The 72089-nt window shown below is 40.2% G+C and overlaps 1 protein-coding gene across 1 annotated transcript; it reads right to left on the reverse strand.

Moving 5' to 3' along the window:
• Positions 1-40906: 40906 nt before the first annotated feature.
• LOC109160581 (flavonoid 3'-monooxygenase) lies at positions 40907-47938 on the reverse strand. Its single transcript, XM_019308867.1, has 3 exons — positions 47442-47938; positions 43168-43635; positions 40907-41804 (listed from the first exon to the last, which is right to left on the reverse strand). Exons 1-3 carry the CDS (start codon positions 47886-47888, stop codon positions 41160-41162), a joined length of 1560 nt encoding a protein of 519 aa, XP_019164412.1. The 5' UTR covers positions 47889-47938; the 3' UTR covers positions 40907-41159.
• Positions 47939-72089: the final 24151 nt, after the last annotated feature.

Consider the following 72089-nt stretch of genomic DNA (forward strand, 5'->3'; position numbering starts at 1 on the left):
TTACCTAGTGCTTAATAGCACTGTTACAATGTTTTAATTTGCACTTCAAAGTGCCAAATTAAATTGCACTTTCCATTAGTACTACACACGTACTATTCACCAAAACACAATTTGCCTCAAATTAAATATACTAGTATAATTTGAATTTTTGATCAAGTTAATTATAACACAATTAACAAACCAAATCAACCAAATTTCCAAAACTAGTTTAATCAAACTCAAATAATCGTTCTTAGAATATTATATAAAATATTCAACACTTGAGCTGTGACGCTCACGATTATATAGTTATCCCAATTTTTGACAAATTGATCCTATTTTGAAATCTGTATCATTCAACATGAACTAGAACCGAAGTCCTTTTACGGGATTTCAAACATGTAACACGCTTGTTACATTTCGTTCCGGTCGTTAAGCCATTTTAGCATTTTCCACATAATGCCCCGTGATGCACTACGCACCCATATTGAATTATTTCATACATTTGACATTATTCTAGCAAATAATTTGTATGTATCAAGATTCAACTCAATGGAACAATTATATTTTTATTCAAATAAAAATATTACAAGGATACTACAATATTTATTCAAAATAAATAAATAGGAAATACATTGGAAACAAATTCCTTATTCCTATCCCGTTGTAGTCCTTCAAACCCGTGTGCCTTGTTCCATTCTCAACCGTCCACTCCACAAAGGGTGGTCCATAACGCACATCGGGGGTACCTCGGTTGTGACCTCACTCGTCCAACCATCCACATGTTTTGAACATAGCGAAATTGTCCTCAACCTTTTCACCAGGATGACGATTCGCTTCATAGTGGCATTTCTCATTCTTCTCATAATCTTATTGAAAGCTAAGCTTCCGCTTGAGTTTCCTTCGATTATGGTTGAAGTCACTTGTAACACTACCATAGTCCTCAGACCATGTAGTCATTACAGCATCATAGGATCCTTCTTGGCTTTTAGCCGATCCGTTAGGCAACACAATAGTTACCAATTGTGTGCCATTAGCCACAGGTCTACCGGATCGTGAATCAAAGTTCTCTGGAGCACCATCGTGTGTTTTTGCAACTCCCATGGAAACAACATTTCCAACCTTGCTGCCATCAACTGCATCACGGAATGTGCAACATCGTTGCCATTCCTACCATTAGAATGTGCACCACGAGCAAAATTCACGGATCCAACACTTTTGGAATCCATCGATTTGTTCATTATCAAAATTAAATAAGGTTTTAAGATTGTTGGTGATAATGAACCACAATCGATTTAATATCCCAAAAATAATATTTATATATACACACACAAGTATATAAAATATTATTGGATATTTATCCGAAATATATATATACACACAAATATACATAAACCGGATCCAAAGGTTATAATACATGTATATCTGCGAAAAAGATATACCAATATGTATCACCCAAAATTGAAACTAATAATCCTCAGATTATAAGTCCAATCCAACTAATATATCAAAAGAGGGAAAATGGATTTATGCTTAAAAGCATAATCCAAACAAGAAAGAGGGAGAAGGAAGAAAGAAATGTACGAGTTAGGGGAGTGCCTTTCTTTCCTTAAAACCTTATTTGCCACCTCCCAAAAGTGCTACGAGCGTTGGGGCCTAGGTCTCCCAGGATAAAACGTACAACAGTTCGATGTTTGAGCACCCAAACGAATGAACCCGGCGAACAAGAGCGCGGGCAAAACACAGCTTCAAGAATGGAGTAGAAGCAGAAGTATTTTGAGGCTAGGAAAATTATTTTCTTGTGTGTTATTCAAATGCTACTACTCAACTCCTTCTTATATAGGGAATGAGGAGTCAATAACCTTTATTATGGCAATTAAGGGCATCCCTACAACTCTTGTAATGGCAACCATTAACATGGGTGTTAATTCAAAAATTAAAATTGAAATTAATTCAAAAAATTAATCCCATAACAGCTGAATTAAATCCCAACGGTCACAAACAAGAGCTTCAGGCCAAACTTTCGGCCTAAGTAGTAGTTTCGGCAATCAGGCCGAAACCACTACTTTCGGCCACTACACGAAACATATGAAACAATTGTGAGGCCGAAACCACTACTTTCGGCCACTACACGAAACATATGAAACAATTGTTTCATATTTCAAGTTTCGTGGTGGCCAAGGTGGCCCACGAAACAATTGCAATTGTTTCATGTTTCAATTTCGTGGCCAAGGTGGCACACGAAAGTGAAACAATTGCAACTGTTTCATTTCGTGGTGACCACCAAGGTGGCACACGAAACATTGAAACCAAGTTACCATGTTTCGCCAGTTTCACTTCTTGGATGTCTGAATTGGAAAATGAGACCGAAATGAAGCCAAGCCTTTTTGATCTCATTCGGGGATTTGATTTGCACACCCTGCGCGTGAGAGAGAAAGCCTCTATGCTATACAGTTCAATAAGCTTAAGAAGAGCTCTTGTATAAATAGTGGAACAAATCCTCTTCCCAAACCAATGTGGGACAAAAGCTCACTTTTTCCCTTCATTTTCCAACTCAAATGGGTCTACTTTGAGAATCAATATCTCATTCACCCATTATCCTTTTTGAGCGTACAATATATCAATCTCTTCGTCTCACTACGAAGAACACGAATCCACTCTGACCCGATCCAAATCGGAAGTGGACCCCACTGATAATTGTACCACAAAATAGCCACTTAATATGCCATTTTATGCCATTTTAAGCTATTTTTCGAACAACACCTTCTTCAAGAGTCTACCACCAAGTTTCCTTGAAAAGGATGAAGGAATAAATTGAGAGTTATTCGTCAAGAGGACTGATAGGGAATATCCCCGGGTATACTTACTTATACGTACCGCATACCTGCTCGGTATTCAGTTAAGCCACCATGAGGAACTATTCCCGAGTATAACCGCCCTCAAAACGGACAGACTCTGATCTAAACGTGAAGGCCGAGCAAAAGCTTAGTTGACAGTAGTCTACGCCCCACCCTAGAACCCTACCCAACTTTCTTAGGTTGGGACGGCCTATCTGACCAAGTTCACTTAGAGAGCTGAGCCTTACTTCTTCATTTTAACCCAATCGCAGCATAAACGAAGACGTTAATAACCTTATCACACGTGGGGGAATTAGTAGAACCTTCGAACCCTACCCCCTATACATGGGTCACACTGTAACACCCCGTGTTACGGCCTCTAACCCAAATCAATTATTTAATTTCTTACCATTAAAAGAGAATTGAATTCCCTTAATTAATTGAGAAGGGTCCACCATGGATCATGGACCCTTATCCCTAAACCAAGCCTTAGTCCTATAAGGAATAGAATAAGTAGATCCCTACCATTCAGACCCTAGTTAGGACTCTTAAGTATATATAAGGACCTAGGAGGCACCTAGAAGTCTCACCGCAATAGATTCCACCACACAAGAATTCCCAAGAATTCCCCTATCACCAAACGTAGGAGAAATCACGAAGAGGAGATCTTAGAGAAAGAACCTTAGTAGCCAAGGATTCTAATTAAGGCTAAGAGGTAACCCATGTCTCAACAAAACCTATTTTCCTTACTATAATCTCCTTCTTTGGCTCCTATGATATGTGATTCTGTGTTTGCGTCTTGATAAGGCTTTTCCTAAGATTGATATGATGATTATGAGATAATCTTGATGTTTATGAGATGATCTTGATGTTGATATGTTGATCTTGATGCTTCTGTGATAATCTTGATGTTCTTGATTCTAAGATAAATTATATAAACGATCTTGTGCTTTAATTATGACTAGAGCCCTAGGGTTTAAACAAGGATTTCGCATTGTGGTATTCTTGGTATGTTTGGGTGGGATTTTGCCTGATCGGGTATTGAGTCTTGGCATGTTTAGAAGTCGTGTTAGGATGTATATAATGTGATTCTTGGTTTTAATCCATTACTTGATTACGTGGTGTCGTCGTTTGTGTTTAAATGTGTTTGGACATGGTTTCGGGTTCCACGAGGGATCCCGGGACCGATTTATTACATAAGAGTCAGTGGGGACAGGGGTACCCACCACCTACCCACTGCCCCATGAGACCGCCTGGCAGCGGGCAGCCGGCGGGCAGGCGACTGCCTGCTGCCTTGTGAACTGTAGCCGGCGAGTAGCCCTCCCCACCCGCTGGAATTCCAGTGTGGTACATGGTGGTTTTCCCCATTTGATGTTTCCCCGTGTCCCGTGGTGTCCCATTGGATCCCGTTTGTCGTGCTTGAGTCTAGTTTGACGTATCGGGTACCGTTCGTAGGATAAAAGAGTCTTGTGTATTGCATGCTAGTCGAATTGGTATCCCGTTGGCCTAGGAGGAAGGTGCATGAACCCTTAGGCGTGTCTCTAGTAATGTGGTTGACCACGCATAAGTTATATATGTATGATTCCCCCTCCTTATGTGTTAATATGGGTTGCATGTGCTTGGCTATGTGTTATTTGTGCATGATACCCCAATTGGTTGCGATCAATTGGCTATACAGGCAGTTGGATGGGTTGAGAACCATCGCCTGTTACCCCGGCCGGTTTCGATCGAACGGGTATATAAATATATATATAGGGCTGCGGTCCATAATCTGGTTGCGATCAGATATACGTACTATTCGGGCGGCGGTCCACCGTTTGGTTGCGATCAAACGTTATAAATGAGCTGCGGTTCATCGATTGGTTGCGATCAATCCCCTTGTGCTGCGGCACAAGGCAGGGTGCTTCGGGGCCGTGTCAGAGCTATATGCGTTGACCCTCATGTATGGGCATGCGATTGGTCCTGCGGCGCCACCAAATGTGCTTATGTGTTTGAGATAGTGATTGAATAATGATATATATATATATATATATATATATATATACCTTTATTGTATTTTAATGCATTGGAGTGGGTTACCAGCATTATTCGCTGAACAGATATATTTGGCTTTCAGGCACAGATGAGTAGCTCTAGAGCGCGCTAGTTGGACCCGAGGCTTAGCTAGTTTAGTTCCTTATCGGCCTGCGTGCCATGATAATGTACTTGACATTGATTTGAGGATTTATGATGTTTTGATAGTTTAGCCTGTGCATCTGAGTTCTCCAGCTCAAATGTGGCATAGCACCCCAACAATTATGTTTAGTTATGCTCTGTTTTGGGATTTAATGATAGTATTACCTTTATTTCATAAGCATTCAAAGTTTAAAATTTTAGGGGTGTTACAGTTGGTATCAGAGCCTAAGTTTGACCCTAGGATGAGACTTCTAAGACAAGACTTTAGGACAATAAGCTTGAACTCTAGGTATTTAGGTACATTGGATTCAGGAAACTTAGGATGCGCGGTGAGATTGTGATTCACCTATCATTTCATGCCTAACCCCCTCTCACTCTATCCTGTGCTTAATTTAAACCCCCCCCCCCCCTACGCTTATCGCATCAAGGTAAGGATGCAACCCACTAACTTAATATTGCAAATAATATTGGCCCTATAGACCGTCAAGATGGCACCAACAAGAAGACAATCAAGGACCCCCGAACCCCCCGCTCATGAATCTCTAGCTCAGAATCTACAACAACTGACTCAGGTCGCCCAGGCAATGAGCGACGCAGTCATCCGTAACAAGAACCGACCACCACCACCACCAAACGAAAACTCAGATGTCACTCGACAAGTTTCGAACCATCGAACACCCACCTTCTCAGGGGAGGAGGACCCCACGATCCTCGAAGAATGGATCCGGACCTTCGACAAAATCCTCGGGTTAGTGGAATGCCCAGAGGAACGCCGCGTAGAGATAGCCTCATTCTACTTCAGACACGAGGCCGATCTTTGGTGGATCCACGAAGGACCCACTTATAGGAGAGAACCGGGGTTTAACTGGGAATGCCTAAAAGCACGGCTACGAGAACGGTTCTACCCCGCGCACGTAAGGGCAACTATGTATGAGGAATTTCTCCACCTAAAGCAAGGAACAGCCACGGTCACGAAATATCACAAACAGTTTCTTCGGCTAGCTCGTCTCACGCCCGAGCTAGTACCAACAGAATCAACCAAGATAGAAAAATTCGTGACAGGCCTCAACTTCGAAAGCCGGAAGGCCCTAACCTTACACAAACCAAGGACACTCGAAGAAGCCTATACCAATGCAGCCAAACTCCAACACATATCATACAGCCCGCCGGAAACACACAAGGGACACAAAAGGAAAATTGGGGAGGATCACACAACCCCCCTTCGGAAATCGAAGGCTACCAGGGCCACCCCGCCCCAAGAAGCGATGGCGCCGGTCCCCACAGAGAAAACAAGAGTCACCCAGGGAAGAATCCTTACCATGAGCAGAGTCGGAATCGGGGACAGCAACATAGTCACCGGGACCTTCCTCGTGCACACCACCCCTGCCATCGTACTATTTAATTCGGGAGCCACCAATTCATTCATAGCAACCGAATTCACCACGCAACTCGGCCTAACCACCAACACAAGAGTACAGCTGCAAGTCAAGGTAGCATCAGGCGAAGTAATGTAGTGTGATCGCATGTACAAAAATATAATGATCACCATCGGAAGAATAGAGTTCCCAAGTAATCTGATACAGTTTAGACTAAACGGAATACAAGTGATCTTGGGTATGGACTGGTTAGGTAAATTCAGAGCACAGATCTTATGCGGCGAACAAAAAGTGGTCTTGAGGGGATCAAACGGTAAACGGGTATCCTACTGCGGATCCCCCCAAGAATTCAGAGGTCAAACTAGTAAACATGATGAAAATGAGGAAGTACCTGACAAAAGGACACGGAGCCTTCCTATGCTCGGTCGAGGATCTCAGTGCCAAGACAGTCGAACCTTGGACAATCCCGGTGGTAGACGAATACACAGATATTTTCCCAAATGAGATCCCCGGGGCACCTCCACCCAGGGAAGTGGAATTTACCGTAGACTTGGTGCCCGGCACTGCCCCAATCTCAAAATCACCCTATAGGTTGGCACCAAAGGAAATGAAGGAACTGAAAACACAGCTACAGGATTTACTAGAAAAAGGGTACATACGCCCCAGCACCTCGCCATAGGGGGGCACCAGTACTATTCGTCAAAAATAAGGATGGAAGCATGCGCCTATGCATCGATTACAGGGAACTAAATCAAGTTACTATAAAGAACAAGTATCCCCTTCCCCGAATAGACGACTTGTTCGACCAACTCAAGGGGGCAGGAGTGTTCTCAAAAATTGATTTAAGATCCGGATACCACCAGATAAAGGTGGCTGACCCAGATATCCCAAAAACCGCCTTTCGGACCCGCTACGGCCACCACGAGTTCACAGTGATGCCCTTCGGGCTAACCAATGCACCCGCAGTATTCATGGACCTCATGAACCGAGTATTTCGGCCCCACCTAGATGACTTCGTAATTGTGTTTATTGACGACATCCTGGTCTACTCACAAGACAAGGAGGAACACGAGAAGCACCTCCGCACGACCCTGCAAACTCTGAGGGAAAACCAGCTATACGCCAAACTCTTCTAATGTGAATTCTGGAAAGACAGCGTGGCATTCTTGGGACACGTGATAACCAAGGAAGGGATCAGGGTGGATCCAACCAAGATCCACGCAGTCAAAGACTGGCCCACACCAAAGGCAATTTCGGAGGTCAGGAGCTTCCTTGGTTTGGCCGGCTATTATCGGAGGTTTGTACCCGATTTCACCAAGATAGCCCAACCCCTAACCAGACTCATGAAGAAAGAGACCCCCTTTCGATGGGATGACAATTGCACTTCGGCCTTTCAAGAACTAAAAGAAAGGCTGACCACAGCCCCCGTACTAGCACTACCCTCAGGGGTGGAGGGATTCAAAGTTTTCAGCGACGCCTCCAAAAAGGGACTGGGCTGCATAGTAATGCAAAATGGCAAAGTAATAGCATACGCATCCAGGCAAATCAAAACCCACGAAGAAAACTACCCCACACACGACCTAGAGCTAGCCACCATTGTATTCTCTCTAAAAATCTGGAGGCACTATCTATATGGAGTACAATGCAAGATCTACACGGGCCATAAAAGCCTGAAATACATCTTCACTCAAAAGGATCTGAACATGCGGCAGCGACGATGGTTGGAACTCATAAAGGATTATGACTTGGATATTCAGTACCACGAGGGAAAAGCTAACGTAGTGGCAGACGCACTAAGCCGAAAAACTAACCACTCCCTCAATACTACTTGGGTCCTGTCAGACGAACTATGTAAGGATTTCCAAAGGTTGAATTTGGAAATAGTCGAGCAAGGACGAACAGATTCGAAAATCCACCTATTCAATCTAAGGATCATACCCATGTTACTCGAAGAAAACAAAGTCGGGCAGCAACAGGACCCTGAGCTAGATAAAATACGACTCGACCTGGCCCAGGGAAGAGACGGGCCGTTCAAACTATTCGATGATGGCAGCCTCCGCTATCAGGGAAGATGGTGCGTACCCACAACACACCCCCACCTAAAGCAACAAATCCTTGAAGAAGGGCACAGTTCACCATACTCCGTGCATCTCAGAGGCGATAAATTATACCAAGATGTGAAAAAGTTGTTTTGGTGGCCCAACATGAAAAAGGAAGTCGCAGACTTCGTGAGCAAATGCCTGAACTGCCAATGAGTAAAAGCCGAACGGTGCAGGCCCAAGGGACTCGTGCAACCCCTCGAAATACCCCAAGGAAAGTGGGATTCCATATCTATGGATTTCGTAGGAGGTTTACCCACCACACCAATAGGGAAGGACAAAATCTGGGTAATAGTGGACCGACTAACCAAGACAGCACGGTTCATTGCCATGAAAGAAACTTGGACAATGACACAACTAGCCAGGGCCTACCTAAGCCGGGTGGTGAAAGACCACGGAGTCCCCCGAAACATTGTTTCCGATAGGGATCCCAGATTCCTCTCACAATTCTAGAAATCTCTACAGACGGCCATGGGGACAAGACTAAGCTTGAGCACCGCCTTCCACCCCACTACCGACGGCCAGACCGAGAGGACAATTCAAACTCTCGAGGACATGCTAAGAGCCTGCATGATAGACTAACAGGGGACATGGGAAGAACACCTAGACCTTATCGAATTCTCCTACAACAACAGCTATTACGCAAGCATCCGCATGGCTCCCTACGAGGCACTATATGGTCAAAAGTGTAGGACACCCATATATTGGGAAGACATGGTCAATCTAGTAACCCTGAGACCACAATACCTATAGGACACCATAACAAAAGTCAAACGCATACAAGAAAGAATGAAGGCCGCCCAGGACCGCCAGAAATCCTACGCCGACCTGGGAAGGAAGCATGCCGAATTCTCCACAGGAGAGAAGGTTTGGCTAAAGATCTCACCCACTTGGAGGGTGATGAGGTTCGGAAAGAAGGGGAAACTCAGTCCCCAATTCATTGGTCCCTACGAAATCTTAGAGAAGGTCGGGAACCTGGCCTACAGCCTAGCCTTACCCGCCGAGCTAGAACGGGTGCACAACGTGTTCCACGTATCACAGCTAAAGAAATATGTGCACGATGCAAGTCACGTGTTACAACCCGAGGCAGTAAGCCTGGATGACACACTAACCTACGAAGAGAAACTCGTAAGGATGCTGGACACTAAGACAAGGGCCACTCGCCGTAGGACCATAGAAATGGTAAAGATCCTCTGGTCCAATCACATGACCGAAGAGGCAACATGGGAACTTAAAGACGCCATGAGGGAACGCTACCCCGAGCTCTTCACACAAGGTAACCAAGACGAACCCGTAGGATAAGGAAGGACAATCGACCTCAGCAAATCTAAGCTTCGGGAACGAAGATTTCCGTTAAGGGGGGAGGGTGTAACACCCCATGTTACGGCCTTTAACCCAAATCAATTATTTAATTGCTTACCATTAAAATAGAAGTGAATGCCCTTAATTAATTGAGAAGGGTCCACCATAGATCATGCTAAACCAAGCCTTAGTCCTATAAGGAATAGAATAAGTAGATCCATACCATTCAGAGCCTAGTTAGGACTCTTAAGTATATTTAAGGACCTAGGATGCACCTAGAAATCACACCACAATAGATTCCACCACACAAGAATTCCGAAGAATTCCACCATCACCAAACGTAGGAGAAATCACAAAGAGGAGATCTTAGACAAAGAACCTTAGTAGCCAAGGATTCTAATTAAGGCTAAGAGGTAACCCATGTCTCAACAAAACCGATTTTCCTTGCTATAATCTCCTTCTTTGGATCCTATGATATGTGATTCTGTGTTTGCGTCTTGATAAGGCTTTTCCTGAGATTAATATGATGATTATGAGATAATCTTTATGTTTATGAGATGATCTTGATGTTTATATCTCGATCTTGATGCATATATGATAATGTTGATGTTCTTGATTCTAAGATAAATTATATAAACAATCTTGTGCTTTAATTAGGACTAGAGCCCTATGGTTTAAACATGGATTTCGCATTGTGGTATTTTTTGTATGTTTGGGTGGGATTTTGCATGATTGGGTATTGTGTCTTGGCATATTTAGAAGTCGTGTTGGGATGTATTTAATGTGATTCTTGGTTTTAATCCATTACTTGATTACGTGGTGTCGTCGTTTGTGTTTAAATGTGTCTAGACATGGTTTCGGGTTCCACGAAAGATCCCGGGACCAAATTATTACGAAAGAGTCAGTGGGGGGTAGTTGGGGACAGGAGAACCCGCCACCTACCCGTTGCCCCATGAGACCGCCTGGCAGCGGGCAGCCGGCTGGCAGGCGACTGCCCGCTGGGCACCCGCTGCCTCGTGAACTGTCGCCGGCGGGTGGCCCTCCACCTGCCGGCCACCCGCTGGAATTCCAGTGTGGTACATGGTGGTTTTCCCCGTTTGATGTTTCCCCGTGTCCCGTGGTGTCCCTTTGGACCCCGTTTGTCGTGCTTGAGTCTAGTTTGATGTATCGGGTACCGTTCGTAGGATAAAAGAGTCTTGTGTATTGCATGCTAGTCGAATTGGTATCCCGTTGGCCTAGGAGGAAGGTGCATGAACCCTTAGGCGTGTCTCTAGTAATGTGGTTGACCACGCTTAAGTTATATATGTATTATTCCCCCTCCTTATGTGTTAATGTGGGTTGCATATGCTTGGGTATGTATTATTTGTGCATGATACCCCAATTGGTTGCGATCAATTGGCTATACAGGCAGTTGGATGGGTTGAGAACCATCGGCTGTTAACCCGGCCGATTACGATCGGACGGGTATATAAATAAATATATATATATATATATATATATATATATATATATGGCTGCTGTCCATAATCTGGTTGCGATCAGATATACGTACTATTCGGGCTGCGGTCCACCGTTTGGTTGCGATCAAACGTTATAAATGAGCTGCGGTTCATCGATTGGTTGCGATCAATCCCCTTGTGCTACGGTACAAGGCAAGGGTGCTTCGGGGCCGTGTCAGAGCTATATGTGCTGACCCTCATGTATGGGCATGCGATTGGTCCTACGGCGCCACCAAATGTGTTTAAGTGTTTGAGATAGTGATTGAATACTAATACGGTTGATATGAAATAATCTTGTGACCATAGGGTGTATGCTAGTATCTTTATGTGCATGGTTATATCTTATGAATGCGTCTACCCTTGCTTGACTGAGTCTATGTATATGTATATATATATATATATATATATATATATATATATATATATATATATATATATATATATATATATATATATATATAGATATAGATATATATATATATATATATCTACCTATATTTTATTTTAACGCGTTGGAGTGGGTTACCAGCATTATTCGCTGAACAGATATATTTGGCTTTCAGGCACAGATGAGTAGCTCTAGAGCGCGCTAGTTGGACCCGAGGCTTAGCTAGTTTAGTTCCTTATCGGCCTGCGTGCCATGATAATGTACTTGACATTGATTTGAGGATTTATGATGTTTAGATAGTTTAGCCTGTGCATCTGAGTTCTCCAGCTCAGATGTGGAATAGCACCCCAACAATTATGTTTAGTTATGCTCTGTTTTGGGATTTAATGATAGTATTACCATTATTTCATAAGCATTCAAAGTTTAAAATTTTAGGGGTGTTACACACACGGTGTTGCGCATGCCGACCCCTTGACATGTGTTCCCTTCACCCCTATAAATATCGCATTAAATGCTAGGAGGGAGGAATTTTGGCATCTTCACCTACCTTACCATAGCTCGGAACTCTACGACATCACTTCATTTCCCGAGCTTAAAACTTAACCCAACAAGCTGACTATTACAAGACCCATTTACGATCCGACCTCACGACTTGGGCACGTTTTTGAGATATCGTTGTGTATTTACATCATAAAGGATTAATATTTGGATAGAATCTAGAAGATTCTTGAACCCTTTAAGCTTGACTGGTTGAGAGCTTTTGAAACTTATGAACTCTTGTTGCTTGTTATTCGTAACTTCTTCAAGCTTCAGGAGATGCGTGCTCTATTATAGACCTGAGGGTATTGATAATTGAGCGTTTGAAAACACTTTCTATTGGCTCCTTTTGAAGTGGTAGGTGACCAAAAACCTATCACACCCCCTTTTTACTGCTACAAGCTATTAACCTTTGGTAATGCCTTTTTCTCGTTTTGAACACAACATAATCACTTTGTCTCAGAAGCCAAAAAGCATGTTTATTCCTTGTCAGAAGATACCTTGTTGTTAGATGTTCTTGGAGAGTGTGTCCAACAACTCTTATTGTAACACCCCGAAATTTTGAAACTTTTAAAACTTTTATAATAAAGGTAAATTCTCATTAAATCCGAAAATAGAGTATCACTAAACATAAGGGTGCGGGGTGCTATGCCACATCTGAGCTGGAGAACTCAGATGCACAGGCTAAACTAACTAATTATCCTCGATACATCATTGTGGCAAGCAGGCCAAAAAGGAAAACTATCTATCTACTCCAAGTTCTTCTAGCGCGCTCTGGGAGCTAATCAACTGTGCCTGAAAGCCAAATATATCTGTTCAGCGAATGATGCCGGTAACCCACTCCAACGCGTTGAAATACATTATAGATACATATATATAGATATATGAAAAATCATTTCGAAGCAAGAAGATATATACTTAAGAGACACTTGTTTTAAAACCAGGAACGGACTCAGCAACTAGGGTAAGCACACAGTCAATAATAATAGTTAAGGAAGATCATCATAAGGAATTTGCAGCTAAGGTCACAGTCTATGTCCACATCAATCATATAATCATTCAATCATTATTTGTGACTCTTAATCACACTGATCTGGCGTCACGGGACCAATCGCATGCCCCGAACATGAGGGTTAATGCGTATAGCATTAACACGGCCCCGCAGCACCCTACTTCATGCCGCGGCATGAAGGGAGTTGATCGCAACCAACCCATAGAGGACCGCTGACGAACTCAACGTCGGACCACAACCCTACACACCGCTGACGCGCACAGTCGGTGGACCGTGATCCCCTTTACAAGGGGGGACTTACGACCCTACACACCGTTGATGCGTACAGTCGGTGGACCATAGCGGATCAAGCCCTACACACCGCTGAGGGACTCAGTCGGTGGGCGAAGATCCTCGGAGACTACGGCCCTACACACGGCTGTCCCATCACTCGGTGGATCGCAGTCAGCCGTAGCCCTACACACCGCCTGATTACTCATGTCGGTGGACTACAGCCTTCCTCGGCTTATTGGGCCTACACACCGCCTGCCCGGCGCCTGCCCGCTGCCTGGCGGTGATCTTTGGGCAGCGGGTAGGTGGCGGGTTCCCCTACCCCCACCTACCCCTCACTAACTCTTTTATCACAATTACGTCCTGGGATCCTTTTGTGGAACCCTAAACCATGCTTAGACACTTTTAAACGCAATAAACTACACCACGTAGTCAATTAATGGATCAAAAGCAAGAATCACGTATAACTCATCCTATTACGACTTCTAAACATAAACAACACCCGAACATGCGAATTCCCACCCAAATATATATGAAGAACATTACAACACAAATTCTCAATCCCCCCTAGGGCTCTAATCCCTCCCAAATCATTAAAATCACAATTTATCTTTAACATCAAGAGATATCAAGATTTGTCAAGAATCATCACATCAATATCAAGAACCTCTTTTCAACATCAAGGTCATCAAGATTATCAAGAATACACATAAATCATCTTATCAATCATCAAGAATATATCACGAATAGCACAGAGGAATTAATCAAGACACAAGCATATAGAAGGAGGCCAAGGAAGGAGATTATAGCGAAGAAAATATGTTTTGTTGAGACATGGGTTACCTCTTAGCCTTAATTAATTTCCTTGGCTATGAGTGGTCTTTCTTTAAGATTTCTTCTTTCTTGATTTCTCCTAAGGGATTTCTTGGAACTTATTTCTTGGAACTTCTTGTGTGGTGAGAGATTATTGTGGTGTGAGTTCTAGGTGCCTCCTATGTCCCTATTTATATAATTAAGAGTCCTAATTAGGGTCTAAGTGGCATGGGTTTGCTAATTCTATTTCTTATAGGACTAAGGGATTGGCTTTAAGGATAAAGGCCCACGGACCATGGTGGACCCCTTTTTAGCAATTTAATGGATTTTAATTCCCTTTTTAGGGTGGGTGATAAATTAATTAATTTGGTTTAGGGGCCATAACACGGGGCGTTACACTCTCCCCCCCCCCCCCCCTTACAAGAGGCTTCGTCCCCGAAGCCGGTGCATGGATCCATTCTTTCACCCCTAGATGTCACGATTTTAGCCTCCTGATTAGGAAATGTGGCTCCACGTGTTATCTTTGCTGGGGTAGACTGAATTTCTAGTGAGGTGGTGGTTTGGGAAGTTCAGGTCTACCTTGGTTTTCTGCTCCTGAGCTGGATGTCCCGCGAGTGCCCAACGCGGCCTCGATAGTTGCCACCCTTTGGTCCAAAGCGAGTGAGTTGTGCGAGGATATTTTCGTTGATGGACCCTTCATTTTGGTCCCTTGGGTTTCCCCTTGCCTGAGTGGCCATCGGTGGGTTAGGCTCGCCCTCGTCTTCTTGCTCCTCATTTCCCTCCATTCCCCCACATTCTTGCATTGCCCGTTTGAGTTTCTTGTTGGAGATATCCAGTTGGTCAACCAATTCTCTTCATTCTTCCTCGGACTTAAGGTAAACCTCTTCGAGAGTGATGTATTGTCCCCCTTCGGTGTAGTGGATGTCATTGCGACGGAGGTTCTGGGCATTGAAAACCATGCCGTTTGCGGTCTTGACCTCAATGTGGCTTAGATCTACCCCATTTTTTCTCCATGATCTAACTTAGGATCATCCCTTAGGGTAGGCTAAGCCGGTTGCTAGTCTTGCAAAACTCCATGTGTTTCAACATAAGGGCCGGTAGATTGAACTTGATTTTGTGTTTTAGGAGGTAAGCAAAAGTGCACTCCAAACTTCCCACGTCCTTGCTCTTGTTATTTGTGGGCAACAGGCTATCAGTTACAATCATGACTAGTATCTTTTACTCCGCGGTTAGCCATTTCCTGTTTGGCCGAGTGGCCGAGGTGAAACCTTCTTCTCTCCCGAGTAGGTACCCGAGGTAGTCCTTGTACCCCGTGTTTTGGGTACCAATCCATCCTTTCTGGTCGTACTCTGACACACCCGTGGTGGTCAGTCTTAAGAGCTTGGCCAAGCGTCCTTCCGAAAGTATGATTTCCTTGCCTCGGACCTTAGCGATGATTTCTAGTTTATCGCCCCGCTTAACGGCTATCAAATGATGACAGAAATCTTTCACCAATTCGGGGTATATATCCCCTTTAATGGTGAGATACGTATCCAAGAGCCCTTGGAAATTAAGCATGTTGACCAATTCTGGTGAGAATTGGTCGGGTTCGAGGGCTTTACCTCCGATCATGGTGTAGTCGGCGTTGCTCCATTCCGGGGTGTGGACTCCGAGGGGCTTCTTCGGCATTTTTGATTTGTTTTCCCTAGGTGGTGCTTTCCGGTGAGGCTCCGGCGAGGTTCCGGCGGTGGCGCGGCCTACTGTTTCTGGGGTCGACGGCGAGGGTGCGAGGGACAGGCGGAGCAGGTGGCTGTTGCTGGCAGTGGGCGGTGGCCGGGCGAGCTGCGGGTGTGGCGTGGCAGCGGGTCGTGGCCGGGCGAGGGGCGGTGGTCTCCGGGACGTCGACGGCGGGTGTACGGGGTGGTGGCGCTGACCGTGTGGCGGGCGGCGGCTGTTTGATGGTGGCTGCCGGTGGGGTGAGGGTTTCGGGTGGCTGACGGTGGTGCGGTGTGGGAGAGAGAGATTGTGGGAGAAGAAGAAGATGAGGAAGAAGAAGGGTTTTTGATTTGGGGGTTTTGGGGTTTTTAGGGATTTGTAGGGGTTTAATAAGGGACTGTTCCCTTGAGATTTCAAGATACACGCATGTTCTAATGGTTAAGGCTTTAACTTGTAGATAGGAGGTTTAAAGTTCCATTCCTATTGGTAACATTAATCTTCCTTGTCTTTTCCCTCTCTTTTGTCTTCTAGTGGTAGAAGATTTGGTTGTTGTTGTTGTTGTTGTTGTTGTTGTTGTTGTGGGTAGTCTTAGTTCCCTTTCCTTATGCTAATATTATTTTGATCTAGCTCTTTATTTACAATAATTCTGAAGTAATTAGTCTAAACAAGCGATTCTACTACGAGGGTGGTTACAAGGGGTTTGTTAGTTATCCTAAACAGAATTCATCTCCCTGGTTTTCTTCTGGTGGGTTTGCGTGATCTTCGTCTCCTGGGATCGTATTTTCTTCGTCGGGGTTGCCCTCGTCCTCGAGTTCGGCTTGCGTGCGACTCATGACGAATACTTTTCCGGAGGCACCGTAATTTCCTTGATTGTTTGTGCCCCCGCGTTGGCCCATGGCCATAGGGCTTGAGCTTGAGGGTTGAGTGCAGTGGAAGGCCTTGTGCCCTTCTTTCCCGCAGTTGAAGCATCGTAAGGGGTTCCCCATGCAGTCCTTGCCCCTATGGCTTTGGTGGCATTTCGGGCAAGGGAAGCCCCCTGTATTAGTTTCGTTGTTTCTTGGGGGTGGCCTTTGTCCAGCTGGGTTGCTTAGCCTTGTGTTGGTGTCGATTCTCGTTATTTTTATAGGTGGTGCCCCACCCCCGGTGTTTCTTTTTCGAATCTGTTCCTGAACCCCACGCTGTAGTAGCTAGATTCGATATAGATTGGCAGCACTGGAGTAGGCCTCGTTGAGGGTCCGGGGTCCGCTCACCACTAGAGCTTTTCGGGCTTCGAAGTTGAGGCCCCATACAAATCTCTCTATTTTGGTTGTCTCCATGGGGACTAGTTCTGGCGCGAAGCGTGCCAGTTCGAGGAATCGTTTATGGTATTCCATGACGGTAGCCGCTCCTTGTTTTAGGTGAAGGAACTCTTCGTGCATAGATGCTCTTACGTGGGCTGGGTAGAATCGTTCTCGCAGTCGTGTTCTCAGGCTTTCCCAGTTGAATCCTGGTTCCTGTCTGTAAGTGGGTCCCTCGTGGATTTACCAGAGGCCTGCCTCGTGTCCGAAGTAAAACGAGGCTACCTCTACGCGACGATCTTCTGGGCATTCTACTAACCCCAAAATTTTGTCGAAGGTCCGAATCCGTTCCTCAAGGATGGCAGGATCTTCCTCTCCCGAGAAAGTGGGTGGTCTATGGTTCGAGACTTGTCGGGCGACTTCTGAGTTGGTGTTTGGTGGTGGTCGGTTGTTGCGGAGGGCTACGTCGCTTAGTGTTTGGGCGACTTGGGTTAGCTGTTGTAGGGTTTGAGCCAGGGGGTCTTGTGTAGCGGGTTCCGGGGTCCTTGATTGTTTTCTGGTTGGTGCCATGATGCTGATCTATAGAGCCAATGTTTATAGCAATATTTGAGTTAGAGTGTCGTACCCTTACCTTGGTGTGATAAGCGAAGGGGAGTTCTTTAAATTAATGAGGAATGAGGGGGAGGTTACGTGATGATGGGCAGGCTCACAATCTCACCGCGTGTCCTAAGATTCCTAATTCCTGTGTTCTTAGATACCTAAATCCTATCCTTACTGAACTCCTAGTGTTTTAAGCCTAACGTCCTAAATTCTGGTCTTAAGAGTCTTAACCTAGGGTCAAACTTAGGCTCTGATACCAACTGTAACACCCCAAAATTTTGAAACTTTTAAAACTTATATAATAAAGGTAAATTTTCATTAAATCCCAAAATAGAGTATCACTAAACATAAGGGTGCGGGGTGCTATGCCACATCTGAGCTGGAGAACTCAGATGCACAGGCTAAACTAACTAATTATCCTCGATACATCATTGTGGCATGCAGGCCAAAAAGGAAAACTATATATCTACTCCAAGCTCTTCTAGCGCGCTCCCAGCGCGCTCTGGGAGCTAATCAACTGTGCCTGAAAGCCAAATATATCTGTTCAGCGAATGATGCCGGTAACCTAATCCAACGCATTGAAATACATTATAGATAGATATATATAGATATACGAAAAATCATTTCGAAGTAGGAAGATATATACTTAAGAGACACTAGTTTTAAAACCAGGAACGGACTCAGCAACTAGGGTAAGCACACAGTCAATAATAATAGTTAAGGAAGATCATCATAAGGAATATGCAGCTAAGGTCACAGTCTATGTCCACATCAATCATGTAATCATTCAATCATCATTCAATCATTATTTGTGACACTTAATCACACTAAGCTGGCGCCACGGGACCAATCGCATGCCCCGAACATGAGGGTTAATGCGTATAGCATTAACACGGCCCCGCAGCACCCTACTTCATACCGCGGCATGAAGAGAGTTGATCGCAACCAACCCATAGAGGACCGCTGACGAACTCAACGTCGGACCACAATCCTACACACCGCTGACGCGCACAGTCGGTGGACCGTGATCCCCTTTACAAGGGGGGACTTACGACCCTACACACCATTGATGCGTACAGTCGATATGAAGATCCTCGGAGACTACGGCCCTACACACCGCTGTCCCATCACTCGGTGGATCGCAGTCAGCCGTAGCCCTACACACCGCCTGATTACTCAGGTCGGTGGACTACAGCCTTTCTCGGCTTATTGGCCCTACACACCGCCTGGCGCGTCTAGGTCGGTGAGTCATAGCACCGAGGCCCATGTGGACCGTAGCCCTATATAATCTTTATATACCTGATCGATCGCAACCGGCCTGGTTAACAGTTGGGATGGTTCTCAACCCATTCAACTACCCGTATAGTGGACCGCAACCCTATATAATATTTATATACCTGACCGATCTCAACCGGCCTGGTTAACAGTTGGGATGGTTCTCAGCCCATTCAACTGCCCGTATAGCCAACTTGATCGCAACCAAATTGGGGAATCATGCATCACATAACACACAATAGCACATAATAGCACATTGGGAAGGGAAGACACATAATTAAGCTTACGTGTGATCATTCACATACTAAGAATTGTCCTAAGGGGTTCATACGACTTCCACCTAGGTCAACGGGTTACCGATTCAACTAGCATGCAATCCCTAAGACTCTTTTATCCTACGAATGGTTCCCAAAATATCAAACTAGACTCAAGCATGACAAACGGGGTCCGTTGGGACACCACGGGGAACGGGGAACATCAAACAGGGAAGCCAACGACCCGGGGTGGGTACGGACCAGCGGGTAGCTGGTGGGTGGAGGGTCACCCGCAGGCTGCCTGCCGAAGATCACTGCCCGGGCAGCAGGTTGCCGGCGGGCGAACGCCTGCCTGGCGGTGATCTTCGGGTAGCGGGTAGGTGGCCGGTACCCCTACCCCCACCTACCCCCCACTGACTCTTTTATCACAATTACGACCCGGGATCCTTTGTGGAACCCGAAACCATGCTTAGACACTTTTAAACGCAATTAACGACACCACGTAGTCAATTAATGGATCAAAAGCAAGAATCACGTATAACTCATCCTATTACGACTTCTAAACATAAACAACACCCAAACATGTGAATTCCCACCCAAATATATATGAAAATGTGTTACCGATTTTTCTAAGTAAATTCTTCAATTCAGGTCATAGTTTCTGAAATTTTTTGACAGTTTCTTATTTGGGATATTAAGGGGTTGCTTGCTTGTGAAATATCATTATTGTTATCATTTTTTTTTATAAATACGGATGATAAAAATGTTTTGTTGACTTGGGTTGTATCCTGGTATGATTCTGGGTACTTGGGCTGTGACCCAGTTTGTTGAGGAGTGAACAGTTGAAATATACTGATTCACTAGGGAGCCTAAAAACTCTCTGTTATTTTGAGGAGTGAGCAATAGAAACATATCCTGTCTCACCAGGACTTTTTGTCCTGTTGTATTTTGAGGAGTGGTTAGCGAAGTCTACCACTAGGGTATTAACCCTGTTGAGTAGTAGTCAGTAGAAACGTATCCTTGCTACTAGGACTAGTTACTACCCATTGGGCTTGGAAACCCATTGGGGGTGTGCACACTTAAGGTATTAGTTCTGTTCCACTTAAATGGGATTTTTGTGTAGTGTTCAGTAGAGTGAGTACTGTTCACTAGGGCTTATTGAATAAGACCCTGCCCATTATTTGGTTGGTTTAAATGGGATTTTTGCGTAGTGTTCAGTAGAGAGATTACTGTTCACTAGGGCTTAAGTAATTAAGACCCTGCCTATTATTTAATTTGCTATTCCTCTCCATATTTCCTAAAAATGATTTCTTTTGGAAACGTGTTATTATGAAAATGATTGTTTTGAAATCTTAAGTTGAGAAAATCTCTATGTGGATTGTAATGTGGAGTAAATGTTATGTTGAAGTTGAGAGCAATTAAGCCTTGTGGCTAATTATTTTTGAATGTGAGTATATATTGTATTAAATCCATTTTACAGGGTGGAGTAAACCTTACTTAGCAATGTTTTGCTAATTTTATTGTTTCGTGTTTCTCCTCTTTGTGATTTGTGCAGGTGAATGAATAAGTTGTTGGCTGAGAGCGCGCGTTAGAACGTAGTAGCTGTTTTATTTATGATGTTTTGGAGTTATTGATTCATATTGTATTTCTTTAGTTTTTGGATTAAGTTGTGATTGAATGTTATGGTTTAGAGCCTTACATCTAGTCAGTGTTAGATTAGATGTGGCGGTTTCACCCTCATTTATTATTAAGGACTTAAAGTTATTTTGTAAGTTGAATTATTACTTAGTTTCTAAACGGTGGTTTGCGTACTTCAGGAATTCTATTCATGGCAGTTTCTGTTTTAGTAGTCTATTTATAGTATGTGTTGGGAATTTAATTTGGGGGTGTTACAAGTTGGTATCAGAGCCTAGGTTAAGCCATGATAAACTTGAGTTTAGGTTATGGAAACTACGCTATAAAAGCTTAGTTTACGAGCCTTTAGAAATAAGAAACTGAGTTGGAAAGTTTAAAATGTGAACTCTTGAGTCTAGGAAGTAGGATGGACTAAGGACTTAAAAATATATATATATATAATAATAATAATAATAAATAAATAAATAAATAAATAAAAGAGGTAGTCAAGCAAAAGGTTAGAGCCTTAAGATTTTTAAGATTTTCCTAGGTGATAAGGTAAATTAAAATGAAGAGACCTAGGAAACCGCGGTGAGAATGTGAGTTTCACTATATTTGTATTTTTAATTGGAAATGTATGACCGGAATTAATTGTGTTTTGAATGATACCCGCGTGTGAAAAGAGGGTATTCTTTGAAGATATGATTCCTTGATGGAATGTGGTATAAATGTTCAAAGTTTTTGTGACTGTGTTAATTTGGAAATCTACTTATCGTTAGTATGAGAAGTTTGAAAAACAAAACAGCGGCTATTGCACCCTGGAAGTGTGCATCTTTCTGGTGAGTCTTTGGTTGCTAGATAAGTTATTATTTCTTTATGATTTATTAAAGATATGAGCAAGAATTAGAAGAAACTTGAAAAAAAAATTGTATACTTTGCTCCTATGTGCCTATTGCATCTGAAATTTTTAGGGTAAGAAATACCCTTAGATGAGTGTTAGTGACAAGAATGCCTATTTTTGTGTAGAGAGTCACTATGCCGCCAAGAAGGGACGTTGAGAACCAAGGTTCCCAAGGAAATAATGCCCCTACTAATGCTCAGCTAGCCGAGGGATTGCAACAGCTGACTCAGTTGACCCAAGTCTTGGGAAATGCGTTGCTTAACAATCAAAATGGGAACGATGTGGCTAAACGAGTGGCAGCACGCCATCCTCCAAACTTCTTGGGGCAAGAGGATCCCGTCATCATGGAAGGCTGGATCCGCACATTTGATAAGTTGTTTGATGCCATAAACTGCCCAATGGAACAAAGAGTGGACACGGCTACATTTTACCTTCAGCACGAGGCTGATAATTGGTGGGCTAGTGTTGGACCAGTACTACGCGAGCAATCCAACTTTGGTTGGGAGAATTTCAAGGAGTAAATGAGAGAAAGGTTCTACCCAGCATATGTCAAGATGGCTAAATATGATGAATTCCTGCATCTTAGACAGGGAAACATAACGGTGCATGAATATTATGCTGAATTCTTGGAACTAGCACAGTTTGCACCTGCTCTAGTTCCAAATGAGCCTAGTAAGGCTGAGAAATTTGTTAATGGATTAAATTTTGAGACATGAAAGATTTTATCTGTGATGACATTCCCTACCCTGTTCGCGGCGTATAACAGTGCAGCCAAGCATTATCGGGTGCAACAGATTCAGAAAGACGCGATTCGGAGGAACAAAAGGAAGATAGACGAAGATGTCCAGCAAGAGAACAGGCGACCTATGTTTAACCCTGTGGAGCCACACCAGAATTTTCAAAGGAATGGTAAAAATAACAATAATGGGAGGAATCGACAAAACCAAGGCCAGGGGTTTGTAAGAAGGAATCAAATGGGAGACTGACACTTTAATTGTAAGATATGCAAGAGGGACCACCCTGGAACAGATTGTTAGGGAAATTTGGTGAAATGTTATAATTGCAACAAGATGGGGCATAGAGCCTATGAATGTTATGCTAAGAATAATGGAGATACTCAAAATCAGTGGCGGAACATGAATAGAAATAACCAGAATGGGAGTAGAACCGGCAATCCTGAAAACAGAACTGGAAATGGTAATGGAAATCACAATAACGGCTACAAGAATGGGAACGGCAACAACTATAACCAGAATAGAAATGGTGGGAACGGCAACAACTATAACCAGAATAGAAATGGTGGGAATGGCAACAACTATAACCAGAATAGAAATGGTGGCAACGGGCAAGGACGGATCCTTGTTATGAACAGAGCCCAAGCAAAAGCAAACGATGTGGTTTCAGGTATATTCTTAGTGAATTCTATACCTGCGTATGTATTATTTGACTCGGGTGCGTCAGATTCATTTATATCTTCAACTTTTGTTAACAAACTGGGGATAGAGCCTACCTCTAAGATAAAGATAAATGTACAGATAGCATCGGGTAGAGTGATGACTTGTGAGGATATGTATGAAAACCTGTCAATTGTTATTTCCGAAACAAACTTTCCTGGGGACTTAATACAGTTTGAATTGGAGGATATAGATGTGGTGTTAGGAATGGATTGGTTAGGCAAGTTTAAGGCCAAAATCATATGCGATGAACAAAAAGTGATTTTAAGAGGCACCAATGGGAAACGGGTGTCATACAAGAGAACTACAAGCAAACCAGAGGTGAAATTGGTGACCATGCAGAGGATGAAGAAGTATGTGGGAAAAGGCCATGAAGCTTATTGGTGTATGATCAAAGATTTGAACATAGAGGAGGAGGCGATCAACAAAATTCCAGTGGTAAGAGAATTCCCAGATATATTTCCGGAAGAGATTCCCGGGATACCGCCTGACCGAGAGGTGGAATTCTCGATCGATTTAGTTCCAGGAACCGAACCAATTTCAAAGACACCATATAGAATGGCACCCAAAGAGATGCAAGAACTGAAGGAGCATATACAGTAATTATTGGACAAAGGCTACATAAGGCATAGTGTTTCGCCATGGGGTGCTCCAGTTTTATTTGTAAAGAAAAAGGATGGTGGACTAAGATTGTGTATCGATTACAGAGAATTAAACCAAGTAACCATCAAGAATAAATATCCTTTACCCCGCATTAATGATTTTTTTGATCATCTGAAAGGAGCAGGGACTTTCTCGAAGATAGATTTGCGGTCGGGTTATCATCAACTAAAGGTGGCTGAGAAAGACATACCCAAAACGGCATTTCGTACGAGGTACGGGCACTATGAGTTTACTGTAATGTCGTTTGGATTAACAAATGCACCTGCCGTATTCATGGACATGATGAACAGAGTTTTTCGACCATACTTGGACGAGTTTATAGTGGTATTCATCGATGACATTTTGATATACTCTAAAACTCTTGAAGAACATGAAGAACACTTGAGGAAGGTATTACAGACTTTTCGAGATAACCAATTTTATGCAAAGTTGTCTAAGTGTGACTTTTGGAAGAGCAATGTAGCATTTTTGGGTCATATTGTTACAAAGGAAGGAGTATCGGTGGACCCAGCTAAGGTGAAAGCTGTAATGGAATGGCCTGCACCAACTATAGTCACAGAAGTTAGAAGTTTCTTGGGGTTAGCAGGGTACTATAGGAGGTTTATACAAGATTTTTCAAAGGTAGCGAGGCCCTTGACTAATCTAATGAAGAAAACCACGAATTTTTTGTGGGACAAAGATTGTGAAAATGCTTTTCAAGAATTGAAGCAGAGGTTGACAACGGCACCAGTGTTGACACTACCTTCTGGAACTGAAGGATTTGAAGTATATAGTGATGCTTCAAAGAAGGGGCTAGGATATGTGTTGATGCAGAATGGGAAAGTGGTAGCTTATGCGTCAAGGCAATTGAAGAATCATGAAGTAAATTACCCTACCCACGATTTGGAGCTAGCAGCAGTGGTGTTTGCCTTGAAAATTTGGCGACACTATCTCTACGGAGTACAGTGTAAAATTTACACAGATCATAAGAGTTTAAAATACATTTTTACACAGAAGGACTTGAATATGAGACAGCGAAGATGGTTAGAGCTTATCAAGGATTATGACTTATTGATACAGTACCATGAGGGAAAAGCAAATGTAGTAGCAGATGCACTAAGTAGAAAATCTGGACATTCACTTAATGCAACATGGGTATTACAAGACGAGTTGTGCAAGGATTTTAAAGCTGGATTTAGAAGTGAAAGAGTTTGGAGAAGTTGAGGCTGAGATTAAATTGTATAGTATGTCTATCACTCCGACTCTATTTGATGAGATAAGGAAGGGACAACCTGGTGATGTTAAGCTTGAAAGAGTGAGGGCAAAGATGGTAAATGCTAGGAATGGACCCTTTGAGCTGCATGAAGATGGGAGCATTCGATATAAAGGACGGTGGTGTATCCCGATGGTATGTGAAGGAGTAAAAAGGCAAATCATGGAAGAAGGTCATAACACTCCATACTCAGTACACCCTGGTGGAGATAAGCTATATAAGGACCTTAAGAAGTATTTTTGGTGGCCTAAGATGAAGAAGGAAGTTGCTGAATTTGTAAGTAGATGTTTGAATTGTCAAAAGGTTAAGGCCGAGAAAAGCAAGCCTAAAGGACGGGTACAACCTTTAGATATTCCACAAGGGAAATGGGACTCCATATCTATGGACTTCGTTGGAGGGTTGCCATTAACTAAATCTAGGAAGAATAAGATATGGGTAATAGTGGACAGACTTACTAAGACAGCGAGATTCATTGCTATGAATGAGACATGGAAAATGGATCAGTTGGCTAAAGCCTACATCAGACAAGTAGTTAAGTATCATGGGGTACCACGTGATATAATTTCAGATCGAGATTCAAGGTTTCTATCACAATTTTGGAAAGCATTGCAAGCTGCTATTGGGACGAGGTTGAAATTGAGTACTGCTTTTCATCCAGAAACCGATGGGCAAACGGAACGGACTATTCAGACTATGGAGGATATGCTGAGGGCATGTGTGCTGGATTTTCAAGGATCATGGGAAGAACATCTTTACTTGATCGAGTTTTCATATAACAATAGTTACCACGCAAGTATACAGATGGCACCATATGAAGCATTATATGGCCAGAAATGTAGGAGTCCATTGTGTTGGGAAGATATGGTAGACGTTGTGGTTTTGGGGCCTCAATACTTGCAGGACACAATAGAGAAAATCAAAATAATTCAAGAAAATATGAAGACAGCCCAGGATCGACAAAAGTCTTATGCAAATCAGGGGCGGAAATTAATTGAGTTTCAAGAAGGCGAAAAGGTAAATTTGACTAACTTATTAAGAGATGAACAATTAAAAAGTATTTATATGCTTAGGACTAAGATGTGTTATTATGATAGGTGTTACTGAAAGTCTCACCTACGAAGGGAGTAATGAGATTCGGAAAGAGGGGAAGCTAAGTCCTAGATTTATTGGACCATATGAAATTTTGGAAAGGATTGGGAAGGTAGCCTATCGATTGGCTTTACCAACGGAGTTGGATAAGGTAATGACCTTATTGCTAATGAGTGGTTATTATTAGTATTCTTGGAAACACGACATATCTAAGCCATTATAAATGTATTTTCCGACTAGGTACACGATGTATTCCACGTATCGCAGTTGAAGAAGTACATGCATGATAACTCTCATGTAATTCGTCCAGAGGTAAGGAATTAAAAGGTTGTCTTGAGACCCTTCAATGGGTGATGGTGATACTAATAACACCATTGTTATGATTATAAGGTTGTGGAGATGGACGAGTCTCTAACTTACGAGGAAAAACCAGTAAAGATTCTTTATACCAAAACAGGGAAACCCGAAGGAAAGTTGTGAAACTTGTAAAGGTCTTGTGGTCTAACCACTTGACAGAAGAAGCCACTTGGGAAGTAGAGGATGATATGAGAAATCGTTACCCGACGTTGTTTGATCAAGGTACTCGTCTAAGTTACGGGGACGTAACTTTGTTTTTAGGGGGGTAGAGTGTAGCACCGCATTGTTCTTTTAGTGTGTTAATTGCATCGTTCCATTTTTGTGTATGAAACTCGAGTTTAAGTTTCTTGGTGAGGTTGAGTTTGGGTTTCCCTGTTGCGAGGTTTTCCGGTTCCCTTGTTCCTCGTTGCCTTACGGTTCTGCTTCGGGGACGAAGCATCTTTTAAGGGGGGTAGAGTGTGATACTGTAACACCCCAGATTTTTAGGATATTTAAAACTTATAAAATAAAGGCGAAATCTCATTAAATCCCAAAACATAACACAAGAGTATGGGGTGCTATGCCACACCTGAGCTAGAGAACTCAGGTGCACAGGCTAACTAACTAATATCCTCAAATAGTATCAATACTAAATCATGGCACGCAGGCCGAAAGGGAAAACTATCTAAGCTATGCCCAAGCTTCTAGCGCACTCCAGTGATCTACTCGTCTGTGCCTGAAAGCCAAATATATCTGTTCAGCGAGAGATGCTGGTAACCCACTCCAACGCGTTGAAATACAATACATATAGAGATATATATAGATATACGAAAAACCATTTTGAAGCATGAAGATATATCCTACGAGACTCTAGCTTTTAAAACCGGGAGTTACTCGACAGATAAGGCTAGACACAAGCAACAATTATAATCAAGCATATACAATCCACAACAGGCAAGACAGATAAAGCTGATCACGAATAATAATCATAACTCATCATACACAATCCCTAGCATAAATCCCATAGTCAAATCCCCCAATATACTCATAAGCACAACTCATCCATGTCTCATCAAATAGCACACTTTGTTGGCGCCACAAGACCAATCGCATGCCCATACATGAGGGTCAGCGCATATAGCTCTGACACGGCCCCGCAGCACCCTGCCCCGTCTCACATTACGGAGGAGCCGATCGCAACCGACTGATGGACCTTTGTCCTACATAATATTTATATACCTGACCGGTCTTTACCTGCCTGGTTAACAGTTGGGATGGTTCTCAGCCCATTCAACTGCCCGTATAGTGGACCTTTGTCCTATATAATATTTATATACCTGACCGGTCTCTACCAGCCTGGTTAACAGCCGGTATGGTTCTCAGCCCATCCGACTGCCCGTATAGTGGAACTTAGTCCTATATAATATTTATATACCTGACCGGTCTCTACCAGCCTGGTTAATAGCCGGTATGGTTCTCAGCCCACCCGACTGCCCGTATAGCCCGATTGATCTTAACCAACTCGGGGTTACATGCACACATAACACATAGCAAGTACATGCAGCCCACATTGACACATTGGGAAGGGGGAGAAAACGTGTAACAAAACCTATGCGTGATCCATCACATACTAAGAATGGTCCTAAGGGGTTCATACTTCTTCCACCTAGGTCAACGGGATACCAATTCAACTAGCATGCAATACAGTAGACTCATAAACCTACGAACGGTACCCGAAATATCAAACTAGACACTGGCACGATAAACGGAGTCCGTTGGGACACCTCGGGGGTCGGGGAAACATCAAACGGGGAAGCTGAAATCCCCAATTGGGGTGCAAACCAGCGGGTAGCCGGTGGGTGAGGGATCACCCGCCGGCTGCCCGCCGGCGGTAACAAGACCGGGCAGCGGGTGCCCGGCGGGCAGCTGCCCGCCCGCCGGTTGCCCGCTGCCGGCGTTGCCCAAGGAAGCCGCGGGTAGGTGGCGGTCCCCTACCCCCACCTACCCCCCACTGACTCTTTTCATCCAGAAACGCCCCGGGAACCTTTGTGGAACCCGAAACCATGCTTGGACACTTTCAAACGCAATTGATAACACACGTAGACAATTAACGGATCAGAATCAGGAAACGATCGGCACATAACCTATCATGCTTTTCTAAACATAATAAACACCCAATCATGCGAATTCCCACCCAATATACCAAGAATAATTCCATACGTTACAACCTAGAGCTCTAATCACTTTTATGCCAACAAGAATACGATTCGTCTTCTAATTACAAGATTCGGTACAAATAACATATAAGTATCAGGAACACCATATAATTATCAAGAACAACATATAATTATCAAGAACTTCACGTAATCGTTAAGAACACCATAATTATCAAGAATCTCCCAATAACAAGATTATCAAGATCCCCCATGGGATCATCACATCAAACATCAATAATAATCATCACAAATCATAAACATACAATAATATGGGGAAACCCTAAGGGGGAATCATAACTATGAAAATAGGTTTTGTTGAGACATGGGTTACCTCTTAGCCTTAATTAATTCCTTGGCTATGAAGGGTCTTTCTTTAAGCTTTCTTGCTTTCTTGATTTCTTCTAGCGGGATTCTTGGAGCTCTTCGGGGAGGTGGGGCGTTATTCTTGTGGGGGTTTCTAGGTGCCTCTTAAGTCCCCTATTTATATATTTAGGTGTCCTAGTTAGGAACTTAATATTATGGGCTTGCTAGTTCTATTTCTTTTGGGACTAAGGATTGGGTTTAGGGATAAGGGCCCGTGGACTATGGTGGGCCTTTCCTAATTAATTATTGTGTTTTTATTCTTTCTTTTGGGTAATCGATTAAATGATTTAATTGATCTTAGGGGTCGTAACACGGGGTGTTACACTCTACCCCCCTTATGAGGGGCTTCGTCCCCGAAGCCCGGTGTGTTAATCCACTCTTTCACCCCCAGGCATCCCGCATCTTGGCCTCCTGGTTAGGAATGTGGCCCCACGTTTTTGCCTTAGCTGGGGTAGACTGGGTTTCTGGTGGTTTGTGATAGAAGGGTTTTAGTTCTACCTTGGTCTCCTGCTCCTGAGCTGGATGCCCCGCGAGTGCCCAAGGTGGCCTCGATCGCTGCCACCCTCTGATCTAGTGCGCGTGTCGTACGGATCAGGGATGAGAATCCTTCCTCCATGATTTGGTTTTGTCGGTTGAGCTGCGCGAGTATGCGTTCATTGATTGAGCCCTCGTTTTGCTCCCTTGGATTTCCTCCTGATCGTGGTTGCACTGTTGGGTTGGGTTTGTCTTCCTCCTCCTGGTCCTCATGTCCCTCCAAACCTCCGCAGTCTTGCATGGCTCGTTTGAGCTTTTTGTTGGAGATGTCTAGCCGGTCGACCAATTCCCTTCGCTCTTCCTCGGGTTTTTGGCAAATTTCTTCGAGGGTGAGGTAATGTCCATCTTCGGTGTAGTAGATGTCGTTGCGGCGGAGGTTCTGGGCGTTAAAAACCATGCCATTTGCGGTCTTGACCTCGGTGTGGCTTAGGTCCACCCCCTTTTTCTCCATGATCCAACTTAGGATCATCCCGTAGGGTAGGCTAAGTCGGTTGCTTGATTTGCAAAACTCCATGTGTTTTAGCATGAGGGACGGCAGGTTGAACTTGATTTTGTGTTTCAAGAAGTAGGCAAAGGTGCACTCCAAACTCCCCACGTCCTTGCTTTTATTGTTTGTGGGCAAGAGGCTATCGGTTACGATCATAACCAATATCTTTTGTTCCGCCGATAGCCACTTCCTATTTGGCCGTGTGGCCGCGGTGAATCCGTCTTCTTTCCCGAGTAGGTACCCGAGATAGTCCTTGTACCCCGTGTTTTGGGTATCGATCCACCCTTTTCGGTCATAGTTTGACACACCCGTGGTGGTCAATTTCAAAAGCTTGGCCAAACGGCCTTCGGAAAGTATGATTTCCTTGCCGCGGACCTTGGTGGTGATTTCTAGCTTATCGCCCCGTTTGGTGGCTACAAGGTGTTGATAGAATTCCTTCACCAATTCGGGGTACGTATCCCCCTTGATGGCGAGATATGTATCTAAAAGCCCTTGGAGTCTAAGCATATCAACCAATTCCGGAGAAAATTGGTCGGGTTCAAGGGCTTTACCTCCGATCACGGTGTAATCGGCGTTGCTCCACTCCGGGGTGCGGGTTCCGAGGGGCTTCTTCGGCATTGTGGAGCTTCTCTTGGTGGAAATTTATCCGGCGAACTTTTCCGGTGGCTTTCCGGCGAGTCGACGGCGGCACGTTTCCGGCGAGGTTCTCGGTGGCGCGGTGTTTTGCGAGGGAGACGGCGGCTAGGCGGGTTCCGGGCGGCGAGGGAGCGATGGCGAGGTGGCGACGTCGAGCAGTGGTGGCAGCGGGTTGCAGCTGGGTGCAGCGCGGGCGACGGTGGGGTGGTCGGCTTGGGCGGCGGCGCGGTGGCGCGGGCGGACAGGTGGCGTTCGGCCGGTGGCGGCGTTTGGCTGCTCGTGGTTTTGGTGGTTGGCGGTGGTGATTCGTGGGGGTGGTCGGACGAGCGGGAGAGGGAGGAAGGGAGGAGGGAGAGAGAGAGGGTGTGGAAGAAGGAGAGAAAGCGTTTTTGATTTGGGGATTTTGTGGGTTTTAGGGATTGTAGGGGCTTTAACAAGGGAGTGTTCCCTTGAGGTTTCAAGAAACACCTTTAGTCTAGTGGTCAAGACCTTGGTCTTGTAAGTGGGAGGTCAGGAGTTTAATTCTCATTGGCAACACTAGGTTTTTTGATGATGGGGCCCTTGCCTTTTTCCTTATTTCGGCTTCTAGTGGTGAGGTTTGGCTAGTTTGCAAATAGGACCGAATTATGAACTAATCCTTTATTTATAATATTCCCAAGTAATTAAGCTAAGTAAGTAATTCTACCACGAAGGTGATTACAAGAGATTGCCAACCTAACCTAGGCAGAATTCGTCTTCTTGGCTTTCTCCCACGGGGTTTGCGTGGTCCTCGTCTTCTGGGCTTAGGTTCCCTTCCTCGAGATCGCCCTCGTTCCCGAGGTCGGCTTGAGTGCGGCTCATGACGAATATTTTTCCGGGAGTGCCGTAGTTTCCTTGATGAGTGGTGCCCCCATGTTGTCCCATGGTGGTAGTGCGTGGCCTTTGGGGTTGGGTGCAAAGGAAGGCCTTGTGTCCTTCTTCTCCGCAGTTGAAGCATCGCAAGGGTTTGCCCATGCAATCCTTGCCTCTATGGTTCTTGTTGCACTTCGGGCAAGGAAAGCCCCTGGCGCTAGCGTCGTTGTTCTCCCGAGGTGGCCTTTGGTTGGTCGGGTTGCCGGGTCTCGTGTTCGTGTCGATTCTTGTTCTTTTTACTGGTGGCGCCCCTCCTCCGGGGTTCCTCTTCCGTATTTGCTCTTGAACCCCGCGTTGGAGTAGTTGGATTCGGTAGAGATTGGCGGCACTGGAGTAAGCCTCGTTGAGAGTCCGAGGTCTGCTTACCACTAGTGCTTTTCGGGCTTCAAAGTTGAGGCCCGATACGAATCTCTCTATTTTGGTTACCTCGGTGGGGACAAGTTCGGGCGCGAAGCGTGCTAGTTCAAGGAATCGTTTGTGGTATTCCATAACGGTGGCTGTCCCTTGTTTCAGATGGAGAAACTCCTCGTACATGGACGCTCTCACGTGTGTCGGGTAGAACCTCTCTCGTAGTCGTGTTTTGAGTTGTTCCCAGCTGAACCCCGGTTCTTGTTGGTAAGTGGGACCCTCGTGGATCCACCAGAGATCGGCCTCGTGTCCGAAGTAGAACGAGGCTATCTCCACGCGGCGTTCTTCTGGGCATTCCACTAACCCGAGGATTTTGTCAAGGGTTCGGATCCATTCTTCCAGAATTACGGGATCCTCTTCTCCCGAAAACGTGGGTGGTCGGTGATTTGAAACCTGTCGGGCGACGTCCGAGTTTGCGTTTGACGGCGGCGGTGGGGGCCTGTTGTTGCGAAGGGCCGCGTCACTTAGCGCCTGTGCGACCTGTGTTAGTTGCTGTAGGGTTCGGGTCAAGGGGTCGTCTGTGGCGGGCTCTGGAGTTCTGGATTGCCTTCTGTTCGGTGCCATGCTATCGTCTTTCTGGTCAGCGTTTATAAGAATGTTAAGTTAGAGTTCGACGCACTTCTTGTGAAGTGATAAGTGGGAGAGGGTTTTAGAATGGGGAAGGGTAAAGTGTAGGGAAGTTATGCGTAGGTTTCACAATCTCACTGCGCGTCCTAAGATTCCTGAGTCCTATGCTCCTAGGTACCTAGAGTTCAAGCCTAATGTCCTAAAGTCCGGTTTTTTTAAGAGTCTTTTCCTAGGGTCAAACTTAGGCTCTGATACCAACTGTAACACCCCAGATTTTTAGGATATTTAAAACTTATAAAATAAAGGCGAAATCCCATTAAATCCCAAAACATAACACAAGAGTATGGGGTGCTATGCCACACCTGAGCTAGAGAACTCAGGTGCACAGGCTAACTAACTAATATCCTCAAATAGTATCAATACTAAATCATGGCACGCAGGCCGAAAGGGAAAACTATCTAAGCTATGCCCAAGCTTCTAGCGCACTCCAGTGATCTACTCGTCTGTGCCTGAAAGCCAAATATATCTGTTCAGCGAGAGATGCTGGTAACCCACTCCAACGCGTTGAAATACAATACATATAGAGATATATATAGATATACGAAAAACCATTTTGAAGCATGAAGATATATCCTACGAGACTCCAACGCGTTGAAATACAATACATATAGAGATATATATAGATATACGAAAAACCATTTTGAAGCATGAAGATATATCCTACGAGACTCTAGCTTTTAAAACCGGGAGTGACTCGACAGATAAGGCTAGACACAAGCAACAGTTATAATCAAGCGTATACAATCCACAACAGGCAAGACAGATAAAGCTGATCACGAATAATAATCATAACTCATCATACACAATCCCTAGCATAAATCCCATAGTCAAATCCCCCAATATACTCATAAGCACAACTCATCCATGTCTCATCAAATAGCACACTTTGTTGCCGCCACAGGACCAATCGCATGCCCATACATGAGGGTCAGCGCATATAGCTCTGACACGGCCCCGCAGCTCCCTGCCCCGTCTCACATTACGGAGGAGCCGATCGCAACCGACTGATGGACCTTTGTCCTACATAATATTTATATACCTGACCGGTCTTTACCTGCCTGGTTAACAGTTGGGATGGTTCTCAGCCCATTCAACTGCCCGTATAGTGGACCTTTGTCCTATATAATATTTATATACCTGACCGATCTCTACCAGCCTGGTTAACAGCCGGTATGGTTCTCAGCCCATCCGACTGCCCGTATAGTGGAACTTAGTCCTATATAATATTTATATACCTGACCGGTCTCTACCAGCCTGGTTAACAGCCGGTATGGTTCTCAGCCCACCCGACTGCCCGTATAGCCCGATTGATCTTAACCAACTCGGGGTTACATGCACACATAACACATAGCAAGTACATGCAGCCCACATTGACACATTGGGAAGGGGGAGAAAACGTGTAACAAAACCTATGCGTGATCCATCACATACTAAGAATGGTCCTAAGGGGTTCATACTTCTTCCACCTAGGTCAACGGGATACCAATTCAACTTGCATGCAATACAGTAAACTCATAAACCTACGAACGGTACCCGAAATATCAAACTAGACACTGGCACGATAAACGGAGTCCGTTGGGACACCTCGGGGGTCGGGGAAACATCAAACGGGGAAGCTGAAATCCCCAATTGGGGTGCAAACCAGCGGGTAGCCGGTGGGTGAGGGATCACCCGCCGGCGGTAACAAGACCGGGCAGCGGGTGCCCGACGGGCAGCTGCCCGCCCGCCGGCTGCCCGCTGCCGACGTTGCCCAAGGAGGCCGCGGGTAGGTGGCGGGTCCCCTACCCCGCACTGACTCTTTTCATCCAGAAATGCCCCGGGAACCTTTGTGGAACCCGAAACCATGCTTGGACACTTTCAAACGCAATTGATAACACACGTAGACAATTAACGGATCAGAATCAGGAAACGATCGGCACATAACCTATCATGCTTTTCTAAACATAATAAACACCCAATCATGCGAATTCCCACCCAATATACCAAGAATAATTCGATACGTTACAACCTAGAGCTCTAATCACTTTTATGCCAACAAGAATACGATTCGTCTTCTAATTACAAGATTCGGTACAAATAACATATAAGTATCAGGAACGCCATATAATTATCAAGAACAACACATAATTATCAAGAACTTCACGTAATCGTTAAGAACACCATAATTATCAAGAATCTCCCAATAACAAGATTATCAAGATCCCCCATGGGATCATCACATCAAACATCAATAATAATCATCACAAATCATTAATACACAATAATATGGGGAAACCCTAAGGGGGAATCATAACTATGAAAATAGGTTTTGTTGAGACATGGGTTACCTCTTAGCCTTAATTAATTCCTTGGCTATGAAGGGTCTTTCTTTAAGCTTTCTTGCTTTCTTGATTTCTTCTAGCGGGATTCTTGGAGCTCTTCGGGGAGGTGGGGCGTTATTCTTGTGGGGGTTTCTAGGTGCCTCTTAAGTCCCCTATTTATATATTTAGGTGTCCTAGTTAGGAACTTAATATTATGGGCTTGCTAGTTCTATTTCTTTTGGGACTAAGGATTGGGTTTAGGGATAAGGGCCCGTGGACTATGGTGGGCCTTTCCTAATTAATTATTGTGTTTTTATTCTTTCTTTTGGGTAATCGATTAAATGATTTAATTGATCTTAGGGGTCGTAACACGGGGTGTTACACTCTCCCCCCCTTATGAGGGGCTTCGTCCCCGAAGCCCGGTGTGTTAATCCACTCTTTCACCCCCAGGCATCCCGCATCTTGGCCTCCTGGTTAGGAATGTGGCCCCACGTTTTTGCCTTAGCTGGGGTAGACTGGGTTTCTGGTGGTTTGTGATAGAAGGGTTTTAGTTCTACCTTGGTCTCCTGCTCCTGAGCTGGATGCCCCGCGAGTGCCCAAGGTGGCCTCGATCGCTGCCACCCTCTGATCTAGTGCGCGTGTCGTACGGATCAGGGATGAGAATCCTTCCTCCATGATTTGGTTTTGTCGGTTGAGCTGCGCGAGTATGCGTTCATTGATTGAGCCCTCGTTTTGCTCCCTTGGATTTCCTCCTGATCGTGGTTGCACTGTTGGGTTGGGTTCGTCTTCCTCCTCCTGGTCCTCATGTCCCTCCAAACCTCCGCAGTCTTGCATGGCTCGTTTGAGCTTTTTGTTGGAGATGTCTAGCCGGTCGACCAATTCCCTTCGCTCTTCCTCAGGTTTTTGGCAAATTTCTTCGAGGGTGAGGTAATGTCCATCTTCGGTGTAGTAGATGTCGTTGCGGCGGAGGTTCTGGGCGTTAAAAACCATGCCATTTACGGTCTTGACCTCGGTGTGGCTTAGGTCCACCCCCTTTTTCTCCATGATCCAACTTAGGATCATCCCGTAGGGTAGGCTAAGTCGGTTGCTTGATTTGCAAAACTCCATGTGTTTTAGCATGAGGGACGGCAGGTTGAACTTGATTTTGTGTTTCAAGAAGTAGGCAAAGGTGCACTCCAAACTCCCCACGTCCTTGTTTTTATTGTTTGTGGGCAAGAGGCTATCGGTTACGATCATAACCAATATCTTTTGTTCCGCCGATAGCCACTTCCTATTTGGCCGTGTGGCCGCGGTGAATCCGTCTTCTTTCCCGAGTAGGTACCCGAGATAGTCCTTGTACCCCGTGTTTTGGGTATCGATCCACCCTTTCCGGTCATAGTTTGACACACCTGTGGTGGTCAATTTCAAAAGCTTGGCCAAACGGTCTTCGGAAAGTATGATTTCCTTGCCGCGGACCTTGGTGGTGATTTCTAGCTTATCGCCCCGTTTGGTGGCTACAAGGTGTTGATAGAATTCCTTCACCAATTCGGTGTCGATTAAATGATTTAATTGATCTTAGGGGTCGGAACACGGGGTGTTACAGATATCCCGATTATTTGAGTATTTTAATTTGTTATAAATTAACTATTCCGAAAAAAATACTACTATTATTTTATGGTTATTACTATTCCTAAACCCATAACACTTATATGATATTAATAAGCTAATTTTTAAATCCTAAAACTAATATGGTTAGATTATATTAAATAAACTTAACTTAAGTTATAGTATATATATATATATATATATGTGTGTGTGTGTGTGTGTGTGTGTGTGTGTGTGTGTGTGTGTGTGATTCTCCTGTACGAGTCTAGTATATATATATATATATATATATATATATATATACATATATATATATGTATACATATATATATATATATATATATATATATATATATATATATATATATATATATATATATATATATACATATATATATATATATACATATATATATATGTATACATATATATATATATATGTATATATATGTATATATATATATGCATATATATATGTATACATATATATATATGTATATATATATATATATACATATATATATACATATATTTATACATATATATATATACATATATATATATACATATATATATATACATATATATATACATATATATATATATGTATATATATGTATATATATATATATATATATATATATATATATATATATATATATATATATATATATATATATATATATATATATGCATATATGTATACATATATATGTATATATATATATATACATATATATATATATATATACATATATATACATATATGTATACATATATGTATATATATATATATATATATATATACATACATATATATATATATATATATATATATATATACATATACATATATGTATATATATGTATACATATATATATATATATATATATATATATATATATATATATATATATATATATATATATATATATGTATATATATATGTATATATACATATATGCATATATATATGTATACATATATATATATATATATACATATATGCATATATATATATATACATATATATATATATATATATATATATATACATATATATATGTATACATATATATATGTATATATATGTACATATATATATATACATATATGTATACATACATATGTATATATATATATATATATATATATATATATATATATATATATATATATATATATATACCTATTATTATTAGATTAAGTTTGATATATATATATATATATATGTTAGTTTATTAGATTAAGTTTGGAATATATATGTCTAGTCAGGATGTTCAGTATGATATTAGTTTCCTAAGCCTTTTTAAATTCACTCTCTAATTCTTTACACACGCTGCTATTGGAATCAAAAGAAATACAAAAACAAACCCTAGCATATACGACAGCTTCCCCTCCTTAATCCTCGTCTTCACAGTCGATCATTCTTTTCATTCCCAGTTTCGCCTTCAACACAAGAGAACTCCTAGGCGTCAATTTTTTCTTCCATCCGGTGTCATCTATTCGTAAGTTTAATTATATGTTTGTGGTAAAATTTCTATGATTTTATGCTTATGTGATTTTCTGTTGTTATATGAACATTCAATTTGGTTAGGAGGAGGGTTTGCAGAGGAGCAAACGTAGGACTCGGGTCAAGTGTGTGATTTGTTTTACGTATCCAGGTAAGTGCTTATGTCTATCAAAAAAATTACTTTTACTCTGTAAAAATATATATATATTTCGTGATTTTGTGGGCATATGTGATATGGTATTTGGTGGTGATTAAAAAGGATAACTTTTACACAATTTGATCATTGCCTGAGAAAATTCTGACTGGCGCAGCTGGAAAGAAAAATTCGTGAAAATTGTTTCCTAAACTTGTTTTTGCTTGAATTTTTTTATGTAGAACCTAGACTTGTTATATTTGATGTTTCTAAAAAGTTTTGGTTAAAAATATGTCTCCGTTTTTCCAGAATAATTTCGTAAAGTTTAGGCAGTGTTCTGCCAGTTAAATTACAGTCTGGTGCTGTGTTGAGAAGAATTTCGGTAAAAATACTTCTAGGCCTTGGATTGGCTTGAAACGTTTTGTGTGTATTCTAGACTCTTTGTACTACTTATCTGGAAAATTTCACATGAAAATGTGTTACCGATTTTTCTCAGTAAATTCTTCAATTCAGGTCATAGTTTCTGAAAATTTTTGACAGTTTCTTATTTGGGATATTAAGGGGTTGCTTGCTTGTGAAATATCATTATTGTTATCATTTTTTTTATAAATACGGAGGATAAAAATGTTTTGTTGGCTTGGGTTGTATCCTGGTATGATTCTGGGTACTTGGGCTGTGACCCAGTTTGTTGAGGAGTGAACAGTTGAAATATACTGATTCACTAGGGAGCCTAAAAACTCTCTGTTATTTTGAGGAGTGAGCAGTAGAAACATATCCTGTCTCACTAGGACTTTTTGTCATGTTGTATTTTGAGGAGTGGTTAGCGGAGTCTACCACTAGGGTATTTACCCTGTTGAGTAGTAGTCAGTAGAAACGTATCCTGGCTACCAGGACTAGTTACTACCCATTGGGCTTGGAAACCCATTGGGGGTGTGCACACTTAAGGTATTAGTTCTGTTCCACTTAAATGGAATTTTTGTGTAGTGTTCAGTAGATGAGTACTGTTCACTAGGGCTTATTGAATAAGACCCTGCCCATTATTTGGTTGGTTTAAATGGGATTTTTGCATAGTGTTCAGTAAAGAGATTACTGTTCACTAGGGCTTAAGTAATTAAGACCCTGCCCATTATTTGATTTGCTATTCCTCTCCATATTTCCTAAAAATGATTTCTTTTGGAAACGTGTTATTATTAAAATGATTTTTTTGAAATCTTAAGTTGAGAAAATCTCTATATGGATTGTGATGTGGAGTAAATGTTATGTTGAAGTTGAGAGCAGTTAAGCCTTGTGGCTAATTATTTTTGAATGTGAGTATATACTGTATTAAATCCATTTTACAGGGTGGACTAAACCTTACTTAGCAATGTTTTGCTAATTTTATTGTTTCGTGTTTCTCCTGTTTGTGATTTGTGCAGGTGAATGAATAAGTTGTTGGCTGAGAGCACGCGTTAGAACGTAGTAGCTGTTTTATTTATGATGTTTTGGAGTTATTGATTCATATTGTATTTCTTTAGTTTTTTTATTAAGTTGTGATTGAATGTTATGGTTTAGAGCCTTACATCTAGTCAGTGTTAGATTAGATGTGGCGGTTTCACCCTCATTTATTATTAAGGACTTAAAGTTATTTTGTAAGTTGAATTATTACTTAGTTTCTAAACGGTGGTTTGCTTACTTTAGAAATTCTATTCATGGCAGTTTCTGTTTTAGTAGTCTATTTATAGTATGTGTTGGGAATTAAATTTGGGGGTGTTACACCCAATCCCCCCTAGGGCTCTAATCCCTCCCAAATCATTAAAATCACAATTTATCTTTAACATCAAGAGATATCAAGATTTGTCAAGAACCATCACATCAATATCAAGAACCTCTTTTCAACATCAAGATTGTCAAGAATACACATAAATCATCTTATCAATCATCAAGAATATATCACGAATAGCATAGAGGAATTAATCAAGACACAAGCATATAGAAGGAGGCCAAGGAAGGAGATTATAGCGAAGAAAATATGTTTTGTTGAGACATGGGTTACCTCTTAGCCTTAATTAATTTCCTTGGCTATGAAGGGTCTTTCTTTAAGATTTCTTCTTTCCTGATTTCTCCTAAGGGATTTCTTGGAACTTATTTCTTGGAACTTCTTGTGTGGTGAGAGATTATTGTGGTGTGAGTTCTAGGTCCTCCTATGTCCCTATTTATATAATTAAGAGTCCTAATTAGGGTCTAAGTGGCATGGGTTTGCTAATTCTATTTCTTATAGGACTAAGGGATTGGCTTTAAGGATAAAGGCCCACGGACCATGGTGGACCCTTTTTAGCAATTTAATGAATTTTAATTCCCTTTTTAGGGTGAGTGATAAATTAATTAATTTGGTTTAAGGGCCGTAACACAGGGTGTTACACTTATCATAAATTAAAGGACAAATGCCTTTCCTTGTACGCTCCGTATTTCTCTACCAATTATACCTACTAAAGATGTTTGGAACTTTTAATATGACTAAGAACATCTACCAGAAGACCTTACAACAAATACACTGGGTTTACCATTATATATGACCTTTGTAGTCTTCATGAGGTCTTTCGGACAAGGCCTAGCGGAATTGAATACAACCAGTTTTCCTTTGGCGGGCTTTTACATATGTAGGACCTCTTTTACAACTTTTAAGGTCGAAAGCTAGACCTTTGTTGGAAGTCTCTTATAACTGAATATAAATAAATGGGGATCCTATGTCCCTCGATTATAATTGTATAATCACCAAAATCAAATTGCAATTTAATTGAGAGTATAGAGATGTGGTTGTAATCTGGGCTTTGGATGCAACATCAAAGGAACAGCTCGTTGAAGGGTGAGACCATAAGCTTCCTCCATATTGAGCGTCTCTACAGATTGTCCATTCACCAAATCCCAATCAAAAGCATGCACCAAAGTTGCAACCAACAGGTGAACCATCCTTATCCCCAAACTCATCCCAGAGCATATTCTACGCCCGGCTCCAAAAGGAATCACTTCAAAGTCATTCCCTTTAATATCCACGTTGGGCTTTTCTCCACCAGGCAAGAATCGGTGTGGGTTGAACTCAAGAGGATTTGTCCACACATTGGGATCACGAGCTATGGCCCAAACGTTGACCAAAAGCGTTGCGCCTTTGGGGATGAAGTAGCCATTGATCTCGCAACCCTGAGCTCCCATTCTTGGAAGAGAGAGTGGGGTGGATGGGTGTAGCCTGAAGGTCTCCTTCACTATTGCTTGCAGGAAAGGTAGATCGGTTAAGTCAGATTCTGTGACTAGCTGATTTTGACCCACCACTAAGTCAAGCTCTTGTTGTGCTTGGTTTAAGATTTTTGGGTTGCGTAGTAGTTCTGCGATTGCCCACTCCACAGTGCTAGATGATGTATCAGTCCCAGCTGTGAACAGGTTCTACATATATAGCTCATATCATCAGAACTAATATATATATATATATATATATATATATATATATATATATATATATATATATATATATATATATATATATACACACTAGTATTTTTGTATGCTCGATATTAATACTTTATATTAAAATTTTAAATTTATTTAGATTTTAGATATTTAAATTATTGTAATAAAATATTTTTATAAAATTGATATTTATATTTTAGAAAATAATTAACATATAATTCTAATATAAAAAAAAATTAACAGAAAAAGGGACATAAATGAAGGACATATATATATATATATATATATATATATATATATATATATATATATATATATATATATATATATATATATATATATATATATATATATATATATATATCACTTAAGTACAAGTAAAACATATTAAAAGTGCAAGTAAAACGTATTAAAAGTGCAACAAATAATGTGCATCGAGCAGCAATATTAATAAGTGCACATAACGTTATCATTAGTTGCACCAAATGTTATTATTAAGCGCACCAATATGAAAGACGTTATCATTAAGTGCACCAGTGTGAAAAAGCTAAATTATTTACACTATTAAGTGTAAATGGTCACACTTTTAAGTGATTTTACTTGCACATTGTACTTGCACACGTTGTTACTTGCACTTTAAACACAACTTACTTGCACACAAAGTTCCAGTTATTTACAAATAAATGGACAACTGCGATTAGTTCTCATTCCTCTCATGGACATCCGTTCTCACTTGAGTGCGCGCACACACACTAGTGTTCATATGAGAACCATGATTAACTACTACATGAGTGCACAAAATCTTTTATGAAGTACATGAATGCACACAATTTACCCCTAAACATGTCTAGAAGATGGTAGAGACCTTAGCTTGGAGTACATTGTGTGCATTCGTGTAGTAGATTTTGTGCACTCATTCAGTTCTCACGTTCTTACTTCTTACCTAAGACATTGTGCTCATATAATCTCAATATATATAGTGTGATGTTTCTATAAGAACCAACTTCTCTATGAGTCCATGAGAACTAATCTAGTGCATTATAAAAATAGATCAATGAATGAGATTAATTTGAATTATTAAAAATGTGCGTGTGCATATGGATCATTTTGATGTGTGCATATTAAGTATGTGTTGTGTGTAACATATAAACATGCTTAATATGCACACATCATAATGCTCCATGTTCATACGCGCATTCTTAATTTTTTTCAATTAACATCATTCATAGATCTATTTTTTTAATGCACCATATTAGTTATTATGGACTTATAAAAGGTTGGTTATCATATGATATCTAATATTATATAAATTAAACATGTGTTGTTAGGGAATACCAACCAAGAGCAAAGCCTTAATTTCAGTGTCGGTGAGTTTTCCCTCTTCACAATCCATATCAGCCCCATTATCTTTGAGCCTAATTAGGGTGCTCAAGAAGTCCACATCTTTCGACAACGTCGTGTGTTGATTGTTGACACATTTGTGTTCCTCTAGAATGGTGTTCAAGAACGCATCAAAACGCGCGTGTAGTTTCTTCATCTTCCCTACGATACCCTGAACGTCAAACCAACCCAAGACCGGAATGAAATCGCCGATGTTAAAACTTCCGGCCAACACCATCATCTCCTCCACCATCGACTTGAACTCCTCCGCCTTTGGGTCGCTCTTGCTACCTCCGTCATTAAAGACCTTCCGCCCTAGCATTACACGAGCTAGGGCGTTCGTGGTGCACACGTTTAGTAACTGCCCTAGTTTTACTGGAGTTTTGCCTGCACTTGCTAGACTGCGTGTCAGAGTTGCAACCTCTTCCTGCATTATTTTTCAACAAAGCCCGAGTTAATTGAGCAATTAATTTGATAATCGAAGGTTTTAAATTTGACTTCCCGTGAGATCACTCTTGATTTTTTGAGCCAGTAAGTTATTGACAACTTAGTTAGATTATTTAGCTACTTGTTATCCATTGTTACTGACAAACTAGCGAGTAGATTGTGGATTTTTTCGTAAATAAAAAATAATTATTTTTAGTGCCACAGTTATTCTTTTATATTAATAAAATTAATTAAAATTTAAAAATCTAAATACATTTAAAGAATTTAGACTTTATCATAAATAATTTTTTTTTTTAAATACATACTTTTTGTAATTAAAATCTAAATCATTTTTATTTACATAATAATAATATTATTAATAATAATAATAATAATAATAGTAATAATAATAATAATAATAAATTGTGCCACACCTTACCTACCAATGGGAAAGGTGGGGCCAAATTTGTACACAATTGTAACCACACTTACAATTTTAAAAGTCTACAATTCTGAGTGATGAATGTACTTATACATAGAATGAAATTTGCACTCGTATGAGAAAGGGTGTAAATAGCCTAAGCCACGAGAGTGGTCCGGTACTAAACATTTAACATTAAAAAATGTAAGAATTATTTTGAATGGTAGAAATTTTGTTTAATGTATATGATTGCTTGTGGTAGGAAATTTTTTAACATTAGAGTACTGGCCACTTGTATTACTCTTAATTAACATATATACTATTGTTTGACAAATTAAGCCTAGTTGAAAAGGTAGCTGTAAGCTAAAAAGTAGTTAAAAATTAAAATATTATAAGTTAGAAACTGAAAATTGAACATATGTTAAACTAGTTGTTATATTTACAAGCTAAGTATGGTAAAATTAATCTTTTGATAAGCTGATAAATTTAAAAATACAAAAAAGGACATCTTCATTAAAATAGTAGTTGAATACATGAAAAGAAATAAAAATAAATAACAAAACCAGTTCCATTTTGATGATCCAAACAAAACATCGTAAAATGGGGACAAAACTTTAGTGCTTTCTATGGATCACTTTCATATCTGTAATAATATATATCAAAGAGGATGTCATAACTATTTTTACTGAAAATGACAACACCATTCCTACAAGGCAATTAGAAGATGAAGAGGAAATTGTCGCTGAAAGTTGCGGTAGAGGAAAAAGAGAAAATGACTTTAATTGGGATGTGTAAATGATGTAATTTATTTAAAATAATAAAGATAAAGATGAAAAAAGAATTAAGAAACTACTAATTTATTTTGAAATACTATTTAAATAATGTTTCAAATAAACTCGTATTTTAAATTACGAACTTATTTTGGAAATATTACCAAACGGAACTTATAACTTATTAATAACTTAAAATAATAAGTTATATAATGGAAATTTCACCAAAAATATATTATGGAAAGCTTGTCAACACCTTGGAAACGTATGTCACAAAATTGTCCATCCATTATGCAAAGCTTGTCAACACCTTGGAAACGTATACCACAAAATTGTCCATCCATTTTAATTAAATTATAAAGATGATGATGTTATTGATATTTAATTAAATAAACTGTCATGGTTTTCAAGATGATAAGATATAAGTAGTTATGTATTAATTATCTTTTGTCACTCCCATTCTCTCGTTCTCCCCTCTCTATAAATATTTGATTAGTTAGCTTTTTTAACAACTTATTGCTCTAAAATACTAAAATTCAAAAGTTACTCAAAACAATATTTTCGATAAGTGTTTTGAGAAAATCATTTTGTATATAATCAGCTATTAGTTAACAGTTAATTTACTAAATATCTTTCTACGATTAACTAATGTTATCAACTAATCAAACTCACTAACTCAAATAACTAACCGTTATTCGTTAACAACTATTTATCAAACGCCTCATTTTAAATTAAAATAGAAAAGACGTGCATGCATGTACCTTAGTATTAAGTCAAAGTGTCAAACATAATTTTACAATGTAATGATATAAAATAAAGAGTTATTTCATTTTTGGTCCTAGATTTATATGTAACAAATCACTTTTAGTCTTCTTGTTTTTTTATTTATTATTAGAACATCCTTATTTCGTCATAATATTATTGTGACATGACCTTTTTTAGTTATCCATCAACAAAATCGTTAAAATATCGTTAAATACAAAGACATTTAATTTTTTTTTTTTATACAAAGGAGGTTGAATCACTATATTTTTTATGTTTATTTTTTTCAAAACATTCATTGAAGATTGAAATGTCCATGTATTTAATGATATTTAAATTGTTTTGTTGATAAAGGACAAAAAAGATCATTCCACAATAATACTAGGACCAAAAATGGATATTTTAATAAAAAAAAGACTAAAAATGGACTTTCACCTATAAATTTAGGACAAAAAATAGAATTAATCCTAAAATAAATATATTATGCAAATCACCCAGTAGTATGATGACATGAGGATGTCAAATGGGCCAACCCGTTGGATTTTGGACTAGCCCTACAGGGTTGGTGGACTAGTTGGCTTGGGCTAAAATGGTTTTTTATTTTTTCTTTTTGAGTTGGGTTGGCCCTAACCCTAAACAACGGGTTGTTGGTTAATCCAACGGGCTAAATCACTAAACAAATTTTTTATTACAAATAGAGTAGGTTCATAACTATCTATATATATATATATATATATATATATATATATATATATATATATATATATATATATATATATATATATGTATATACATACACTACACGCACTATATATATATATACACACAGACACACACTATATATATATATATATATATATATATATATATATATTGTGTTTATATATACTACACACGCAATGTGTGTGTACTGTGTGTAGTATATATATATATATATATATATATATATATATATATATATATATATATGTATGTATATATATATGTATATATACACACACACACTACACACGCACTATATATATATACACACACACTGCGTGTGTAGTGTGTGTGTGTATATATACATATATATACATACATATATATATATATATATATATATATAGTGTGTGTGTGTGTGTACAGTGTGTATATATATATAGTGTGTGTGTAGTATATATATTGTGTGTACAGTGTGTGTATATATATATATATATATATATATATATATATATATATATATATATATATAGTGTATGTGTGGTATATATATTGTGTGTACAGTGTGTATATATATATAGTGTGTGTAGTATATATATTGTGTGTACAATGTACGGTGTACAGTGTACAGTGTGTATATATATATATATATATATAGTATGTGTGTGTATGTGTAGTGTACATATAATGTGTGTAGTGTATAAAAGTACATTATTTCATATATACTATCAAATAATGTACCTTCAATATACAAATAATGTACAATTAATATATTAAAAATGTACTTTATATATTCATGGTCCACACAAGTTGTATAGATTATGGTCCATCCAATAATCATTGAATATTACACGGGCCAGCTCAACAATCCATGAGTTGGCCCAACTCAATCCAATAACCCAATAGGGCCAACCCAATGAGCTTACTTTCTTATTGGATTGATCTTTTTGGATTTTAGCCCTGCAATTTTTAGGGCTTAATGAGCCAGCCCATTGGTTCAGGGCTAAACTGACATCTGACATCCCAATTATCATTTTACATAGATTCATGGGTTGGAATCACGATGGGTAAAAAAATAAACGGAATTTATATATTTAAATATCTATATATTCCTAAGATTTTTTTTTTTTAAACAAAAGAATTGAATTAAACCTGGCGAACATGGCAGAAGTCATCCAACGCCTTGGCCGAGAAGAGATGCACGGAGGTGATCTTCCTAAGCATGCGCCACCGCGGGCCGTAGGGCGCGAAGACGAGGTCTTGATAGTTATAAGCAATGTGTTCCGCGCCGGAGTTCGGCGGCCGGTTGGAGAAGTTCGAGTCGTGAACTTTCAAGAACTGAGCGGCCACGGCGGCGGAGGCGGCCACAACCACGTCCACGAATCCTAGGCGGAGGTGCATGAGGGGGCCGTACCTCTCAGCCATGGCCGCAATCGACTGGTGAGGCTTCTTGCCCAGGTGGGGAAGGTTTCCTAACACCGGCCATGGTTTTGGTCCGGGTGGGAGAGGTAAAGGGTAACGCTGTTTCACCCTGAGAATAAGAAAATATAGAAAGATTGCAAAAACTAAAGTGCAGAAAATTAAGGTTAAGGTAGCCATACTTGGGTCTTCAAATCATGTATGTATGTGTTGTTTGTTATATAGATGGGGAGTGGAGAGTTGGTAGGTAGAGGGAATGGTAGGTAACTATTTACTAGCCAGGTGAGTATAGATAGACAGACAAACACAATATGCATGGTGGAAGATTGATGGCATTATTCTTGGACGCAATTGTTAAATCATGGACCAGAATTCATATTGCATTATATTGTAAATCAGCTTGATTTAAAAAATATGTATTTGAAGTTAACAGTATCTACTATTAACAGTTTTTGTACATATATACAAATTAAAGACACATAACATAATAACTATAAACACATAATAAATTGTAAATTGCAAGTACGGAATATGTTAACGGTAGACACATAAAATGTTGGTTAACATGTTGTGTGTCTGCATAACATATTTTGTACCTGCAGTTAATATTCTATGTGTCTGTAGTTATCTTATCATGTATTTGTACTTAACATGTGATGTGCTTTCAATTTGTTTACAGATACATAAATGATTAACAGCTGGTACCAAATATGTCAAATGCAAGTACAGAATCTGAAAATTATTTTTAGACAGGTTCATAATACAAGATAGTCTCTGGTTCTTGATATAATCGGCCTACATGCATACACGTGTATTGGCCAACTTCTGGTAAAAAATGTCAAGGTATGGTCCAATACACTGCGACTATTAATAATAATTTAAAGTTTAAGAAATTTGATTTTTTATGGTTTATGGTTTAAATTCAATAAATATAGTCACAAGTCCAATTATGTAAATAATTTTTATGCATAAGTAAATATTATTGTCACAAAATACATATATTTGGTATTAAATTAGTAATTTTAAATATTTAGATATAACCTTTTAAATATGAAAATTGTTTATTATACGTCATAAAGTTTTCTCTATTCCCAAAAAAAAAAATATAAAAAAATCTCTATTAAATTCGTCGCCCTTAGCTGTTCCCCACCACCCTTACATGATTGCCAATTTCAAAATTGCAATAATCAACAATCTTAAAATTAAAATGACTTGTCAGGTGGTCCACTTTTTGTTTTGTCTCTTGTTTATTTATTTAGTTTTAATTTTTAAATGAAAATACGTTCACTTTTAATTTGAGAATGAATTGAAATTAAATAGATTTAGAGTGAATAGTGATGGACCGGGGACAAATTATATCACGAGTCTTGGTCTATATTACATCAATATGAACCTAGGTAGATAAAAAATAATACTCCGTACTATAAATTCATAAAAAAAAATTCATATTCATAAAAATAGTACTGCATGTTCAGAAAGAGCACAAATTGATTAATCATCACTTAATATATTATTCTCCCTATCACATTTTATGTGTCTAGTTCGATTAACGAGGCTTAATTGAAATTATTTTTAATTCAATTTTCATTTTATTAAATTTATTATTAGTATATAAAATTTATATATTTAAAAACTACACTAAAAGTACTATTAAATACAAAAAAAATCAAATTTAAAAATAAGTAAAAAAATATTTAAAAAAATAATAAAAAAGAAAGAATTGATTTGACCCATGAATAGTAAGTAGGACAGATAAAATGAGATAGATGGAGTACAATATATTTTTTTAAAATATAAATAAAATCAATATATAAAAAATAGAGTGAATTCCACTAGAGGTCCTTTGTCTTTGGTGACAATTCTAAATTTAGTCTCAGTCTATTGTTTTTGCCATTTACATCCCAAACTATCATTTTTTAATTAAACACTTTTAGTCCTTCTTATGACTTTTTTTTTTTTTTTTTTTTTTTTTTATTTTAGTAAGAAAATTTTTGTCTCTTCATATTTTTCTTTTGTTATTTTTTTTCAGTTTCAACCAGTTTAATTGGTTTAGAACTTTACTAAAAATCAGTTGAACATATGGTTACTAAAAATCAGAGGTTACCTAAAGTTCTAGACGAATTAAATCATTTGAAATCGAAAAAAAATAACAAAAAATAATATGAAGGGACAAAATGCCTTTATTAAAAATAGAAAAAGTCATAAGAAGGGCTAAAAGTGTTTAAAAAATGATAGTTTGGGATGTAAAATGACAAAAATAATAGTATGAGACTAAATTTAAAATTGCTACCAAAGATAAGGGACCTCTGGTGGAATTAACTCAAAAAAAAATCTTATTAAAAAATTTCTTTCAGATCTTTAAAATGACACATGTTAATATTTTTTTCTTTTAACCGCAAGACCAAATGAGGTGCTAGCTTACTCTAAGGAGTGCACCATGGCATGGCTACCGCTATCGCCTCGCGTGGAGTTTCCTCGGAGACTGACAAGTGACAAGTTCAAATTTTCTTGATTTCACAGGCGGCATGGTCACAACACAAATAAGTTGCATGCAAAATTTTTATGAAGAAATGTTGTCATTGGAGTATTTTTTTATTTTTTATTTTTTTTTTAAATGCTATTGACTCTATTACAATGTAGTCATACATATATACTTTCTCAACCTACTGAATTACAAAGAGTCAAAGCCCCCAAGGTTGAATCTCTAATCCCGAAGGCCCTTACTTTCTCAACCTATTGAAGCACAAAGAGTCAAAGCCCTCGAGGTTGAATCTTCAACCCCGAGAGTCCCTACACTCAGGCCTGATAGAGCATTTATGAGGATGTGTAAATCATAGTGACTCAATAACTCAGCAAACATGGCCAATGTTGGTGCTCACAACGAATCTGCCCTCTTTAAACATAATCCCCACACTACCATCCATTACCGAAATTCGAACCTTGATCTTTTCTTCGAAATACTATCTACTGAACCAGTGAGTTAAGCTCGTGAAGACACGGGTCAATTAGTCTAATATTACTCTTAGCATATCATTGTATAATGCAAAGCTTGTCGCCACCTAACCCACCTTGTAAACGTATGCCAAAAGAGTTTCCCTCTATTTTCAACAATATAATCCATGCTTTCTATATTTATTTATATATTTATTTATATATTTAGTACATTGTTGACATTTAGCTAAACTGGTGTGTTAAAGATGAGAGTAGTTTGATTAACGACCTTAACGTCCTCTCAAATAAAAAAAAAAACGACTTTTAAGTATAAATTATTTGTTACTCAATGATTTTAAAAAGTATCATCAAGTCATCAATCATCATCTACTTTAATCCACCATCATCACCAGTCATAGTGAAAAAAATACTGTGTATTCTATTTTTTATTCACAATTTTTACTTTCTCACACAAAATCTGGATGTAAACACTTATATTGAAATTCATATGAAAAAAATAGCTTATCAAAGTTCGCCACATCAGAGAGTAAAATTGATAGAGTAAGATCTAGGAATACACATGTAATAGAAGTCTCATATTGATGTTTTTTTATTTGTTCAAGTTGATGAGAAAAACAAAATTAATTATAATTATAATTATATTTTGGGAGCTGCTTACATCTCAATTCATTGGAGTTGGAAAATAGAGTTGGAAAGACTTACGAGATTCATTTGTCCCATATTGAAATGAGAAGTGACTTTGCACTAGTATATATATACAATTCCTTTTTAAAAAGAGTTGAATTGTATAACATAAAGACATCTCTTGCATGCAGGTTTGATTACCTCCTTAATTAGAAATAAGGGTTTCATTACATTATGTCCCATCCTATTGGATTAGTACGTGCTTTTAGATTTTTGTTTCTTTTTTTTTTTTTTATTTTTTTGTTTTGTTTTGTTTTGTTTTGTTTTTTTGTTGTTTTGTTTTTTTGTTTTTGTTTTGTTTTGTTTTGTTTTGTTTTGTTTTGTTTTTTTGTTTTTTTTTTTTTTCATATTGGTGCTTTTGATGTCTTTATATTAGAATGAATTGTCTTAATTTTTTGTTCATGTATTTTTAAAACCTTTATTCTCATTATAAGATCATACATAACCAAACAAAAATATTAGTAATCATTCCAATTCCACCCTACTACCAAACATGCAATAAACATATTTAGTTTAAATTTTGTAAAATATAAATATTTTAGACTCACGTTAGAACAACTTTTAAGATCAAATTAAATGCGAAAAACTAAATTATTTTTATTTTTTTTTTGAAAAATTCTGAGACTAAAAGTTGAAATTTTATAGTGGAGTGCTTCGTTTACTTGGTTAGATAGTTGACTTGATAACAATAAAGTTCTAAGTTTGACTTCTTTAGGAACTATCATTGACCTTCTTATTTTAAGCGAGTTAGCTATGCAACTTAAACTGTTTTACTTCCTTGTGACATTTAACGTTACGACCATAATGCGAGCTTCACTCAAATCACATCGGTAGGAAGGTGACGGAAAATTATTGTGTGGACTATGGTCCACATAGCTGTGTGGACTATGGTCCACACAGCTGTGTGGACCATGAATATAAGGTACATTTTTAATATACTAAAAATACATTATTTGTGTATTGAAAAAAGACTCTTCTGAACTATGATATGTAGTTCAGTTCGATGGAGATATTTTCAATGGATAGAAGAATGGAAATAGATACTCAGGTGGTGTGCAAGACTATTCAAGGAGTGTCAGTCTTGGGTACGTTTGGCCAAATCATTAAAGACGTTTAAGTTTCCCCCAAAGAATTCAGTTTCAAATTTGTGAAACAGTCTGCGAATCAAATTTTCTGTAGCTTTGCTAGAGAAATTGTTTCTATGTTTGACTGTAAAGAATGTTTGATCATTCCATCGATCTTTATTGTAAACGTTTTTTTTTTTTTTTTTTTTTCTTGACATGAACCCAACCTTTTGCAGGCCAAATATATTTTCTTTATCCCTACTTCACATCTAGAAAGACCTCCATCCAACATATTTGATCTGACATTAACTCTCAAATCTTCTCTAATGGTGATGCTCTAATAAACTTTGAAATATTAATAAACTTGAAAATATTACTCCGTAATAATCATTTTTTTTGGGTGCAAGGTGAGTAGTTGAAGTGTATGGTGGCGGAGTTGACACGACACACCAAACTAAACTACGAAATTAAAATACATGGTGCAAGGTGAGTACTTGAAGTGTATGGTGACAGGACATGGTGTCCAGCCTCCACCCACGACGGCAAATTATGCTGTGGAACTGGCTACCACATTGCAAGCTGGATCCGGGTTTAAAATAGTGTCATTTTACTTTAAAATGATGCCATCTGAATTTTTTTTAAAAAAAGTTGCTTCCTTTCTTGTCGTTAACTTACTTTTTATCTTTAGAATTTGTTCTTCTACATTCATAATTTTTGAACTCTATATTCACAATTTTAGAATTGAATATTCACAATTTTAGATCTCAATATACAATATTATAGAACTCAATATTTACAATTCCAGAACTATATATTCACAATTTTTGAACTCTATAATCACAATTTTAGAACTCTATATTCACAATTTTAGAATTGAATATTCACAATTCTAGAACTGAATATTCACAATTTTAGATCTCAATATATAAAATTACAGAACTCAATATTCACAATTTTTTAACTCTATATTCACAATTACAAAACTCTATATTCACAATTCCAGAACTCTATATTTACAATTTGATAACTCTATATTCACAATTAAAGAACTCTATATTCAAAATTACAGAACTGAATATTCACTCGCTGTGTTGTTTTCAATAGTTAAAAAAAAAAAATCATTGGCTGCGAAAGCGGTGCCACTAACGGCACCATTATTTTAACACGCGCAAACTGCGCCTTTTTGAACCTGGGTCCGCTTTGCAAGGTGGACCCGGATCCATAACATAACATGAAAGACTATTACAATAGGCATTGAATGATTCAACCAATACTTTCATTGGAAGCGTTAAAATACTAACCTGATTATATGGAATTTGATGAAGCTTTGAGCCCTTTCTTCTCCTCCAGTTCTTGCTCTTTGTGTTTACAGAATGCTTTTCTCTCTAGTCTTTCACGTTTAGCTTTCACAGGTGATAGGATAGGAAATAGTCCAGTCGTTATATCGTAGACCACGGACCACGGTGCACATGCACCACGGTAAAAACCGGCACCGTTTCTTTAAGTAAAGAAACGGTCCGCCGTTACCGTTAATGGAGTCCGCATGTTTGGTGTATTAAACACCAATTGACACTACAGTACATCTAAACCGACATTGCATCACGTATTATTTTTATATTATCAAATGAAACTGCAGTTATATCAAAATGATACTGTAGTTGTGGTGAAATGAAACTGAATAACATTTCACATATTTGAGTGTATATAGTACAATGAAGCTGTAATTATAACAAAATAATCATGTAGTTGTGTTTTAATAAAACTATAGTGTATATAAAATAAAATTAAATAACATTTTCACATATTTGAGCCTATAAATATCGAATGAAACTGTAGTTATATCGAAATGAAACTGTAGTTGTGTTGAACTGAAATTGCAGTGTATACAAAATGAAACTGAATAATAGAGTTACTTTTTGTGGAATGGTGCGGAACGGCGGAAAACGAATGCCGTTTCTTTTAATTTAACAAAACGACATTGTTTTGATGCGCGGTTCATAATCGATTATGCACTGCGGTGCACGATATAATTTGCCGAAATAGTCTATGCCCTTATATATTGTCTGCTAAATGAAAACAACCATTACAATATTAATCATTGGAATTATGGCAATAATGGGCCATAAACCCATACAATTAAATAGGCTTTAATAGCCTTATTGAAAGCCAGGGAGAGGGGAATAATAACCCCTGATATGTTACATATTTTATTCCCATTACCTATCACAATGAGATTTTAATTGTCCAGATCACTTAATACATGGGCCACAATAAGATTAGAATAAAAATATTCTAACATTCTCCCACTTGACCCATGTATATCATTGATGGACTAGGATAACTTTAATTCGCGAAGTATCCCAAAACATCAAGGAACTTTAACTTGAATTAAAGTCAGCTAGATCATGGCGGTCGCACGTTATTTGAACAACATGTTCCCTTCCATGCATTATAGGTCAACTTTAATTTCAATACTGACAACCATATGTGCAAACAGAGATATAACATTAATTGAATTCAACCAAGTCAATATAGCATAAAACTGAAAACAAAATTACAATGATATCAAGGCTCTATCAAAATTCCCATACTCTCCATATGACAGGAGAAGACCTTAGGTGCTACACCTTTGGTCAAAAGATCAGCAACCATAAGTTCAGTTTTGATATGCAGAATTGACACTCTCTGTTTCTGTACTTCTTCTTTAATTAACAAGTATTTCAATTCCATATGCTTAGCACCCTTATAGTACCTGTCATTCTTAGAGAAGAACACTGCTGCGCAGTTGTCACAATAAATTCTCAAGGGTCTAAAAATACTATCGACTACTTTAAGCCCCGAGATCAAATTCCGCAGCCACAGTCCATGATTTGTGGCTTCAAAGCACGTCACAAATTTTGTCTCCATAGTAGAAGTAGCGATGACTGACTACTTCACACTTTTCCATGAAACTGCTCCTCCAGCTAATAGGAACAAATAACAAAATGTAGATTTTCTCGTATCTACACACCCATCATAGTCTGAATCAGAATAACCAATCACTTCAAGTGGATCCGACTTCCTATATGTAGCATGTAATCTTTTGTGCCTTGTAGATATCTTAAAACCTTATTCGTAGCCTTCCAGTGTTCTATGCCAGGATTACTTTGATATCAACCCAACATTCCAACAGCAAAGCTAATGTCTGGCCAAGTACAAGTTTGTAAATATCCCAAATGTAACACCCCGAAATTTTTAAACTTTTGAAGCTTATATAATAAAGGTAAATTCTCATTAAATCCCAAAACATAATATAAAGAGTACGGGGTGCTATGCCACACCTGAGCTAGAGAACTCAGGTGCACATGCTAACTAACTAATATCCTCAATAATGTAAATGCATAAGCATGACACGCAGGTCGAAAGGGAAACTATCTACTTCTATGCTCCAAGACTCTAGCGCGCTCCAGTGTCTACTCCTCTGTGCCTGAAAGCCAAATATATCTGTTCAGCGAGAGATGCTGGTAACCCACTCCAACGCATTGAAATACAATACATATAGATATATACATAGATATACGAAAAACCATTTCGAAGCATGAAGATATATCCTAAGAGACTCTAGCTTTCAAAATAGGGAATAGACTCGACAGATAGGGATAAGCACAGCCAACAGTCATAATTAAGCATATACAATTCACAAGCATAGGGAACAGACTCGACAGATAGAGATAAGCACAGCCAATAAACATAACCAAGCATATACAGTTTACGAGCATGTATCCTATGGTCACGCTTTCATAACATTCATAACATCAAACCGTCCATATCTCATCACATAGCACACTTTGATGGCGCCACAAGACCAATCGCATGCCTATACATGAGGGTCAGCACATATAGCTCTGACACGGCCCTGCAGCACCCTGCCCCGTATCACAACACGGAGGCGTCGATCGCAACCGACCGATGAACCGCAACTCATCATAATGTTTGATCGCAACCAAACAGTGGACCGCAGCCCAAGAGTAGTCATCTGACCGCAGCCAGGAATATGAACCGCAGCTCATGTAAAACGTTTGATCGCAACCAAACGGTGGACCGCAGCCCGAGAGTGTAAATCTGACCGCAGCCAGCTTCTGAACCGCAGCTCAGGAATAACCAATTCGATCGCAACCGAATTGGGGTTTCATGCACACATAACACATAGCAAACACATGCAACCCACATTGACACATTGGGAAGGGGGAGAAATCGTATAACGAAACCTATGCGTGATCATTCACATACTAAGAATAATCCTAAGGGGTTCATACTTCTTACGCCTAGTTCAACGGGATACCAATTCAACCAGCATGCAATATATAAGACTTATTCAACCTACGAATGGTACCCGAACATCAAACTAGACATAGGCACGATAGACGGAGTCCGTTGGGACACCACGGGGGTCGGGGGGGGGGGGGGGGGGGGGACATCAAACGGGGAAGCCGGGATCCCGAAGTGGGAATATTTCCAGCGGGTAGCCGGTGGGTGAAGGGTCACCCGCCGGCTGCCCGCCGGCGACATGTCTTCGGGCAGCGGGTGCCCGGCGGGCAGTCGCCTGCCCGCAGGCTGCCCGCTGCTGGCGACGTTAAACCTGGCCGCGGGTAGGTGGCGGGTCCCCTACCCCCACCTACCCCCCACTGACTCTTTTTCACAAATAACGCCCCGGGAACCTTTGTGGAACCCGAAACCATGCTTAGACACTTTTAAACCTAATTGATGACAACACGTAGACAATTAACGGATCAAAAGCGAGAAACATACGACACATATCCTATCATGCTTTCTAAACATAATTAAAACCCCAAACATGCGAATTCCCACCCAATATATTAAGAATAACATCATACGAGTTTCACGTTACATCCTAGGGCTCTAAGCACAATTAAATCATCAAGAACGTAACCTATCTTTCAATATCAAGAAATATCAAGATTCATCAAGAACATCACACAATCATCAAGAAGCCCTTATCATCATCAAGATTATCAAGATAAAACCATATCACCAATCATTAAGATCACATCATCAATATCATAACAATTCATTAAGACACAAGAATATTGGAGGATGCCTAAGAGAGAGATCATAGCTAGGAAAATAGGTTTTGTTGAGACATGGGTTACCTCTTAGCCTTAATTAATTTCCTTGGCTATGAAGGGTCTTTCTTTAAGCTTTCTTCTTTCTTGATTTCTCCTAAGGGGATTCTTGGAACTTCTTGTGTGGTTAGAGATTGTCGTGGTGTAAGATCTATGTGCCTCCTATGACCCTATATATATATATATATATATATATATATATATATATATATATATATATATATATATATATATATATATATATATATATATATATATATATATTCCTAAGAGTCCTAATTGAGGTCTAAATACTATGCACTTGCTAATTCTATTCCTTATAGGACTAAGGACTTGTCTTAGGGATAAGGGTCCATGGTCCATAGTGGACCATATTAATTAATTAAAGAGAATCCTAATCATAATCTGAATAGTAAAAGACCTACTTCCTTTATTCCTAATAGATGAATAGGTCTAGGATTCCTAATTAGAATCTGACTAGTAAAAAGGTTTACTCTCTTTATTCCTAATAGGCTTAAGACTCTAGTTTAGGCAAGGGTCCACAATCCATGGTGGACCACATTAATTAATTAAAGGGAATCCTAACCAAATTAAATCTTTTTTAATTATTATTAACGGAATTAATTAAATAATTAATCCGGGATTGGAGGCCGTAACACGGGGTGTTACACTCTCCCCCCCCTTACGAGAAGCTTCGTCCCCGAAGCTTAGAAATTATTACGGGGATAACGAGTCAAAACTAGTACGGTGGTTATGTAGAGAAAGTATTCTACGAGGAAAATATATAATTATATATCTATGTACGCTGGGTTTTTGGGAACGATTGGGTTAGAAGGATAAAGAGAGTGGGCGGTTCGGGTTTCAAACTTGAGGTCTAGTTGAATTTAGTGATTAGGATCAAAGTTTTCAAAGTTGCAACTTAGGGTGTGAGGTTTCCACCTTGTATGGAATCGTTAAAATAGGGAATCAAGAATGTGGTTTGAAGGGTAGAAAGGGTTTTGAAATAAGGAGGTGGCCGATTTTCCGAGGGTGGGAAAGGAATTCGGCTAGGATGGGTTAAGGGTTCTCGATCTTAAGTGACTATTCTGGTTTGATGCTTTGATCACGACGTATTGACGAACTGATGATCCTTCTTCCTTGGTGTTGGCACTTGCTTGACTTTAAGATCCTTGTTAGACCTTGCTTCCCAGGCTAAAGTTTCATCCTTCTCTCCTATCTTGAGGGAATCTCCCGTGATGATTTAACACTTACTTCTTTAATGCGTCCAAGGTCTTGACCAAGTTTGGTCAACCAAGCCAATCTCTTAGGGCGCATTTCCCAAATTCTTCCCAAAGTCTCTTGGGAGTCGATAAACTTTGGGTTGACTTTCTCTTCTTATTGAATTTCATCTCCTCTTTAGTGAATGAAATTCTTAGTAAGACTTCATGTCTTCCCCGAGGTTCGGCTTGGTGTGCCCTTTTGTGTTACTTTTAATGACGAAGGTGTCCTTGCATGCTCTCTTTCTTCTTGAAGCGGGTCCTTAATGACCCTTGAGATCTTGGCACAAATGTGCTCTTTACTTTTTGCTTAGCACCACGGACTACGTCGTTCTTGATTCCATACGACTTGTAAGGAGTCCTTTGATTTGCTTGAACAATATCCATGGTTTGAAGGAGTCCCGATCCATCCTTAGCATTTTGACTTTTTAAGGCCTTTGTGAGTCCTTAGCACGAGTTCCCAACTCGCCTCCTTGGTTTTCACAATCCTTTATGCCAATCATCCCTAGTCAGTTGCATCGTAGAGTCCAACTTCAACTCCACGTGTAATGCAATTGGTTGTGCTTTTCCGACGTTGTCTTGCGTGTCAAGGTCTTTTACCGATGACACCATGTTTGGGCGACCCATGGTTCCTTACCCAAGACTCGCGTTCATCAATCGAGGCACACAAGTGCGCCATTAATCAATAAAATGAGGAGTTAAGAAATCAGCACATTGTACCAGTGGGCGCGAGGTGGGCGGTCGTCCGCCTGCCAAGCTCCTGTCAGGGCCCTGTCAAGGTCCCGTCAAGGTCCTGTCAAGGACCCGTTAGGGTCTCATCAAGGTCCCGTTGGGAACCCGCGGGAAGGTGACTAGGAAGAGTGAATTCCTTCGGAAAAAAATCCCAAGAATGCACAGATTCAAGTCCCGACAAGCCCCATGCCCTTGTGCACAATAAAAGGGATTTGAATACATAGGATGACCCATCGTACAGTGTCATTTGATCCTTAAGCATGAGTTCTAGATGAGTCAAAATTCTTGTATGTTCTTTCCGCTCAGTAGGTCGGGTCCGGTTTCAAATTAGCAACCTCGTTATCTTCACCGGGTAGTTGGTTATAAGCCAACTTCGTCTTTTCCTTGCTTGATTAATGATAAGCCTTCTTGGTTTTTATTGGAGTTCGGCTTGTCGCTCGCTTTTTGTTCAATCCTTTGGTGACCAAGTGCTTGGTGATGCATTTCCCTTCCTTGGAATGCATTTGATTGACTGTCCTCGACGTCGCATGGTGTTTTGGCGATTTTGTGTGTCTCATGTACTTCTTACGGTGTCTTAAAACCATCGAGGTCTTTGTTCCAAGGTACGACCTTTATTGCTAGGAAGCTTTAGTTGTGTGGTACTTTCCACGCGTCTGTCGCCTTTTCTTGCCATGTCGAGTCCTTTTCGACAATTCGCGCTAAAGGTTGAGGAAAGATGTTGTTTATGTGTTACTTTACACCCTTGCATTTAATTGGTGTTTCCAGTCCCTTTTATAGGTGGTCCCCCACTTCTGTTACTCCTTCCTTTGGGTTTGTTCCTGAATTTCCCGTTGTAGAAGTTGGATTTGATAGAGGTCGGCAGCACTGGTGTAGGCTTCGTTAGGGGTTCGGGGTTTGCTTACAATTAGGGTCTTCTGGGTTTCGTAGTTTGTGGTCCATCACTGATTTCTTTATCTTGGTTGTCTCTGTAGGATCTAAATCGAGCGCGAAATGAGCCAGCTGGAGGAATTGTTTGTGGTATTCTCTGACGGTAGTCGTCCCTTGTTTTTAGGTGGAGAAATTCCTTGTGCATAGCTGCCCTTACGTGTGCGGGGTGGAATCATTCTCGTAGCTGTGCTTCTAGGCACTACTAGTTGAACCCCCGGTTGTTGCCCATAAGTGGGTCCTTCGTGGATTTACCAAGATCGGTCTTGTGTCCGAAGTAGGATGAGGCTAACTTTACGTGGCGTTCCTCTGGGAATTCCACTAACCCGAGGATTTTCTCTAAGGCTTGGATACATTCTTCGAGGGGTGTGGGGTCATTGACTAACTTCTCGTTGGTGCCGTGCTGCTGGTTCTCTGGGCCAATATTTATTGTAACAATGTGTTGATGTGTTGCACCCTTACCTTGGTGTGGTAAGCGAATGGGAGTTCTTTAAATTAGTGAGGGATAAAGTGAGGGGAGGTTATGTGATGGTAGGCAGGTTTCACAATCTCACCGCGCTTTCTAAGATTCCTGAGTCCTATGTTCCTAAATACCTAGAGTTCAAGCCTAATGTCCTAAAGTCCGGTCTTAAGAGTCTTATCCTAGGGTCAAACTTAGGCTCTGATACCAACTGTAACACCCCGAAATTTTTAAACTTTTGAAGCTTATATAATAAAGGTAAATTCTCATTAAATCCCAAAACATAATATAAAGAGTACGGGGTGCTGTGTCACACCTGAGCTAGAGAACTCAGGTGCACAGGCTAACTAACTAATATCCTCAATAATGTAAATGCATAAGCATGGCACGCAGGTCGAAAGGGAAACTATCTACTTCTACGCTCCAAGACTCTAGCGCGCTCCAGTGTCTACTCCTCTGTGCCTGAAAGCCAAATATATCTGTTCAGCGAGAGATGCTGGTAACCCACTCCAACGCGTTGAAATACAATACATATAGATATACGAAAAACCATTTCGAAGCATGAAGATATATCCTAAGAGACTCTAGCTTTCAAAACAGGGAATAGACTCGACAGATAGGGATAAGCACAGCCAACAGTCATAATCAAGCATATACAATTCACAAGCATAGGGAACAGACTCGACAGATAGAGATAAGCACAGCCAATAGTCATAACCAAGCATATACAGTTTACTAGCATATATCCTATGGTCACGCTTTCATAACATTCATAACATCAAACCGTCCATATCTCATCACATAGCACACTTTGATGGCGCCACAGGACCAATCGCATGCCCATACATGAGGGTCAGCGCATATAGCTCTGACACGGCCCTGCAGCACCCTGCCCCGTATCGCAACACGGAGGCGTCGATCGCAACCGACCGATGAACCGTAGCTCATCATAATGTTTGATCGCAACCAAACAGTGGACCGCAGCCCAAGAGTAGTCATCTGACCGCAGCCAGGAATATGAACCGCAGCTCATGTAAAACGTTTGATCGCAACCAAACGGTGGACCGCAGCCCGAGAGTGTAAATCTGACCGCAGCCAGCTTCTGAACCGCAGCTCAGGAATAACCAATTCGATCGCAACCGAATTGGGGTTTCATGCACACATAACACATAGCAAACACATGCAACCCACATTGACACATTGGGAAGGGGGAGAAATCGTATAACGAAATCTATGCGTGATCATTCACATACTAAGAATAATCCTAAGGGGTTCATACTTCTTACGCCTAGTTCAACGGGATACCAATTCAACCAGCATGCAATATATAAGACTTATTCAACCTACGAATGGTACCCGAACATCAAACTAGACATAGGCACGATAGACGGAGTCCGTTGGGACACCACGGGGGTCGGGGGGGGGGGGGGGGGGGGGGGGGGGGGGGGGACATCAAACGGGGAAGCCGGGATCCCGAAGTGGGACTATTTCCAGTGGGTAGCCGGTGGGTGAAGGGTCACTCGCCGGCTGCCCGCCGGCGACATGTCTTCGGGCAGCAGGTGCCCGGCGGGCAGTCGCCTGCCCGCTGCCGGCGACGTTAAACCTGGCCGCGGGTAGGTGGCGGGTCCCCTACCCCCACCTACCCCCCACTGACTCTTTTTCACAAATAACGCCCCGGGAACCTTTGTGGAACCCGAAACCATGCTTAGACACTTTTAAACGCAATTGATGACAACACGTAGACAATTAACGGATCAAAAGCGAGAAACATACGGCACATATCCTATCATGTTTTCTAAACATAATTAACACCCCAAACATGCGAATTCCCACCCAATATATTAAGAATAACATCATACGAGTTTCACGTTACATCCTAGGGCTCTAAGCACAATTAAATCATCAAGAACGTAACCTATCTTTCAATATCAAGAAATATCAAGATTCATCAAGAACATCACACAATCATCAAGAAGCCCTTACCATCATCAAGATTATCAAGATAAAACCATATCACCAATCATTAAGATCACATCATCAATATCATAACAATTCATCAAGACACAAGAATATAGGAGGATGCCTAAGAGAGAGAGATCATAGCTAGGAAAATAGGTTTTGTTGAGACATGGGTTACCTCTTAGCCTTAATTAATTTCCTTGGCTATGAAGGGTCTTTCTTTAAGCTTTCTTCTTTCTTGATTTCTCCTAAGGGGATTCTTGGAACTTCTTGTGTGGTTAGAGATTATCGTGGTGTAAGATCTAGGTGCCTCCTATGACCCTATATACATACATACATACATATATATATATATATATATATATATATATATATATATATATATATATATATATATATATATATATATATATATATATATATTCCTAAGAGTCCTAATTGGGGTCTAAATACTATGGGCTTGCTAATTCTATTCCTTATAGGACTAAGGACTTGTCTTAGGGATAAGGGTCCATGGTGCATAGTGGACCATATTAATTAATTAAAGAGAATCCTAATCATAATCTGAATAGTAAAAGGCCTACTTCCTTTATTCCTAATAGATGAATAGGTCTAGGATTCCTAATTAGAATCTGACTAGTAAAAAGGTTTACTCTCTTTATTCCTAATAGGCTTAAGACTCTAGTTTAGGCAAGGGTCCACAATCCATGGTGGACCACAATTAATTAATTAAAGGGAATCCTAACCAAATTAAATCTTTTTTAATTATTATTAACGGAATTAATTAAATAATTAATCCGGGATTGGAGGTCGTAACACGGGGTGTTACACCAAACATCCTACCACTGTTGCATAAGGTACAGCTTCTATTTGCTTTTGCTCAAGTTCATTTCTGGGACATTGAGCTAAACTTAATTTGTCTCCTTTATGCACTGGAACCACTCCTGGAGAACATTTATCCATCTTAAATCTTTCCAAGATCTTGTTAATGTATCATTTCTAAGACAATCCTAATAATCCTTGTGTTCTATCTCAGAATATTTCTATTCCAATCACGTAGGATGCCTCACCCATATCTTTCATTTCAAAGGTCTTGGAAAGAAATACTTTAACATCACGCAACATGACCTTATCATTTGCAACAAGTAAAATGTCATCAACATATAATACCAAAATGGCAAACTTACTCCCACTAACTTTCATGTAGATACACTAATCAACAATATTTTCTACAAAACCATAAGATGTAATAATACTGTCAAATTTGATGTAACACTGTCGGGAAGCTTGGTTAAGTGCATATATTGACTTTTCTAATTTACACACCAAGTGTTCATTTCCTGTGGTAAAAAACCCTTTGGGTTGGTCCATATATACTTCTTCCTCTAAATCACCATTTAAAAATGAAATCTTAACATCCATCCATTTGGTGAAACTCTAAATCTTAATGCGCCACCAATGCCAAAACAATCCTTAACGAGTCCTTCTTAAAAATTGGGGAAAAGGTCTCGTTATAGTCAATGCCACTTTTCTGAGTATAACCCTTGGCAACAAGTCTAGCTTTATAGCTTTCGACATTACGTTTAGAGTCGCGTTTGGTCTTAAAGACCCATTTGCACCTGTCACTTCTTGAAATTTCAGGTAATTCTACAAGGTTCCAAACTTTGTTGACCTCCATAGATTTCAACTCATTTTTCATGGCATCTAACCATCTTTCAGAACTGTCACTTTCAATGGCTTGTTTGAAAGAAACCGGATCCTTATCAATACTAAAATCATTTTCTTGTTCAGCAAAATATATCACGTAGTCATTAGAAATGACAGGCCTCATTTCCCTTGTAGACCGCCTTAATGTCATTTCTTCTCGTGGTTCATTGATTTCTTACTGAATTGTGATTGATTCATTTTCATTGGTCACAATATCCTCATGTGGTTTTAGGACATTCTCATGTTGTTCCAGTGCACTAGAGGATGGGGTAATGTGATAACCGGAACTACATCTTGAAAAGAATTTTCATGTGAAGAGGTTTCAGCATGAATTTCTCGAATGTCCACCTTACGTGGTTTTGTGCTCCCACTATTTTGACCATTTTCAATGAATCAAGCATTCCTAGTTGATGAAGTATTCTTTTGGCTGAGTGGATGTGTAAGAGGGTATCTTTACACCGAATATCGTTCTCACAAGGATTAGCGATAGGAGTAGAGCTTTAGTGTTCCAAGTATAAGATACTAATGTTCATCAAGGAAATCTAGCCAAACCGAAAGGTTGATTTGGATACAAACACAATATCAAACAACACACTACAATGAAAACAAATGATAAGAAAGTGGAGGTAGATAGGAACTAACGGTAGGTCAAGATAGTGAAACCAAATTGGGGGCCAAAAGATGATAGATGTCATATAACGATAGGGAAGCCTTTCTCAAGGTCATCCCATGCACACTCCTAGAACATTCGAGGACATTCTCATGACTCAAGAATGTCTAAGAGGCATTTAATCAAACACTTGGTGTTCTTAACATCACACACTCCCATTTTCTCAAAGGTGAAGCATGGTTGATCAACTCCTTAAACTTAAACTTAAACTTAAACTAGGTTGTCACTCCCTAATCGAGACTCATATAAACATCTCAATCAACAATGTCAAGGTCAAGCATCAACATTCATTCTCAACCAATTCAAAGTCATCTATCAAACACCTAGCCTACATCCCTACCTCCCTCCAAGGAGAACTAATCACACATAACCATAATGAAAATAACACAAGATTCATAATCAAAGCAATAAACACAAGATAAAGATCAAAGCAATAAAGTAAGAAAGTAAATAGCAAAGTGGAAATAGAGATAAAAGAAGTAGAACTTATCTATAGAAATAGAAGTGAAATGATGAAATCCAAGCTTCAAATTCAAGTTAACAAGCTTCTAAAATGTTTAATAACCTAAATATAAGCCTAATCTAACCCTAAAAGATGAAAGAAAAGAGTTAATTACAAAAATGGTCCCTTAACTATAGTAAAATTACCAATTTGGTCATTGAGTAATTTTTTTGACCAATTAAGTCCTTCAATTTTAAAAATCTTAACCAATTTGGTCCTATGTTTGTTTTTCTATTAGGGTTCCGTTAACTCAGGACCAAATTGGTAATTTTGGTATAGTCAGGGGGACTATTTTGGTAATTAACTTTTGAATTAATTTCACTTTGGTCCCACAACTTTTGAGGTTTTATCACTTTTGGTGCACAACATTAAATTTTTTTCAATTTTGGTGCCTAACTTTGTTAGTTTTATTAGTTTTGGTTCTTTCAGCCAAATTGACGGTGAAATAATGCTGGATTTTATATTTTAGGGACAAAATCGTCATCTCAAGGAAATATCTTCAATATCTAAAAAAAAGAAAAATTATATTAAGAGAAAAAGAAGAGTTTGCTAATCGTCGACTCTATAAATCCCATAGATCTATGGCTAGTTTTTGCACATCTTCCCCATTATTCTTGTTGGTCCCAAAAGAGGTGTGGTAAAAGTCTAGAGGTGGGTGGGGGGGGGGGGTGAATAGACTTTTAAACCGTTTTGCCAAATTACAACAATTGCTAAGGCACAGAGAAACCAAAACTCCTAACTAGATTGTTAGAGTCTGGTGCACAGCGGAAATAAATAAAGTAAGTGTGTGTGAGATTGTGTCTGGGATGAGTGAATGGTTTTCGTAAGATCCAAACTCAGATTGTTATAGAGTACAAAAGGGATAAAAGTCCTATCTAACTAACCCTATACAACAGTTATTAGTTATAGGACTAATTCAACTCTAACAATACAAACTATACAAAGTATATAAGTGACATATTAAATGTACCAAAATATAACATTACTAACACTCCCACTCAAGCGGAAGGTGGTGGTAACACAACATTAAGCTTGTCCCTCAAAGAGATGAAGTGCGCCGAAGGAAGAGGTTTGGTGAAGATGTCGGCCAGCTGATCCTTGGTGGAGACGAAATTTACCAGGAACTCCCCTGACGCGACCTTATCCCGAACAAAGTGGTAGTCAATCTCAACGTGTTTCATCCTAGCATGAAAGACCAGATTCGCACACATGTAGGTAGCACCCAAATTGTCACACCACAGAGTCGCAGGACTCCCGGAGTGGAGACCAAGTTCCCGGAGAAGTGATACAACCCATGTCAGCGGCGACATCGGCTAGGCCCTTGTACTCAGCCTCAGTGGACGACCTAGCCATAGTTCTCTGTTTGTGAGAAACCCAGGAAACAAGATTCGTCCCAAGGAACACAGCATACCCACTGGTCGACTTCCGGTCTTTCGGACACCCAGCCTAGTCTGAGTCAGAGTAGGCATGAATGTCTGAGGACGGTGAGGTAGACAACCTTAGGCCATACGTGAGCATGCCCTTCACATATCGGAGAACCCGTTTGAGCAAACCCCAGTGCTCATTATCGGAGTGTGCATAAACTGACACAACCTGTTGACAGCATAGGATAGATCGGGGCGAGTGATAGTCAGGTACTACAGAGCCCCAGCTAGCCGACGATATTGAGTGGGATTCTCGTAAGGATCCGTAGCTGGTGACGTGGCCTTTGTTACCACTGCAGGAGTGGATAGTGGCTTGCAATCAGCCAAGCCTGCACGAGTGAGAATATCAACCATGTAACGGCGTTGAGAGAGCAAAATGCCGTCTTCCAGTGAGAGACGTAAGGATAACCGAGTCATTGCCCAACATGATGATATCATCCACATACACGAGGAGATAAACTCGTGAGTCCTTAAGCATGTAATAAAAGAGAGAAACGTCAATTTTAGACGCCACAAAACCTATAGTCAAGAGAAAGTCATGTAGCCGTTTGAACCAGGCCCGCGGTGCCTGTTTGAGACCATAGAGGGACTGCTGTAGATAACACACGTAATCAGGATGCGTGGGATCCTCATAATGCAAGTGTTAAGTTGGCAGCCTGCATCAAGTTAGCCCAAGAGCTAGGGAGAAGGACATCCTGCTCGTGTTTTGGAGCTAGCAGTAGTGGCCTTTGTTTTGGAAGTAACGGGTCAAGCTCAAGCGGATGCTGAGATCAAGTTGTGCAGCATGGAGACCTCGCTTCCTTTGTTTGGTGAAGTCAGCGTGATCAGTCGAAGACACTATCCTTGTTCTTTGATCTCGTGTGATCTAGCTTAAGAGCTCTCTTAGTGTCAGCTTTTAGTTTGTAGCTTGTTCCTTAGTTAAGACGTTTAGGTCTGGGTTGACTGGTGGTTAGTAATAAGCAGGGAGTTAAGTTTGAAGTAGGATTAGTTTTCCCTTCCGGTAAATCTTCTATCCATCACTTCATCTTTCATTCTTGTCTCACCTTTGCGAACCTTCAGCTTATTTCTAGATCTATCAATCTTTCCAACTTAATTTGAATCCTTGACCTATTTCTAAATCTTACTGACCTTTCCACTTTGATTTGAATTCTTGGTTACTTTCCAAATCCCATCTATCATCGTAACCTTCATTCTTGTCACACGACTTGTAGTCCAGATTGTTGCCCTTACTTAACCCTAGTTGCATCTAAGCTTCGAGGACGAAGCTTCTTTTAAGGGGGGAAGAGTGTGACACCCCGGAAATTTGTGTCTTAATCCTGAATTAATTCCCTAATTAATTCCTTGTTGCTTTACAATTCTTATCCTAATTTCCTTTTGAAATTAGTTGAATGACCTAGTTGATCAAATTCTTTATCCTTCTAATTTGGTCAATGAGTTGTACCTTGGGCTTTATAGCCCTTGTACCTTAGACTTTGTCTTTCTCCTAACAAGTTTTGGGAGGAAGGGGCCATTTTGGTCATTTCACACAATGCTAGCACTAAAACCCTAGCCTAACCAAGGAATCCAAATCATTTTTCAGGATTCCCCTTCTCTCTACATCTCTGTCTTGCTCCCTACTCGTCCTTCTCTCTAGGAAATCCTAGGGTTCATCTTCACAAGTTCTTCAACGAATCCCAAGCCAAGATTCCAACTTTCCAACACTACAAGGCTAGGAATGGTAAGTTCTATCCTTCCCTACCTTTTCCTTACAAGATTTCTCCATCTTTTCTCTAAATCTTTCTTCTACCTTGTGGGTTTTGGGAATTTGTAGAAGATCTAGTGGTGGGTGAAGTGCTAGGTTGATCTAGAGGATCTTTGGTCTTGCTTTGAGGTTGAAGAAGGTGTTCTTGGTCTACAAGAGGTAACCCATGCTACACAAAACATATTTTCACTTGTTAATAATGATTATTGGCTTCTATGTGATATTCTTGATTTAGAGCTTGTATTTAGGGTTCTTAAATGCTATTGTATGAGCTATTCTTGGGTTAAATTCATACCTTTGTTGTATGGAAGATTTGGGGTCATTTGGACTTGAACTTGACCTTTAAAGTGGAAAATTGCGAGATGCTGATTTTTGGGGCAGGGTGTTCCCCGCGAGAGGAACCACGGGTAGAGCCCTACCCGTGGCCCCACCCGCGGGGTACATGTGTGAAAAAGGGTGGGCGGTTGTTTTGCCCACAGTTTCGCCCATTCGTGTGTGATGCTTTGGCCTCCATTTGATTGGTTTGTTGAGCTTTTGAGTGTCTTCTTGATGTTACGTATGTTTAGAGCAAAGTCTTAAGTATCCATGTTAGGATTGGTTTCTTGAATCATGCTAATGATCCAACCTTGTGATTCGTTGGACTAATATAATTCTTGAAGGTTCGTTGGAACCATTTTGGTTTACCCATTTGATGTGCATGCTAGTGTTGATGTCGTTTATGCTAGTATGTGTGGTTTGTTCCTTCTTGATGAGGACTGGCAACTTGTGTTGCCAATCATGTTGATGTTGGATTGAAGTCCATTGTTGTTGTTGAGTATCGTTTCATTCTTTTCATTCAAACCTCTTGAATGAGTCCCTTGGTATGATCTTGTACATGTGTTGTACTATGTTGTTGATTCCTTGATTGAGCTCTTGATGAGCCTTCCTCTGTAGGATTGTGTGGAAGTTGGTAATTGTTGGGTTGGTTGTGAGTTTGTTGAGGAATGCGTAGGGTTCCGCTGGACGGGCGGTGGCGACGGTGTGTGGAAATCACCGTGCACTAGGCTTCGTTGCGGTGAAGATCCTGCCTTACGATGTTGTTGTAGTATGACTGAGTGAGGTTCCTCTGGATCGGTGGTGGCGACAGTGTGTGGAAAGCACCGTGCGCTAGGCTTTGCTGCGGCGAAGACCCTGCCTTTCTAGTTTTGTTGTTGTGATGTTAGTAGGGTTCCGCTGGATGGGCGGTGGCGACGGTGTGTAGAAAGCACCGTGCGCTAGGCTTCGCTGCGGTGAAGATCCTGCCTTGCTAGTTCCGTTGTGTGTTGGTAAGTGAGGTTCCGCTGGATGGGTGGTGGTGACGGTTGCGTGGTAAGCACCGTGCACTAGGCTTCATTGTGGTGAAGTTTGGCCTTGCTACGCTTTTAGTGTTTCGGTAACTCCACGCTAATCCGTTATGATCCGAGTCGATGTGATGACTCCTTGGTAAATGACATGACTTAGCTTGGCTAGGTCTCGTTAATCTCATTGTCCTTATTATTGCACTGTTCTCTTGATTGTTTTGGGGATAATTCTTGTTGATGGTGTTTGACCTTTGTTGTGAGTGATTGATGAGTTTATTGATGTTTCTTCTCTCGGCTTTAAAATGATATATATTGTATTCCCAGTTTCAAACGCTTTTGTTTATATCTATGTATATTATGATACTTAACGCGTGTTGGTGGTTTACTAGCATTATTCACTGACCGGGTGTTATCCCTATGTTTTACTGGTTTTGAGTATATGGTGAGCGCGCTAGACGTGGATTGTAGATAGTGTAGCTCTTGTGCTTAGTTGTTGCTTTTGTTGGTCTGTGTGCCTAGACTAGTGGCCTGTGTGCCTAGACTTATGTTGTGTTTAATGGTTTTGATAGATTTAGCCTGTGCACCCAAGGTTTATGGCTGTGGCATAACGCCTTCCCGGTTTTTAATAGCTTCCGCTTGTTGATTGTTTGATGATTAGTTGTTTATTGTTAGATTTTAAGATTTTAAAAATGTTGGTAAAATCGGGGGTGTTACAGGTCCCTACGGCATTTCCTTCACCACTAGCCTCAGCTATATGTCCGGATTCAATTCCAACACTCGACCATTTCCTTTGTGGCACATTCAGGCTGACCACAAGTGCAATCCTTTCATCCATAGGCTTCTTGGCAATGTCTGCCAGAATTAGGTATTTGTTGTCGGTGGTTTGGTATAGCTCATAGTACCACAGATTGGTGGCATTCAAAGCCGTCCTGGTGGTCCTTTGTATCCTCTCTCTTCTTGGGCAAATTCATATTTGTAAAGACCCAACTCAACATCATACCATAAGACAAGTGTTTCTTATTCTTTGACTTAAAATAAGACATGTGTTTGAGGATTAAAACTGGCAGATTTATCGCGTGTCCAAACCTAAACAAGTAAGCAATAGTGCAAGTCCAACTACCAATCTTAGTGGAGTTGTTCCTACATGGGAATAAACACTCCTCTATCAACAACACTAACAACATCTTCTCACTGGTCAGCGTGGGTCTCTCAGGTCTGTATTCCTTAGGGAAATCCTTCGTACTACCAGTCATATATCTCAGGTACTCATGATATGTCAACCTCTCGTGGGTAATCCAATCATACCGGTCATAAATGTCCAGTCCGTCTAACGGTAAATCAAACCAATTAGACAACTTTTGTGGTGTCAATTCAATTCTTGTACCTCTCACATTAGAGGCAATCATTGTCACTCCCTTCTTATACTTTGTTGACAAATTTTCATTAAATTCAATCACTAAATCCGGATAGATTTTTTCCTGAATCCTTAAAAATTTCCTCAATAATCCTCGACTTTCCAGTGTACTATTAAAATCCTCAGAAAAATACTCAGGAAAATAATTTTACCTCCAATCACGGTGTAAGTAGGGCCTTCATGACTAGTTCCTTCCACTTGTTGCTTTCCTTTTACCATTGTAGTCCAAAGCTCTTGACTTGAACTTGCTTGAATTGAAGTAGATGACCCAGGAAATATTTTTCTTATACTTAGGATGACTTATAGGATGGACTCTTGAATTTTCTTGGAGCAAAGATGAAGTTTTGGAAAAGATAGGTTTTTGTTGGAGTTGAGGCAGAAGCTACGCAAAGAAGAAGATGGGGAAAACTTGCTTGCAAGCTAATTTGGGGAAAGCTGGGCGGAGAGAAA

Source organism: Ipomoea nil, unplaced genomic scaffold, assembly GCF_001879475.1.
Source record: "Ipomoea nil cultivar Tokyo-kokei standard unplaced genomic scaffold, Asagao_1.1 scaffold2848, whole genome shotgun sequence".
NCBI classification, from domain to species: Eukaryota; Viridiplantae; Streptophyta; class Magnoliopsida; order Solanales; family Convolvulaceae; genus Ipomoea; species Ipomoea nil.

Coding starts and splice junctions, on each gene's coding strand:
- LOC109160581 (XM_019308867.1), bottom strand. CDS start 47,888: ATGGCTACCTTAACCTTAATTTTCTGCACTTTAGTTTTTGCAATCTTT. Junction 43,636..47,441: donor ACTTCTGCCATGTTCGCCAG/GTTTAATTCAAT, acceptor AAAATAATGCAG/GAAGAGGTTGCAACTCTGAC. Junction 41,805..43,167: donor AAATTAAGGCTTTGCTCTTG/GTTGGTATTCCC, acceptor CTATATATGTAG/AACCTGTTCACAGCTGGGAC.